Here is a 72,089-nt window from a genome sequence, read left to right on the forward strand (position 1 = left end):
TCTGTTTAAAATCTTCAGTGGCTTCCTACTGACAATCATATAAAATTCAAATTCCTCCACTAAGTACTTAGAATTTCACACTATCCTACCTTTCCTCATGTTACTCTTCATCATGTAGGTTGTTCTCTATATCTGGAATGCCTTTTCTACTCTTGTTGAATTCCTATCCATCCTTTAAAGTTCAGTTCAAATGGCAGCTTTCTAGGTCTTCCTGTGCCTCATAGAATATTTTGTAAAATTCTAAATTATTAAGTTATATTATAGTATCTGTGTCACAGTCTTATACCTTTCTAGACTATAAACTGTAGAAGAGGAGGATTCAAGGCTTTTCTAAATTTTGTAAGTTTTCCAATGCCTAGCACAATGCTCTGCACATAATACAAATCCAGTGAGGAAAAAGTTCTGCTAAGGGGAGGACACTGCTAGGACCATTCACACTGAGACCTGAGAATTAGGGAAAATGGATTTCAGAAGTCCAAAGAATTAACTACCCTGTTAAACTAAATCCAACAACTTGAGGGAAATAAGCTTTAAAAGATGGGGTACGAGAGGAAAGGTCTGTCAAGTTGAGAGTAAAGGCATCGAGAGATAAGAATAGATTTGAGAAGATTGGTAACTTGAGGATTTGAATTTCTGGATCACTTGAATTATGGACTCTTGATCAGGGATATAGCACACCTAACAAAATCCAGTTAAATTGTATTTGCCTGGACTTTTCTGGATCTAATAAGAGGGCTTAAAACTGAAGAGAGAAATGGGGGGAAGGAGACAAGAAGAAAACTGTCCACATATATCTGCCAAACTTACAGGAAACAATATCTAAGAAGGAAGACAACAATAAAACCTACAGCCTCAAGTGTCTGACATGAAAGTACTGAGTGTGGGCAATAAACTTGCAGATCAAACTGAAAGAAAATAAATCCAGTCTTAGGTATCACAAAAACATACTATGGTATCCTTAATGTGCTGATGGTGGGATAAACAAAAGGAACAGAATAGATAGAAGAAATCTGGGTACCACTGAATATCAAGGTGAAGAAACCCATGCATTGGAGAGGAGGACAACATTGAGGGAGACTCAAGACAGAGTGACTAGTTGTGAAAACCAGTTTGACTGGTTTGGCCCCTTGAGTGGCTAACGTGCCAAGGCTAATAAACCCAGAGAATGGACATTAATCTCCCCGTCCCGCTTCCACCATTTGCTGGACTGGCACAGTCCGAGTTCAGATATCTACTTTCTTGCTCTTCATTCCTCATTAGCTAATTCAGAAAATGTGCTTTACTTGTCCTGTACATAGCAGGGCAACCTCCCAATGCTATCACTTTGGCCCTTCCCCACCCACAAAGTGTTTGAATTCTCAGGGGCTCTGGACCTTCTCTGCAGTGTGGGTACCACCACTGCTGCTCTCTTTCTATCAGTAAACATGTATTATGTGTCCACTTTGTCCCAGGTACTCTGCTAAATTCTGAGGATATAAAAAGAGGCAAAAGGCAGTCAGAACTCTGGAGGATCTTCTAATGTAACGTGGAAGATGTGCAAATATTTAAAAAAGAAAGCTGTGTACAGGATGAATGGGAAACAATTAACAGATGAAGCCACTGGAATTAAGAGAGGTTAGGGAAAGCTTCCTGTAGAAAAGGGGATTTTAGTTGGTACTTAAAGGAAGCCTGCAAGCTCACTAGTCAGAGTGGAGGAAGGAGAGTGTTCCAAACATGGGGGACAGCCAAAGAAAATGCCCAGAGCAGAGCCATGGAATGTCACTGGATTGAAGAGCAAATGTCAGGGATTGAGGTGCAAGAAGAATGGACAGGGAGGGAGGGACTGGTTAGAAAATATGTCAGTGCTCTGAATTCTCCTGAACTAGAGTCAGATTCAAGGTTGTAGAAGTAAACTACAAATCATCTGAACAACAGGAGGAAACCAGTGAAAAGTTTGGAAGCAGTTCTCAAAATTGGCACAGAGGCAGGTGGTAGTGAAGAACTTTCACCACCTGGCCACGCCCGGTTCTCTTTCTGCCAGAAGCAATGTTATCTGATGAATTCTTCATTTGAATTAATGACAATTTCATTCTTGAAGAGGTAGAGGAAACAGTAAAGGGAACTACTATTTTGGATTTGATTCTGACTAGCAAAAAAAAAAAAACAACAAAAAAAAACCCATTTTCCAAGCAGTTTATCTTTGTATTAACTTTGTATTGCTCAGAACAGGGTCGGATGTCTAATATAAGCTTATTGATTGATTATAACATGGACACTGGGAGAATGTCCACTCCAAGTTATCATTTGTGATAGAGAAAAGGAAAAGGGAAGGTAAAGGTGTAGTGGGTAGAGCACTGGAGTTAGGAAGGCATTGGGCTAATAACTCCAACTTAGCATTTGTAATGTTCAGCTAAAATTCTAATTTTGTTTCTGTTTTTTTCCCTAAAATAAGCTGGCAGGGAAGTACAACACCAAAAATTGGTTTTCAAGGAATTGAAAGGAGAGCTATTTTCAATAAAGTCAAGTTACTAGGATTAGATAAAATATGTCCCAAAGTATTGAAAGATCTGACAAATGTGATTGGTGAACTGCTAATCAATAATTTTTGAAAGATGAGACTATAAACTTAATAACTATTCCCCAAGAGATAAATAACCAAAGAATATAAACACAACATAGTTCTCAAAAGAAAAATTACAAAGTATTCACAACCACATGAAATTCAAATCACTAATGATAAGAGAAGTGTGGATCAAAACAACCCTGAGGTTTTACCTGTTCAAAATTTGTATTCTGATAAAAATGACCAAAAAATGGCAGCAGTCAATGTTGATGGGGTTGTGAAAGGAGAATTACATTATGGTGGAACTGTGAAAAGATGCAACCATTTTGAAAAGCAATTTAAATTATGCAAATAAAGCAACTAAATCAGAGACTCTATTACTGGGTTTATAATCCTAAAGAAACTCAAGAAGAAGCAATACTCCATGTAATAAAAATATTTATAGCAGCATTTTTATAATAGCAAAGAAATGAAGATAAAGTAAATTATCATCAGTTGGAGAATAACTAAAGAGATTATGATTTATGAATATAAGAGAACATTACTATGTTATAAGAAGAAACATGGAAAACAGAGAAACATGGAAAAATCTGTGAACTGATGCAGAGTGAAATAAGCAGAACCAAGAAAACAATATATACAGTAACTATAATAATATAAATAGAAAGAATAATAGACACACACACAAATCAAAAATAAGTATGAATAAATTATAAAGATCAAGCAATTTTGAATGAACATGTTCAATCTATCCCTTTGTGAAGATGGGAATCTCCTAAGTAATACATATTGCACGTGTTTTCAGAATTTTTTCAATGTATCAACCAATTGTGCTGATTTTTTTTCTTCTCTAAAAAAATTATTATTTGCCATATGTGATGGCTTTTGGGGTAGGGGTATTTCTTGAATTAACTATGATGATGATGTAAGAAACAGAAAATAGGAAGAAAAACTTATTTTAAAAGTTTATCAAAATGTAATATTAAGAATTAAAGATTATACCATAGGAGGATGTTTAGCTTCAAGAAGACTTGGGGAAGGACAGAAATTAAGATGTAATTGCCATGTTTGAGTGTATTTGAAAGGCTGTCATGTGGAAGAGCAACTAGGTTCACTCTATTTCCCCTGGAAAAAATAGAACCAGAAATAATAGAAGTTTTGGAGCAGCAAGTTTTGGCTTGATGTAAAGAAAAACTTTCTAAACAATGAAAGTTAGTCCAAAAATAGAATGGTCTGTTTGAGGGAAGATGGGGTTTCCTTTCATTCTAAGATTTCCAACAGATTTTGAATGATTTTTGCCACTGATATTCAAGAGAGAATTTCTGTTTAGATAAATTTGTTCTAGATGAACCTCCCACAAGATCCTTTAGAACTTTCCATAAAATGAGGAATTATAATTTTATTAGATGATGATAAATTTGGGGTCATTTTCCCTCTGAATTGATCCATCTTCCTGTTAATGAAGTACTGAATTGAACTGCAAATCTAACTCTATATAAAGTTAATATTTCCTCTGACTCCACAGAAAGTAGTAATTAATTTTCCTTTGGGATTTTTCTCTCTTTTACTTAGTTTTGGAGCTAATAATAAGATCAAAGACACTTGAATTTGAAAATAAAATATAGAATTATTCTCCATATTTTAGAAGATGGGAAAGATGCCTCTTCTGAAGAGGCAGACTAAATCTGGCTTTTCCTTCTCAGTAGTCTTTCTTTGTCTCTTTTCTGCAAAATTACTTTTCCCTTTATAACTGAAAATCAAAGGATGTGGTACACTAGAAAGAGTACATGTCCTCAGAAATAGGACATGGACTGGGTTCCTATCCTGCCTGCTTACTAGCTGTTAGAAGTGACCAAGTTGCTTCATCTCTCTGGGTATCAGTTTCCTTTTCTGCAAAATGAGAACATTGGATTAGATGATTTCTGAGATCCTTTCCAACTCTAAAATTCTCTGATGTTTGGAGGCTTCATAGATTGGATATAATTCTTCAGACCTAAAGAAATTGTTTCCTTTGTGATGAGAACAAAGCCTTTTTCTGGCAGAATGGAAGAAAATGTTCCCAGATCAGAAGTTTGGCTGGACCCTTCTTAAAGCCTAAAATCCATTTTCTGAAATTGTGTTCTTTTCTCTTCAGAGGCCCAGTCAATTCCATTGCTCCATTAGCTTTATGAAATGAGAAAGCTTTTTTAGAATAGACTTGAGAAGGAAAAAAAAAAAAAGCATAGAGGGACAGCTAAGAAAGATGTCTGTACTAATCACAGAGAATGTCAAATTTTCTCCTCTTCTACTTTCTTATGATTCTTTTGTTATTAAGTGAAAAGGCTACTTTGCCAGTCAGTCTTTAAGGATCTATTATGCCTACAATGAGGGACTACTGTGTAGTAGGGGATGGAGAGTTAGACTTAACATCAGAAAACCTGTGTTTAAACCCTCTCTCTAATCCCACTTCCAACATTGACCAATTATATAATTTTAGACAAAGCACACTCAACATCCTAAGGCAAGCTATTAAAACGTAGATGATAACTCCCAAGCAAATGATATCACATGTTCTTGACAATGATAATGTGTATGTAACTATTAATTACTCATCTTCTTATTTCCCTATAATTACTTTTCTATAGTTCTGAAAACCAATGATTTCATGTTATTAAGATACTGGGAGCTGGTTATTGGTTTTTGTTTGTTTGTTTTTAAGAAAAGGAGATCATACTTTTAAAAGGAAAGGATATCTGTTTACCCTAAGTCAGGAGTGGATCAATTAGAAGCCAGAAGACAAGATAGGTATTTCTTTAGAACTTCAAATGTGGTCCTTGATAAAAATATAAACCAAAAAAATTCTATTATAATTAATACTTTTATGAAAAGTAATATTATTTCACAAGAAATAATATGGCAATGGCAGGACATGAGGGTACTTTATTAACTAAGAGTTGCTCGAGAGAGCCACTTGAAGCTCAAAAGCTAATTGATTTGCCCAAGGTCACATAGCTAGGAGCAGAGAAAAATATTTTTAATAAACAATATGTTGCAATTTTGAAAAAAAGTATTGTCTTTTTGTTTATTATTTTGGTGAACTCTTGACTACTATCCTAAATCAGATTTATTATCTTTACCCAAAGGAATTGGAAGAGTGGGTAGATAGGCAAGATTGGGGGTAGTGAATGGAGAATAGACAGTAATAATGATGATTAAGTTTAGATTGTGCTGACACACTTAGCCTATGGTAAAAAAAAAAAAAAAGAGAAGAAAAGAAAAGAAAATGTAAAAATCAGTCAAATAAACAACTTGAATGTTTTAAAAATAACTAAGTCACAATCTCAGAGTTAAAATAAACTAGTCATCTACTCCAACCTGTGCTGAAACAGGCACATGTTTTATTATATTCCCAATAAACATCTAGCAACTACTTGAAGATCTCCAATATTAGAGAACAATCCTTTCCAAAGCAACTCATTTCTATACAGATCTAATTGTTAGGAAAGAGTAGTCATAGTAGTAGACAGAGAGCTAGCCAGGGAGTCAGAAAGATGAGGGTTTAGGTCCAGCCTCTGACACATACTGGTGTGGCTCTGTCCAAGTCAAGACAATTCTCTGAGATTGTATGTTACAGGTAAATTACTAATCTGCTTTAATAGAAAAAATTCCTCTCACCAATAAAGACACAGATCTGTATCACCAACCTATCACTTCCAAAAAGGAAATTCTAAGAATTTTTTTTTAATGAAAGCATTTTTATTCCTTTTTTTTCCTGTCAAATTATATCTGTGAACCTAAGTGAAAGTGAGGAAAGGGTTAAAAGTAAGCAAAGAATGAGAATTCATCCTGAATGGAAGCAATGCATCTTCAGGAAACCAAATCAAATATTTTGAATTTAGACTTTTCAGTCATTAGGTTCATAAAGCAACTTTATTTTCTTAAGATGTAACCAGTGAAGAAGAATCAAAATACATCCATTTTTCAATAGATGAATTGTTATTCAGAATGGTTAAGGAATTTTTTCAAGGTCACGCAGCAATCTTTGTAAAGAAGTAGGACTAGGTTACTACTGGGCTTATATCCCAAAGAAATATTAAAGAAGGGAAAGGGACCTGTATGTGCCAAAATGTTTGTGGCAGCTCTTTTTGTAGTGGCTAGAAACTGGAAAATGAATGGATGCCCATCAATTAGAGAATGGTTGGGTAAATTATAGTATATGAATGTTATGGAATATTATTGTTCTGTAAGAAATGACCAGCAGAAGGAATACAGAGAGGCTTGGAGAGACTTATATCAACTGATGCTGAGTGAAATAAACAGAACTAGGAGATCATTATACACTTCAACAACGATACTATATGAGGATATATTCTGATGGAAGTGGATTTCTTTGACAAAGAGATCTAATTCAGTTCCAATTAATCAATGATGGACAGAATCAGCTACACCCAGAGAAGGAACACTGGGAAATGAATGTGGATTACTTGCATTTTTGTTTTTCTTCCCAGATTATTTTTACTTTTCTAAATCCATTTCTTCTCGGGCAACAAGAGAACTATACGGATCTGTACACATATATTTTATTTAAGATATACTTTAACATGTTTAACATGTTTTACACTGCCTGCCATCTAGGGGAGAGGGTGGAGGGAGAGAAGGGGAAAGTTGGAACAGAAGTGATTGCAAGGGACAAAATTGCAAAAATTACCCTGCATGTTTTCTGTCAATAAAAAGCTATTAAAAAAAAAAAAAAAAAAAAAGAACTAAGACTGGGTCTCCAAACTCCTAAATTAAGGCCCTTTCTGTCTCTCTGAAGAGTTATATAACTGAGCACCTAGGACAGAGTCTCCCCACCTGGAGAAGCTGAGGAGCTTGCTTCTGGGAGAGTCATGATGATGTCAGTGTAGTACCCTGGAGGCTCTGGACTATGCTCACACATTCTATAACTGGTTCTGGTCTACTTAACTACGTGGTTAAAAGGATCCTTTTTCAATGGGCTGGCTAGCCAGAACTGGGACATCTTCAAAGGGGCCTTGGTAAACTTTACCTAGCTTTCCCCTCTAGTGCTCTTGGGGGATCTCAGGCTGTCCTTCACTCAGTTTGCATAGGGACCTGGGAAAGGATCTTGCTCTTTCACCTCTCCATTTCTGTTTTAATGGAAAGAATTAGAACCTCTAACTTTGTGAGTTTTGAGGCGAGGGTACTCCAGCACTCCAAAATTGGGGTTTTGCTTCCAGCCCACCATTGATTCCCCAAGGAGCAATAAATGATTTTCAGGAGTGAGAGTCAGAATCCAGCCCAGGATATCCAAAACAAATCTTGCACTCATGTTGCATCTGGGTGTGAACACAGTGAGACCGATGCTATATGTGGAAACTGTGCTATCCCCCAGACACTGAGGTGGGGTACAGCTAAGACACTGAGGTTTGAAGGGCTAGGCTGAATTCCAGGAAACACATGAAGGTTTCAGAATTCTTTCCCAAATTCTGTTGGTCCCAAGACCTTAGACAATGGTTCTAAAGTTCTTCTGAAAGGCCTGTAGAGACTTACATGAGCTGATGTTGAGTGAAATGAGTAAAACCAGGAGAACATTGTACACAGTAACAGCAATTCTGATGGATGTGATTCTTTTTTATTTTTATTATTATTAATTATTATTATTATTAAATATTATTAAAGCTTTTTATATATAAAACATATGCATGGGTAATTTTTCAACATTGAACCTTGCAAAACCTTGTGTTCCAAATTTTCCCTTCCTTTCCCCCACCCCCTTCCCTAGATATCAGGTAGTCTAATACATGTTAAATATGTTAAAATATATGTCAAATCATGTATGTATATATATGTATATTATATATATATATATATATATATATATATATACACACACACATATTTGGCTACATTTCAAGAAGGAAAAAAAAAACGAAACCTGAGAAAGAAAACAAAATGCAAGCAAACAACAACAGAGAGAGTAGAATGCTATGTTGTGGTCCACACTCTGTTCCCACAGTTTTCTCTCTGGGTGTCTATGGCTCTCTTCATCACTGCACAAGTGGAATTGGTTTGAATCATCTCATTGTTGAAGAGGATGCGACTCTTTTCAACAGTGAGGTGATTCAGGGCAGTTCCAATGGTCTTGTGATGGAGAGAGCCATCTGCACCCAGAGTAGTACTGGGGGACTGAGGGATGTAGCTTCTGGAGTCTATGAGCCAGGGCCTGTGAGGTGCTCAGGGAGCCCCTCTGCAGTGAGGGCTGACAAGCCCTTCTCAGGGCTGCTCTCCACTTTTGGTGTCCACCAGTCACCCAACCTTAATCTGGGGCTTCAGAAGCTGTAACATGCACACTGAACACATAGCAGGCAGGCTAACCCAGACTGAGGGTATCCATCGAGTTAGGGGAGTGTCTGCTCCAGCATGGGAAGACCTCCTCTGATGGAAGGGGTGGATGAGAACATTTGTTCTGATGGCCATGAAGGCGACTTAATCAGGCTCTGCGCAGCTTGGTCACCCATTGAACCCTGCCACTGGACTGTGATGACTCGGGAAGAGAGAGTGAGACTGACAGCTTGGTGAAACTGCTTCACTTAAATCCAATTGAATTGAGAAGGCAGAGCTAAGATGGCAGAGTAAAAGGAGGAGCTCGTCCAACCTCTCCCCCAAACCATTCCAAGTTCCAATTTACTCACAAGTCTCCATCAAAAACAAAATACGAACCACATGAGCCACTCATGTCAAGTAGGATTATTGTTAAATAGAATCATGTTGCGGCCAGCAGGACCACTCAGTAAAATTGTTCTTTGAATATGACTGATATAATAATTACATCTTGCATTTATTTAGCACTTTAAAGCTTACCTGGGTCTTACTTAAACCTCACAATAACTCTCTGATATTATAATTCTCATTGTACATGTGAAGAAATTAGGACTCAATTAAAGAAACATCAAGTGCCTGCTATGTACCAAGCACTGTGCTAAGTGATAGGAATAAAAAGAGGCAAAAAACAGTTTCTGCCCCAAAGAGCTTATCATTTAATAGGAGAGGATCTTACAAAGAGGTTATGTAATTTTCCCTGGCAAAGTCAACTATTTGAGGCAAAAGTGGAAGTCAGACTTAGAGATCTGGTACCCATGAGTGGTGCCATGGAGTATACGTGGCTTTTGTTTCAGCATCGACCTCCTTGTCTAGTGCGTTGAATATAATTCCAAGGAGGATATCTATCATAGACTACAATGTCCCGAGATGTGTGGTTTGTATTTGGAATGATTAACTATGGCTATGCTGTGCACCTGCTGATAAATGCTTATGATATATTATAGATGTGTCCCAAGTGATTTGCAGTGACTACACTTTTTTTTTTTTTTAGCTAGGGAGATAAAGGGACAGATCTAGCAGACATGTCATGTTTACTTTGGCGAACTATATCTTCCAGAAGTCTGCGGATGAGCTCAGCAGTTTTCATTATGCCCAGTTAAAAACAATGATGGAAATTTTGAGGGACAGTGACCAACCAAGAAGAAGTTGGGGATCATCATCTATTAATGAAAGACTAGGTAAACTGAAATATCTCATCATGATGTAATCCGATAAGGAACAATGAGCATGGCAATTTGGTGAATTTAGAAATAGTTGTATGAAGAGGAAAGGGAACCTATTATGTGCCAGGCACTGTGCTAAGCTTTGCAAATATCATTTCATTTGATTGTCACAACAATACTGAGTTGTGTTGTATAAATGCTGTTATTATTCATCTTTTTACAATTGGGTAAATGGAGGCAAATAGAGTTCAAGAACTTGCCTAGGGCCCCACAGCTAGTAAGTGTCTAAAGCAGGATTTGGACTCGGATCTTCCTGACTCTGGGCTCAGTGCTTTATTCACAGTATCATCCAGCTGACATGATGCTAAATAAAGTAAACTGAACCAAGAATACGATAACCACAATAAAGAAAAACAACACTAAATAATATTAGATTGATGCATCAATCAATTTTGATTTCAGAAGACTGATGATGAAGCATCAGTCTCCTCTTTCTCAGAGAGAAGTTGGGAACTACAGATAAACCACACGGTGTCAAATATGGGTAATGTGTTAATTTTGCTAAATTGTACTCAATTGTAATGTTTCTATAGGAGAGTTCTAATAAAACAACACTGGGAATGACAACAATGTTTAAAAAAATTTTTTAAAAAAGAAACTGGAGATTGATGAAAGGGAAACTGCTTGTATGACAGGGATAGCTGTCTTTGAGAGGGGAGGGAGAAAATGAGACAGACAAGGGAGAGAGGAGAGAGTCCACCATCCCTGGAGTGTAGGAAAGAGACACAGAGGACAGAATGGACCTGCTCAGACCTCTCCCTTCCCCCATGCCAGGGTTTAGAAGATAGCTGATTTGTACATGGAGTTGCTAGTGCTATTTACCTTGCTTCATGCTTTGCTTACATATTTTATTGGATTTATGGGCTTCAAGTACATCCAGCCTTAGTGTGATTATCAGGTAGGGCTCATGAGTTGTGAATTTTAGTAGCTGATTACTCAAGCAGCATCAAACTTGGGAAAAAAACAAATGTTCTCAGAACTGCAGAGGGCCCACACTATATTTATTTAATATTTCAAAAAATTTTAGAACTCTGCCAATTGTCTCCTAACCATTTAAAAAAAACTTAGAATACTTACTAAATATAGATTTAGAAAAAAAATTCTGGTCATTGGTCTCCGCTGTACTGCTGAGCATGCTCACTAATAATAATTCATATTTATGCTTTTCTTACTATAATTTTATGAGGTTAGATATGTAAATATTAACACCCCTATGATACACATGGCCAGGCTAAGGTTCTGAGAGGTTAAATGATTTTCCTATGATCATTTAGCTAATAAGGAAGGTAGGGTGAATGGAACCCAGTTCTCCAATCTCCAGATTTAGTGCTCTAACCATTATGATATAAGTTGACAAACTTAACTAGGACAGCACTAACTTAACTTTATCCAGCAATATTCAACATATGTGGGTGATACTGATATTTAAAGCAATGGTTCTCAAAATGTGGTTGTAGATCACCAAAGGGTCCCCAGGACTTCAGGGGGTTTGTGATATCAAAATTATATTCATAATAATAACGACATTACTTGTCTATTAAAATGTACCTCCCCTTTCCAAATATATATACATATATATATATATATATATGCATATATATATATATATATATATGAGGCTGGACTTTCTTCATATACTTCACCCAGAACAATACATAGAAACAGATTGAATGCAAAAGCAGATATGAGAATCCAATCTTCTTCTATTAAGCCAGATATTAATTTTTTATTTTTAATTTGCATATTTACAAAAATATGAAAAAAAGTATTGCCAATTTTTTTTGTTTTGTAAAATATATTTTTTCATGAGAATGTATTATTTATGGCATTGTATCATGGACTTATCTTAATGAATGAAATAATTTTTTTAAATTATCCATTTTAATTCCTAATATCTAATACAATTCCTAATATATAACTATGAGTACATGTAACCTAATATATAATAATTATCAATACATATAACCTACATAAATAAAAGCTATTTGGGAATCTCCATAATTTTTAAGCATGCAAAAGGATGCTAAGACCAAAAAAATTTTGAGAATTGTAGCTTTGAAGAGAGCTCATTTCCATTCATTTCAAGTTAGGCCATGTAGAGCAGGAATTCTTCTCCCTCTGGTTTCACTGCTGGAGTGCCCTCAGTCTATCAATGATCTATATGACATCTAGTATCAAGGCTTCAGGAATGAGTTCAGAGCATGTCCATCTGAGTCATCCTCCCGACAGTCCTAGGAGGTGCCTTCTGCACTGGCTTTCAGCTCTGGTCAGTCCCAGGCTCAGACTCAGACTCAGGTAAGGTCTTGCCTTTACCTGCCCTGTTGGGCAGGGGAAAGACACCAACACTTAGAGAAAGTTCAGAGAAAAATGGCCTCTCCCAAGTATTGAAGGAAGAGGGAGACAGGGTCCTGGTGACTACCTTTTTAAAGATTCACCAAGTTTTTAGCTCCTTCTATTCAGTGACCAATAAAGGGATCACTTCACCTTCCTACAAACAACTAAGCACTATGGTCAGCAAATCTATTAAGCTCCTGCTTGGTGTGAGGCAGTGTGCTAAGGGCCAAGGTTACACAGAAACATAAAAACAGTCCTGCTCTCAAGAAGAGTATATTCTGATGGAAGAGATAGTACATCCATATCCAGGTGTTTACAAGCTACTCACTGAGCAGATGAGAATAATCTGAAAGGAGGAGAACAAACAACCTGAGGAACTGGAAAAGAGGGTCATGGACAGGGAACCTCTCCACATTCCCCCGGGAGCCCCAGTTGCATACAGAAGAAACGGGGGTCCGGGACAAATAAGAGGACTTGCCCACAATTAACAGCAAAAATAGGGACATGAACAGGATGATCTCTACTCTTAAAAACCTTTTCAGCCTAGCTGCTAGGCAGATGGATGAGACTAATATCCATGAAACAATAAGAGAAAAATACAAAGCGATAAGTAATGGGTCCAGAGAAGAGAAAGACAATTGTGGGTTGGGGATAAATTCCCTGCTTTTTCAGCATTAGCTTTTTAGCAAGCAGCCCAGCAGTGATGTATTGATGGAGGTAATGGAGCAAACAGTGTCTTGAAACCTAGAAAATGTTCAGTTCAAAGCTCTGAGGATTGAGAAAAAATTTCTCTGGCCTGGTTAAATGCAGAAAATGAACAGCAGAACAAAATGTTAAAATTCACTTAATTATATCACTTAAAGTATGCCATGTTTTTCATGTAATTATGCCACTCAGAACTGCCAGACTGTTCTCCCTAAAACATTGCTTTCATCATTCACTCCCCTCTTCAAGACTCCACAATGGATGCTCTAATAAAAGGGTTTATTTCTTGGGAACTTTGGACATTGGTTTGTGAACTGATTTTTTTTTCTGGGCAAAGTGCATAGCTATAATATTATCTTTTATAATAACATTTTCCCCTTTTCCCCTTAGGAGGAGAAAAAGTTATTACTTAATGATCATGCAAGAATGTGCCAGGTCATAAAAACATCCTGACAGCCATCAGGAGGCTTCCTAAATGGCTAAGAGAGAAGTGGACTTTTGAAAGCTACAAATCAGAGCCATCCAATATAACTAGTTACCATTGGTTCCGAGTTAGATGCCATTCGCTTTGGAGGACCCTGAGATGACAGGCAGGCACTGTGGGATGGGATCCATGTCATGTCATTTCATCGGTGCAAAGAATTCTCAGAAAAGAAACTTTCTTTACCAAATGCAGATCACAAAGTGCTCTCTGATAGTCTTAGAAAACTATTTGGGGTACTTGATGGCTAAGTCATTTGCCCAGGGTCACACAGCCAATGTGCATTAGAAGCAGGATTTGAATCCATGGATTTTTTGTTGTTGTTGTTATTTTTTGTTTTGTTTTGTTTGTTTTTTAAATTCATAAGCTTTAGCTTAAGTGAGCCATGAGGACTTATCTGTTATAAAAGCACTGGGTAGATTGTGAAGCACTACATAAATGTATGCTATTATTATTGCCACTTTATCAAGCAATTGAAAAGACAAGGAAGATGGTTAGTCTGATTAAAATATGGAATTTTCCCTTAGAAAGGTCAATCTGCCCCAGGACTAAGGAAGTACTTTCAGCCTGAAAAGGTGATTCCAAACCTGAAAATACAGGAACTAAAAGTCTTTATTGACACAGCCCTACAGTTTGTCCTTTCCAAACAATATTTATGAGGCAATAAAGTCCCTTAAATGACTATTCTGGAACCACACAGTCTCCTTGAATGGCTTACGAGAAGACACTGCTAATATACAGATCTGTGGAGAATTCAGAGTGGTTAGCTTAAATAACAGGACTCTGGGGACCTTGGATGGCACTTTCACTTCTACTTTGAATTCTCAGTTGTTGTTTTTTTTTCCTGGGATGTGGTGGAATGTAAAGGTGTCCTGGATACTTTGATCACCTGCAAAAGAGTTACTGTAGAGACATGGGTCAAGTCCCACTATATCCTAAATGTTGATAACCTGGGTCATGGAAGGTGCTTTTCTATCTTCTGAGCCTCAGCCCCAAATTGAGATTTATTAAGGTCAAGTTTGTCCCAGCACTATTTTATCCTTTTCAGCATCCTACTTCTCCCTGGCCCCTACTGCTTAGACCATGCCCCCTATATGTCCTATTTATTCTTTTTTTTTTTTTTTTTTTCCTGAGGCTGGGGTTAAGTGACTTGCCAGGGTCACACAGCTAGGAAGTGTTAAGTGTCTGAGACCAGATTTGAAGTCAGGTCCTCCTGAATTCAGGGCTGGTGCTCTATCGACTGTGCCACCTAGCTGCCCCCTGTCCTATTCATTCTTTCTTCTTTTTTCTTTTCAACACACAATTCTCTGAAGTGGTATAACCTGCTCCTTCATTCTAAACTTCAGTGTTACATTTTTTAAAATTGTTTTTTGGGAGGTGGTAAGGAAAAGGGAGGAACTGCGAAAGGAGAGAGGGTGATGGGAAGAAGACTTGATCTCTGATTTTCATTGTTATGAGGAAATTCCTTCTAAAGATTCAGAATAATAGCTGCTCTATAAGAAGTGACTTGTCCAGGGTCACATAATCAATGTGTATCACAGATAGGACCTAACCCCCAGTCTTCCTGACTCAAAGAGCTCATTATCTCTTTGACTATCCCTCTTTTCATGGCCTAAATAAGTCACTTTAAGGAGAGCTACCTCTTGTCTCACACTCTTCCAGGTGTTTTTAAGTGAGTGTTCCTTGGGATTAAAAACAAAGAAAAAAAAAACATTTTATAGATAAGAAAACAGACCCTAAGAGATAACTGACTTTACCAAGTCTAAATAGCTAACTAGTGGCAAGAGTTAGAACTAGAAGCCGTCTCTCTCATAGGAACCTAAATTTAGAGTCAAAAAGGACTATCTCTAGAGACCATCCTTCATTTTAAGGATGAGGTTACCCAATGTAATAAGGTTTATTAAGTAGCAAAAGCCAGATTTAAATTCAAGCTTTCTGACCCCAAATCCAGTGTTCTTGTTCCTCTTTACCACATGGAATTATATAGAATGTCAGAATCCCCAAATGCCATAGACTTTATATAATCAAGATCTTTCCTTTTATAGGTGAGGAAAGTGAGGTGCAAGGAAGTTAAGACTCCCCAAGATCATGTAGCTAGTTAATGGCAGAACTGGGACTAGAGTTCTTGTCTCTGGACAACCAGTCCAGTTCTCTTTCTAAAATAAAGCACCAACTTCCAAAGGGATTACATGTATATAAACAGTGGGAAGACCGATTTGAGAAAGACTGATTGACTGTATCCAAATGGGCCATCTTTGGGAAGACTTTATAAAGGTGAGATTTTCTTTTTTTTTCTTTTTTCTTTTTATTTATTATACATTTTTTATGACAGTATATATGCATGAATAATTTTTTTATAACATTATCCCTTGTATTCACTTTTCCAAATTATCCCCCCCCTCCCTCTATTCCCTCCCCCTGATGACAGGCAATCCCATACATTTTACATGTTACAGTATAACCTAGATACAATATATGTGTGTAAATCCAATTTTCTTGTTGCACGTTAAGTATTAGCTTCCAAAGGTATAAGTAACCTGGGTAGATAGACAGTAGTGAGAACAATTTACATTCACTTCCCAGTGTTCCTTCTCTGGGTGTAGCTACCTCTGTCCATCATTGATCAACTGGAAGTGAGTTGGATCTTCTTTATGTTGAAGATATCCACTTCCATCAGAATACATCCTCATACAGTATTGTTGTTGAAGTGTACAGTGATCTTCTGGTTCTGTTCATTTCACTCAGCATCAGTTCATGTAAGTCTCTCCAAACTAAAGGTGAGATTTTCAAGTGGGATTTTGAAATAAAGATAGATGTGATTTAATTGAATGGAGAAATGATTTTAGAAGTGGAAAATGATGGCTATGTGGCTCTGAAAGAAAGATTTAGACTTTTTTTTTTTTTTTTTTTTTTTTTTTTTTTTAGGAAATAAGGTTCAAATTGGAGAGTTTGAACCAGTGTGAGATGGGAAATGGGGAATTTGCATGGAGTGGGAAAATGAACAAAAGCTTTGAAATTTGCTCTTTTGAAAATATATTGAATATATAAAATGCATAGCATTCAGAGAAACACTATATAGGGATCCAATGAAAATTGGGCTTGGTTAGTTTTTCATTTTCAAAGAAGACCAAGATGATATCACTATGTATAACTAGGGCCAATTAAACAAATGAAGGCTGTACAGGTACAGCACAAATAGTCCATGTGAACATTTGGGATGGATTCTCTAAATCTGTGCATTTCACGTTTCATTCAAGCTACTTCCATTCTGCTTTCTTCACAGAGCATTTGATATGCGTACACCATGTTGGATTGTCCTTTGCCAGCATCTACCACATCACAAGTTCCTCAGAGAAACATTATAGAGAGGTCCAATGAAAACTGGGATAGACTCCTGGGGTAGAAACCATCCTCTTCCAATCTGGCAGTCAAAACTTGACTCTGATTGGACAAATTAGCCCGGGACTGAACCCCACATCCCTTCCAAACACACTATGCTGAACCAGGACAGGATGGATAGTTCAGTTTGACTAAGAAGCAGCCGGAGAAGTTCCAAAAATCTGAATATGCAAAATGAAGTTCCTTGTGGGTCAGTGCCCACACTTTCAATGCCAACTCCTGTAACATTCAATGGACCATCCTAAGACCTGCTATCTGGAAGAGCGGACAAGGTTCACCTAAATATGACCAACAGCTTAAACTTGAAAATAATTCGTAGAGAGGGGAGGGCAGATGTGATGAATGGTAAACAGGCTCAGGAGAACACAAGTTCAAATCTGTCCTCAGAAACTCACTAGCTGTGTGAATCCGGGCAGATCACTTAGATTATTCTAGGAACTAAAAAATCAGTTCCTATAATAAAAAGGAAACTTTCCACAAAAGTAAGCACATTTTGGGCAGAAGCCCATCGCAGGTAGTTGTGGTAAAGGGAGAGAGAGTATTGAGTTGAAAAACTCAGAAAACCTGGAATTTAGGTTCTTGGCTTTACCACTAACATCCCATGAAGTTTAGAGCAGGTCATTCAAACACTGCAGAACTTGTAGTTTTTTCATCTGTTAAAAGGAGAAAGAAGGAAGGAAATGAGCATTTATTAAATGCCTTCTTTGTGCCAAGACTTTATAAATATTACTTCATTTTATCATCACAATAACCGTGGGAGGTAGGTATTTTTATTATCTCCATTTTACTGTTGAGGAAACTGAAGCAGACAGAGGTTAGGTATTTTGCCCATCTAATGTCTAAGGATGCATTTCAGTTCAGGTCTTCCAGGATCCAGGCCCAGTATTCTACCCCCTGCTCCACATAATGAGAATTATTTTGGGAAACATTTGAGATGATTTGAAAAGTATTGGTAAGAATTGGCATTTGGATAGCATTTTAAGATCTGCAAAATACTTTGTATTTGAGCCTGACAAAAAAAATCACTGGGGGAGATATTGCAACCTCCATTTTAAAGAGTAAGAAACGGAGTCTTAAGGATTTAACTTGCATTCCCATGCTCATAGGACTAGTACATCTCTCAGTCAGGATTTGAACCAAACACTTACTGCTCCAAGTTCCACACTTAATCCACTGTCCATGCTGATGTGCATCATATCATATATCTATAATATTATTATTGCTCTTTAAGAATTACAAGCAACCAAGGATTAATCAAGTGCCTACTACATGCCAGGACTTGCTAGGCCCAACACAATAAAAAGGCAAAAGTGAGTTGACCCCTGTCCTCAAGGAGCCTCCAGGCTGATAGATGGAATTCTGAATCTGGACTACATGAATGTGTTTTAAATGGTTTGGGTTTTTTGATAATTTATTTCAATATAATTAGTTTCCTTCATAATCCAGTGTATTTTATTTTTTATATCATCCCGAGAATAGCTTAACCAAAAAAGGTTAAGAACTGCTGTGCTAGAAAGCTTCAAAGTGCTTATAGACAAGTAAATACAGTGTATGTGCAAAATGAATACTCAAGGATTGGAAGAGGGAAAGTCCTCAGAATGAGGAGTCAGGAAAGGCCTCTTAGAAAGTCCAGAACAAGAGACAATCCTTCAAAGGAGGAAGAGGCTTTCCAAGAGGCAGAGCTAAGGAGGAAGACTTTGCAGGAAGGAGGGGAGAGGGAGGAGTAAACAGGGGAACAGGGAGGAAGCCACTGACTGGGCAGAGAGAAGGGGAGGGGAGTCTCGTACAAGTAGCTGGACAAGACAGGTTGCAGACTGGCAGTGAGGATTCTAAATGCTCAATAGAGAAATCTGTATTTGATTCTGAAGAGAACAGAGAGTCACTGAGTTTCTGGGCACAGGTGTGACAGGACCATAGGGCTGCTTTAAGAATATCACTTTTCAGCACCAGTCCTGAAGTCAGGAGAACCTGAGTTCAAATGTGACCTCAGACACTCAACACTTCCTAGCTGTGTGACCCTGGGCAAGTCACTTAACTTTTTGCCTCAGCAAAAAAAAAATAAAAAAAAAGAAAAAGAAAAAGAAAGAAAGAAAGAAAGAAAGAAAGAAAGAAAGAAAGAAAGAAAGAAAGAAAGAAAGAAAGAAAGAAAGAAAGAAAGAAAGAAAGAAAGAAAGAAAGAAAGAAAGAAAGAAAGAAAGAAAGAAAAAAGAATATCACTTTGTGGAGGGGAAAGATTGTATTCAGGTAGGTTAATTGGGAGGCTGTTATAATAATTCAGGAAAGAAGGCCTGTATTAAAGGTGCTTATGGTATGAATGGAGAGAAGGGAATACAAGTTCAAGAGCTTTTAAGGAATTATTAAAAAACAAACAAACAAAAAAAAAAAAACTTGGTAACTGATAGGATTTGGCAGGAGTAGAGAGAGAAAAGGGACACTGAGACCAAAAAGCTGGGCCACTGAGCCTTCAGGGAATGTGCTATGGGTGATTTGTTATGGATTAAGTGTTTATTATAGGAGTTTTAGTTTCTTCCTCTTCTTTTTGTGAAGGTGGAAGGAAAATAGGAGGAATAGAAATAAAAACTTGTTCATTTTTGATTCAAAAGCAGAAAGAATTGTAGCATGTAGGGAAAGGGGAAAAAAAAGGAAGAAAATTACCCAATATAGACATAATAAAGCTGGATCAATATTTGCAAAATTGAATTGAGTATCCCAGCACTGTACTAGATCCTGTCAAGGATAATGAATAAGAGAGTCACTGGCCTTCAGGAGATTACAGTGTAGCTGGGAAGACTGACTTATGTGGAACAATGAATCATAGAAGATTCGCTATAATTAAGTATGAAAATAAGTGGTACAGACAATCGGTGCTTTGGGAGATGCTTCTTGAATGATGGTTGAAATTTAAAAATATGACAAGAAGAGATACTGACTCAATAGACAAGCCTCCTGTTAGCTGAGGACCTCACTTCATACTTGGATAAAAAACAATGAGACCATTGGACCTGAGTTCCCTCTTCTTCCCTCTTGCATCACTTAGACATCTGTAGCTAGTATCTTCTCCCCATCTCTCATTAAGAGGTAGCCCTTCTCCTGGCCAGGGGAAACCCTTCTACACCCATTCTTAGTCCTATCCTTTTGCTCCTTTTCTAACACATTGCTTCCTCTATCAACACTACTTTCTTTAATCTTCATTTTGTCCCCTTCTCTGCCACGTTCAGACACAGGAATGTCTCCCTATCCTTAAAAAACAAACAAACAAACAAACAAACACAAAAACAACAACAACAACAAAAAAAACTTTCCCTTGATCCAATCATTCTAGCTAGCTATCTACATACATCTCTTTTTCTCTTCTCAGCTAAACTCTATGAGAAAGCATCTCTAATCATGTGCTCACTGCCTCTCCTTTCTCTCTTTTAGACTCTTTAATCTTCTTGCTGAACTCATCATCGACTGAAGCTGCTTTCTCCCAAAGTCACCAGAGGTCTCTTATTGCCCTCCTTGAGGGGAGGAATCATCCTTTTGCCTTTCCTGAATCCTCAGCATTTCCCATGCCTGGCACATGGTATACAATTATATATGTTTTCCAGTTCATGAATCACAAAACAGTTTGTCATTATGTAGATTTATGCTTGTGTCTATTTTACAAAATATAATTTCATACAGGAAAAATCTTCTGTCATTGAAGACTAACTGTTGTAAGCTGCTGTCTGGTATTGAGGATGACTGCTTTATCTCCCATGGAGGAGTTTCTTTTGTGTTTGAGTAAATGAATGAGTATGCAGGGAGAGTGCCCAGGTGAGCTGGAAATCTTTTTTTTTTTTTTCTGAGGCAATTGGGGTTCAGTGTCTGAGGTCAAATTTGAACTCAGGTCCTCCTGACTTCAGGGCTGGTGCTCTAGCCACTGTGATGAGCTAGAAATCTTAAGGAGGGCCCACAAGCAAAGAGAACTAATGGTAGGATGCTACCAGAATCAGTGACTGATGACAGATCAAGTGCCTGGAGAGAATTGGAGACAGCCCACTTAGAGCAGTGGCAGCTTGAGGGATATTCTCCCTTAGGTTGGAAAGAAATGCTGGCTGCAGACTCTCGGAAGGCACAGGTCCTCTCACCCCCGCACACCCCCTCCTCTTCTGTCAGCTGAGGTCCTCTCTTCATCCTTCACTCAAAGGCCTCCAACCACCCAAGGCAGATGTACTAAAAATGCCCAGTGCTTTATGTGCAAGGTTCCTGCTCAAGGAAACTGTTTGCTTCTCAGGCTTCTCTCTACTCCCTGGCCCTTCATGAGGAAAAATCCCAGCCTGCTGCCCTAGCAGCCTCCCTCGCCAACTCCCAAGCACAATCCAAAAAATTTCTGACTTAGTAATAATCAGCTAAAAGGCTTCCTCTTCTTCCCCCTCCCCATTCCCCTTCAGCATCTCTCTTTACTGCACACTTTACTGATTTTGAAAGATTGACTTACCTTGTTGATGGACCCAAATCATTTCTCTGTAATTTGCTGCTGACTAGTGCCATCTGCAAATTACCCTCCATCACTTCAGAGTAGTTTTATTTTCATCTTGTCTCAAAGGCTTTACTCAGAGGTTTCTGCAGCTTCCCCTCCACATTCAAATATGAAAATATAAATTCAGCTTCATTGTTGCTAGGCTAGAGAGGCTGGGTGTGGGGATCTGCTTTTGAGGGCCTGGGACAAAGAGTATCTAAAAGGAGAAGGGGGATGATGGTGACAATTCTATGACAAAGGATAAGGATAGGGAAGATTTTCTGAAGCCTTCTATTTAATTGCAATTTCATTCTCTTAAAAGGAAATGGAGGAACTGTGGGGGTGACTCATTACTCCATATCTCAACTTTTTGTTCAAACAGCTACTCAAATCCTTCAAGGCATCAAGCCTCAAGTAAGCAATTTGGGAAGGAGATGCGACCAGTATAGCAAAATGTTGTTCAAAGGATATAAGTAAATGAAATTTCAAGCTGAGAAACTTCAGGATCAATCTAAAGATAGGAAATTGTTATATTAGAACTATAGCTCTCTATATAGTTATAAATAAATAACATATAAATGGCTGTCAATCCCTAATCTCACTATGTTTTCTTTGATATTATATTCTCCATGACATAGGCCCTGTGGCAGGAGATATCAGCTGTAAAGATGGCTTAATTCAATTATTGAATAATAGAAATCATAGGGAAATCTGCAGATAACTGTCAAGATTCACTTAAGCTGACTTTTTACCTCAACCTTTTGCTGAAACTGTTAAGAAGCGATCCAAGTAATTCACATTTCCTTTCTTAGCCAGGGCTCTGGAAGACTTACTAAGGGAACAGCAAAATGGTGAGAGAACACAGGGTTTTGAGGAGACTAGAGCATCAGAGCCTTATTGGTGGTACCCAGGGCCATGACACACAGCTGATAAATGGAGCAATTGAGCTACCTCTGTCTCCTGGCCCTTCCACCTTCACTTCCTCTTCTTCCAACCTGTCAGTCAGGATAACATTCAGAGACAAGAGGAGCCTTATTAACCTTGGGCAATCTGGCAAAACCTATGGACCTCTTCTCAGAAGAATGTTTTTTAAATGAACAACATAAAATACATAGGATAACCGATTATATTGAAATATAGTTATACAATTTTTTCTCTTAAAGAAAATAAGCTCACAAACCCTGGCCCAAGAATGCCTTAGGGAAAGAGGTAGAACCTCTGAATAACTCTTTGGAAGATCACTAGTAAGGTGAATTACAGTGATGAGAACTAAAAATATAAGATATGGATGGGAGAGTTGTAATCAAGTTAGAAAGCCCTTGTTCTCTATTCAGTGACTATGTTGTAGAGTGAAAAGCTTTGGGACTCCTAAGATCATAGATTCAGAGCTGGAAGCAATCTTGGAAGTGATCTAATATAATCCCTTCATTTTATAGATAAGGAATTTGAAGTTCAGAGAATTTAACAGGTCTCACGAGTAGCCAGTGGCAGAGTTTTAGAGTTATTGATCTATTGTCCTCAGTTACATTGTAGCTATAACCCAAAACATTGCCAGACTTCAGAAGAACTTTGTAACTAAACCTCAAAGGAGTTAGTTTTTAAAAGATAGAACAGATGATTAAAAATGTGCCTTACGGTCTGTTGTATATGCCTTTGCCAGCTAGCAGGCCCAAATCCCTGCTATATAGCTGTTTTTTTTTTTCTGTTTTGTTTTGCTCTGAAAAGCATTGACCTATGACCAAATACCACTTGACATTGAAAGTCGCCCCATTAAGTTTGCTGACACAACTGAACCTTTCCAAATTGTCACTGAGGAGGAGCAGGCCTGCCAACGGAGCTCACCAAGTAAGTAATATACTTCATCATTATTTATTTTAGTGTCTGTGAATGCCAACTGCCAAGAACACTTATGAAAAGGATGCAGTGGCTCCTGATTAAATATGCATGAATATACATTCTCTTGATTGTGGAAATAATCAGCAGACTATCTAATGTAACAAGGCTTAACCACCAAAGAATTAATTAGAGAGGAATTGATTAAGGAGAAGAGGGAAAAATCTGTGATGATACAGGCTCCAGATTAAACTCGAGCATCCATTTTCACTTTTTTTCCAATTAAGATTCTAATTTAAATATTTCTCATTAATATTCCAGTATCCCTCTGCCTCCTAGGCCCATGGGCCACACTATGGTAACCAGAGAAAACTTTCAGGTTTTTGAATCAGAAGCTAGGAAAAGCATTCTTGTTACCTTGGGGGCTTGTGCCTTGGGGAAATTCTTTGAGGTCCTTTAATATTAAAGTGGTGCAGGGCAAAGCCCAAGGACCTCTTCTCAGGACAATGTCTGTTATCTACCTTCATAATTGAAGGAAATGTTAAATTTCAGTTAAAGGTTAGTGAAAATAAAAATGTAATTTTTTTCCACCCCAGTTCCCAGATCCCCTGAAATAAAGAGGTTCATGGTCCTTGGGTTAAGGACCCCTTCTCTAGATTGAGCTGCACATAAACCAGCAGGGACAGAACTATTATAATCCAGAGTTGACATAGAGATTTTCAAAGACATGGACTCCACTGCTCTCTTGGTAACATAATGATTCCTGCTAAAATATTCCTGGCTTGTAGCTTCCCCCACAGCCTTCCTCTTCCTCCCCCCACCTCCCAGTCATTTGAAGAATGTGAATAAAAAAATAAAAGGTTCCACTGCATCATTGATTTTCTCTCTTAGTTTTCCTCCATTATCAGCCCATTGGCTCCTGGCTCCCCCATCACCAATGGCTTATGTTTCCTAGGGGCAGTGGCCTTTTCTTACAGCTCCAACTGCTGCTGCTACTGCTCAGCTCTTCTTCCATCTGCCTCCTTTTTTTTTTTTTCCCTGTTCCATGCTCATTATGGTTGATTGCATCCTTTGTCTAGCCCAGGGGCAGGTAATTGATGGTAGAGTTGTAAGCACTAAGTGACTTCTGGGAACAGGACCCTCTCTCCACTATCGAGTTCTTTCCTTTCCCTTTTCTGTCCTTCTGTGTCTACCCCTTCCCTTTATTTGTTTATTTATTTATTCAATAAGCTTTTCACTAAATGAATTATTATATGTGCTTAGGTCTAAACCATATTCTGTGACAGAGACTTAGTGGTTATTTGAAGATTTCAAATGAATATCATGTTTTAAAATAAGAATTAATTTACTCAAAATTCAAAATGCATCCATTTTTAGGAGCCACAGTGGATACCACAATGACCAGAGGAGATAAAACTTGTCAGGAAAGGGTTGTACATTTTGACATCACTTCCAGCTCTTTGGAGACCTCCCTTATCTCCAGCCTGTGGTCTCAAGCCTAGAAACCCTAACAACATGTTAGAACAAAGAGAGGAGGAAGGATTTGCCTCTGAGCAACACTGCAGTGATTGGTGGTCCTTTCCTCTGTATAACTGAAGCAAAACTGGAGCTTGAGCTAAAGACAAATTGAGGAGGAAGAGGGAGCCTGATAAAGCAGATGGAATCCTTAAAAATGTTCCATTAAGATACTTTGGTATGAGACCCTAGCTTTTGGGATAAGAATTCACTATTTGACAAAAACTGCTGGGAAAACTGGAAACCAGTATGGCAGAAAGTAGACATAGACCTACACCTAACACCGTATACCAAGATAAGGTCAAAATGGGTTCATGACCTAGACATAAAGAATGGTATCATAAACAAATTAAAACAACAGGATAGTTTACCTCTCAGATCTATGGAGAAGAAAGGAATCTGTGACCAAAGAAGGAGAAATCATTATTGATCACAAAATAGATAACTTTGATTATATTAAGTTAAAAAGTTTTTGTACAAAAAGAAAAACTAATGCAAACAAGATTAGAAGAAAAGCAATAAACTGGGAAAACATTTTTACATTCAAAGGTTCTGATAAAGGCCTCTTTTCTATAAACATATATAGAGAATTGACTCTAATTTGTAATAAATCAAGCCATTCTTCAATTAATAAATGGTCGAAGGATATGAACAATTTTCAGATAAAGAAACTGAAACTATTTCCACTCATATGAAAGAGTGTTCCAAATCACTATTGATCAGAGAAATGCAAATTAAGAAACTCTGAGATACCACTACACACCTGTCAGATTGGCTAGGATGTTAGGAAAAGATAATGATGAAAGTTGGAGGGGATGTGGGAAAACTGGAATACTAATCCATTGTTGGTGGAACTGTGAATGGATCCAGCCATTCTGGAGAGCAGTTTGGAACTATGCTCAAAAAGTTATCAAACTGTGCAAACCCTTTGATCCAGCAGTGTTTCTACTGGGATTATATCCCAAAGAGATCTTAAAGGAGAGAAAAGGAACCACCCGTGCAAAAATGTTTGTGGCAGCCCTTTTTGTAATGGCCAGAAACTGGAAACTGAGTGGATGCTCATCAGATGGAGATTGGTTGAATAAACTGTGGTATATGAATGTTATGGAATATTATTGTTCTGTAAGAAATGACCAGCAGGATGATTTCAGAAAGGCCTGGAGAGACTTACATGATCTTTTGCTGAGTGAAATGAGCAGAACCAGAAGATCATTACACACAGCAACAACAAGACTATTCGATGATCAGTTCTGAGGGACATGGTTCTTCTCAACAATGAGATGATTCAAACCAGTTTCACTTGTTCAGTGATGATGAGAGCCATCTACACCCAGAGAGAGCTGTGGGAACTGAGGATGTACTACAATATAGCACTTTCACTCTTTGTTATTATTTGCTTGCATTTTTGTTTTCTTTCTCAGGTTTTTTTTTCTTTTTCTTTTTTCTTTTTGGTCCAATTTTTCTTGCACAGCAAGATAACTGTATAAATACGTATACATATATTGGATTTAACATGTATTTTAACATAGTTAACATGTATTAGATTACCTGACATCTAGGAGAGAGGGTCTTGGGAAGGAGGGGAAAACTTGGAACACAAGGTTTTGCAAGAGTCAATGTTGGAAAAATTACCCATGCACATGTTTTGTAAATAAAAAAACTTTAATAATAATACAAAAAAGATGATTTGGTATGGAGAATACCCTCTTCACAGAACCACAGAATCACAGAATTGGAAAGTTAGGGGGGCCTCAATGGCCATCTAGTCTAACCTATATAGCTAAGGAATCCTCACTATTCATCCTGGACACTTGATTATCTAGCCTCAGCTTCAAGCCTCCCAAGGAAGCCCTAGACTACTTCTTAGGGTTGCTGATTCCACTTTTGGAGCTTCCCATTGTTAGGAAGTTTTCTTTCCAATAAATCTAAAATTGTGTTTTTACTACTTCTACCCAATCCCCTCTGTTTCCTCTCTTTCCTAAGCTGCCATTTTCTATCAGACATCCCTAAGGCAAAACCTGGCAGAAATAATATATTTTCAAACAAGGTTTACAAAAAAATCTTTTCTAAGGTCAGATAGGATCCATGAAAATGAATGCCTATAGTATTAAGTATCCATTTACAACCATATAGGCTCTTCTCTCTGGGTTTGAAGGAGCTCTAGGGTCTTATGTGTAGATGACTGTCAAAATATTATGAAACTTAGGACTCTTCCCACCTCAAAATGCCTTCCCCCCCACAGGGTCATTGGGCCTGACATTTCACTGAGATTTATACCTTTTGAAATAAAGTATTACGCTCTTCCAAATTCCTTATTTAAAATGCAAAAGTAACTGAAGGAAGGGCAATGTATTAAGACCCAAATATCTTGTTGTGAATTAATTTACTAAATCTTTTCCCATCCAGACTAAAACAATAGACCACAGGCAGCAAAAAAAGATTAGAAAGGAATTCTAGGTTTTGTGGTGTATAGAAAAAGGAGAAGATGAAATTCTTGACTCAGGGAATTTATGGTCTGTTTTAAAGATGATTGATATATGAATAAATTTTGTAAAAGATCAAAGGAAAAAGGATTGAGGGGTCTGGGAAACATCACAGAACTTTAGCTGATTGTTTCTTGAAAGGTAGATAACATGGTTAGGAAGAGAAAAGAAGGGAGGCTACATGGGCCAGTGACAGGCAAAGGCATGAAGGTATAGCCAAAAGATAACGAGAAGTATAGCTTAACTGAAACACGGAGGTCTTTGTCAGGGAGAAGTGGGAAAATCAGCCCTGACAACCTGAACCCCACCCACCCGGGTGAGAGAGAACAGGAACCCATGATCTGCTGAGTCACTCAGGTGGTAGCTGCTTAGCAACTGAATATTTCATTGATGGAAAGTTGGATGTAGCCTTTGAGCTCTGGGATGGGGCTCTGATTTCATGGCAGAGTGAAACTAGATGGATAGGCTGATTGGTCTGGCTCAAATAATGCCAAAGAGCAGCAGGCCAGGTGCAGGAACACAGACAAGAGAGGGGGTGCGGGCTACTTGCCTACCCCAGCTAGTGTGCTGTACTAAATAAGATGGAGCTCTGGATAGAGAAGAGAAACCGCGACCTCATTTTTTGCTGTTTCCTTGGTCATGCCCCAATATCCCTGAAGGAATAAAGGATTCATTAATAAATCACTAGAGAGGTCCCTGGAGGATCAATTGCACAGTGCATCAAATCCATCAATTACAATGTCAGTTGATAAAAGCTCCATGTTGGAGACTGGGAAATGGGATTCTTTGTCCTCCTTCAGTGCTGACATTCTTAAATGTCTAAATTTGCAAGGGGAGCTGTCCCTTTCTGCTTCCATTCACAGAGAAAAAGCTATTGGGTATTGGTATTGGGAGAACTATTGTGAGATGACTGGAACAGCTGGAAACAAAGGAGGTTCAAGCATCATCTCTGCCTGGTCTGTGCACTCTCTAAGGTATAGTTCAAGGTGATCACAAAGTGCCTCCATCCTTTTTTTTTTTTTAAATTAAAGTTTTTTATTTACAAAACATATGCATGGGTAATTTTTCCAACATTGATCCTTACAAAACCTTGTCTTCCAATTTTCCCCTTTTCTCCCCACCCCCTCTCCTTGATGGCAAGTAATCCAATATATGTTAAACATGGTAAAATATATGTTAATCCAATATAACATATTTATACATTATCATGCTGCATAAAAAAAATCAGATCAAAAAGGAAAAAATGAGAAAGAAAATAAAATTTAAGCAAATAACAAAAGAAGTGAAAATGCTATATTGTGATCCACACTCAGCCCCACAGGCTTCTCTCTGGGTGTAGATGGCTCTCTCCATCACTGAACAATTGGAATGGGTTTGAATCATCTCATTGTTGAGAAAAGCCATGTCCATCAGAATCAATCATCATATAATCTTCTTGTTGCCATGTACAATTATCTCCAGTTCTGCTCATTTCACTCAGCATCAGTTCATGTAAGTCTCTCCAAGCCTTTCTGAAATCATCCTGTTGGTCATTTCTTACAGAACAATATTCCATAACATTCATATACCACAGCTTATTCAGCCATTCTCCAGTGAATCCACTCAGTTTCCAGTTCCCTACCATTATAAAAAAAGGGCTCCCGCAAACATTTTTGAAGTGCTTCCATTTTTGCAGGAGAAGAACAGCATTAGAGAGAAGGTCCCTAACCCTGAGTCAAGGAAGAAGCCATAAGGGAGTTCCAGGGCTGAGTAGCTTCTATTATCTGCATTATTATCTGGAAAAGCATGAGGTTGCCAATGTCCTTTGATGCCACATTGATGCTTGATAATTGAGTAAGCTGTCCTTCTGTGCCCAAACCTGACAGGCCTTTTGAGTTGTCTTCAGTAGTGTTGATAGGATATATACCAGGAGGCACCAGGACCAACTAGAACTGACTAGTCAAGGATTAAATTTTCGGTGTAAGCATTTATACCTTGGAAAGCAGCAAATGCAGCAAATTAAGGCTTGATTGACTGTTTTGTTGATTGTCCAGACACATGTAAGTGATAGACAAAAAATTAATTATTGCACACAAAATTTAGAAGTGTGACCTGTACTCAGAAGGAGCTAGTTGTTAAAAACTCAACAGAACAGCACTATCCACTCTGCACCTTGCCTCTTACAATCATTGATATTTGTGCCTTGACTGTCTAAGACTTTTGGAATAGTCTGTGGTTGTGGAATAGATTATAGCTAATTGACTCACACAAAGACTCAATTTGACAAACATTTATTAAGGAGTTAATGCCAGGCACGGAGGGAAATATGGAAATAAATACAACTTGGCTGCTCTCCACAGGGGGACTTATATTCTAGTGGGGAGAGGATAAATTAAAATATGATGAATATAAAATACTGAGAATAGATGAGGGAGAAAGCATTTCTAAGTAGGAGAATGAGGAAAGAATTCATGAAGAACAGGAAGTATAATAAAGTGGAAAACACATTGATTTTGGAGGCAGGGGTACTTTGGGAGCACAGGGGGGTACAGGATTTCAGAATTGGAGGTGGGGTCCTCTAGTCCCCCAAATAAGAACCTGGGCTACATGATTTTATAGGTACCTTCCCCCCTTAGGTCCTATGAGTGTTAAAAGAAAGTAGAATTTGAGTTTGACCATGTCAATACCTATACATCAATCATCAGAACAAAAATCGAGATGATTTCCACCATCATCCCACAAGTAATAAAATGAGCTTGCAAGTACTCAGTAAAATGGGAAAAATTCACTGAGTCTTCCAGAACCCTTATAGTTAATCTTATACTCTCTAGGATAAAGTATCTCTCTAATGGAAAAATAACTCAAGTGGCAAAAGTCAGGGAGGAGGGAGTGCGGGGTAGGAGGCGAGGGGAAGTTTGATTACAGGAGAAAGATACCTCTCACACCTATTTTTCCCCCAGTTCCTTAACCTTGTTCCCTAAACCTTTTGTCCATTCCAGTTACCCAGTTCTTGGGGGCTTTTCCTAAATCATCTTCCTAAATGGAAACTAGGAAAAGAAGAATAAATGAATGTGTGCCTTCGGATGTAAGAGAAAAGAGCTTGACCACATAGTTTTATAGCATAAAGGGACACACTGGGCTCCAGTCCATAAGAACACACGATTGATAGAGAAATAGATAATGAAGATAGAAATGATAGATAGATGTAGGTAGATAGGCATTTATTGTAGGCATAGGTAGGCATTTATTAAATGCTCACGAGGTGCCAAGGAAATAACTTGGGTGGCTCAGTGCATAGAGGGCTGGGCTTGGAATCAAAAAGCCTTGAGTTCAAATCCAGCCTCAGACACATAATAGCTGTGCAATTTTGGACAAGTCACTTAACTCCCCATTTCCCTAATTCTATTGGATAAAGAAATGGCAAATCACTCCAGTATCTTTGCCAAGATAACACCACATGGTCACAAGGAATTCTCTGAACAACAAGGTGCCAACCCATGATGATACAGATAGGCTGTATGCATATTTTCAGCCAGAAAACCAAAGTATAATCTGACAGAATTAGGAATTCAGCACCTTCTTCACCCACTCTCAGAAAGAGCATATGAGGACACAAATTCATGACTACAGTAAATTCCCAGTTTGGGTAAGTTGTTAAATATGATACAGTTGAGCTGCCTTGGAGCTTCATTAGCACCCCAAAGCCCCTAGTGCTAAGAACTCCTTGTCTGATACAGCTCCATAAATTATGCACATTCCATGCAGTACATCTCCAAAGTGATTTAGCAGGACGTGTTATCCCTATGTAGTCTTTGGAGATTTGACTTTGGGGGTTGGTTTTGGGGTTTTGTTTTGGTTTTTGATTGTTAAGTGTATTTCCTTTGGGTAAGAGGGAAATGGGTTACTAGGTGCTGAGTAATGAATTTAGCTGGAGGTGGGGAAATGACCCTAGCCACAGACCACCTAGGGGAATTTGTGAAACTAAGTACTGTTCCTATTCAGCTAAATAGGAGTAGAAAAAGATCTGCGATTTATCCAGTGAGTGAGATACTCCCTTAACTAACAAGTTAGTCTGTGATGGTAGATAAGTCCCACAGAGCTGCAGGAGGTATGTGGAAGATGCATTGCATAGCTAACAAATGGATAATAAATAATAAAACATCCTCAAGTGGTCCCCTTTTCTGTGGTATTTACATCTATTAGAATGTAAGCTCCTTGAGGGCAGGGACCTGTCTTTCCTTTTACTTTTTATTTGTAGGCACCATGTCTGGCATATAGTATAATGATTGTTGATTGACTGATATATCATTTCTATATTCAGTTAAAACACATTGATTATTGCATTTGCTATTATGGATAAGATATTGGGCTAGGCAACAAAAAAGCAAAAATGAAAAAAAAAATAAGGAGTCTATAATTAACCAAAACATATGTCCAATAGACAGGCAGCTATGTAGTGTAGTGGATATTGTATTAGGCTTGGAGAAGGGAAAATCTAGCCTGTGTAAGAAGCTAATTATATATGTTACATCAGGAAAGATATTTTTCTGAGCTTTATTTTTCTTTTCTATAAAATGGGAATAAAAATAGCACCTATTTCTCAAGATTATTCCAAGAATCAAATGAGGTAACATATATGCATGCTTGCTGTTGTTATCATTATTATTAGTTTTTAAAAATCAGACATTAAATAAAATTAGATAGTAAACATATGCTGCCTTTCCTTTTCCTTCTCATTTGCTTAAATTTTCAAGAATTTTTTTTGGGGGGGAGTTTAGGGAGAGGTAAGAAGCTAACTGAATCAATTTGTCCCAGAATTCATCACCACCAACCACTGGGCACTATGAAAGGACAGATATTTCCCTGACCTTGGGAAGCCACTGTGATATGGGAGGTAGGGCACTGCCCTTGGGCAAAACAGAAGCTAATAGTCATAATAAGATAAGAAATGTTTGGAGGCCAGGAATCCTTAGATTCCCCACCTCACTCTTCCCACCTCTCCTGACATTTCCCCCTATTCTGGCCTATCCATCCTGTGGGAGGCTCTCTTTCCAGGTGGGAATTCAAATTTAGTCCAGGTCCTACATATCTGACTGGGATATTCCATACCAGATCCCATGCAGCAGCCATTCTCAGGAGGAAAAAGAACTTCATATTCCTTTTCCTTGTGTACTGGGATCAGAGGACCAGAATTTAGAACACAGCCTTCTCAGCAAGGCAAAAGGATGAATTAGCCTTAGGACTACAGCCTGGCCCAGAAATAATAATGGCAGAGGAAGGGGGATGGGGGAGACAATACTCCCATTATCCTCCTTGCTGCTAATCAGCCAGGCAGAAGCCTAACCAGGCACCAGACTCCTGCCTGACACTGGAGCTAATAAGGAATAGTCTAATGTAATTTGTCACTTTAAAAAGCCATATGTCAGTAGAGACTACACCCTTCACTGCAGCTCAGGGGAATCTGTCAGAGCATGATGTGAGCACCCTCCAAGATGCATTAGGGAAAGCATCTTTGTGAAGATGAGTATGGTGATGTAACAGCAGAGAGATAGAGAGAAAGACATAAAAGGATTTGGATGAGGTCGTGCTACCTGTAAACCAGCTTTCCAAACAGGCAAAGAGGAGAGGAAAGCTGGAGAGGCCCCCAGATTAAAGAATCTTATGAACCAGGCTAAATTTTAACAAGTCAGTGAATGCTCTTGGTGAACTCTCTCTCTCTCTCTCTCTCTCTCTCTCTCTCTCTCTCTCTCTCTCTCTCTCTCTCTCTCTCTCTCTCTCTCTCTCTCTCTCTCTCTCTGTCTCTCTGTCTCTCTGTCTCTCTGTCTCTGTTTTTACTGCATTAAAACTGAATTTGCATTCTCAATCCCACCAGTGGGTTTAAAATAAGGAGACTGCTTTCAGCGGCCTGCTCACAACAGATTCCCAGCTCAGCTGCCAGACTGGGTCAGAATCCAATCAACAGAGCAGAAAAGATTGCAGCTTCCAACTGATAAATAGGAAGATGGCGTGTGTGTGTGTGTGTGTGTGTGTGTGTGTGTGTTTGCGCATGTCTGCATATGAGGGGGAAGGGGAGAGAGAGAGAGAGAGAGAGAGAGAGAGAGAGAGAGAGAGAGAGAGAGAGAGAGAGAGAGAGAGAATATGTGTGAGTTAGTGGGTGGCTGGGTGGGTGAAGGAAGAAGGGCTGCTGGTTAAGTTTTAGTTTGCTTTATTAAAAATTACAGCACTGGCCAGATCCTGGTGGGCTGGTTGTCAGTCCCGGGAATTAATGACATAAGGAAAAACTATGGGGCAGAAATTGCAAGGCTAGCAAAGATGAAATGGGCTCTGGGCTCCCCAGCTTGGCAATTCACTCACAATTCCTGACTGCAGTCTGGCAGAAGCATAAGACCATTTTTGCAAATGAAAAACTGTTATTTTGTGGAGAAAAAGTGGTCACTTTTTTAAAAGACTGACTCTAAACCATCCATTTTTGCCAAAGAAAATTCACAGAAATGCAAGTACTGAATTGGGAAGAGATCCCACCCAGTTTACTGGGGAAACTATGGACAGAAGCTAAGAATGGCAATCATCCTGGCTGCCTTCCACTCATATCCCCTTTGGTCTTCAAGAGATATCCTGTTATTCATTCTGTAGGGCCACAAAGGTAGGAGATGGGAGTGGAGGAGAGTTAAACATACATCCTTGAAATCAGAAATTTCTGAGCCCCGTTTTAAACGACTCCAACAGCTCCCCCACTCTTCCCATTCAAACTTTTTTGCTCAAAATGCTTGCCAAGGACAAACTGAACTGATTTGAATTGTCCCTCCTCTCCTGTACTAAGGAGAGCCAAAAAGCAAATAGAAAGAAGAAAGGAAAAATAAGGTAGGCAGCATGATACAGTGGATAGGGAGCTGGGATTGGAGGGAGGCAGGCCTATGTTCAAATCCTCCTGCAGATACTTCCTGACTATAGGAACCTGGCCAAGTTATATAACTTCTCTGTGCCTCAGTTTTTTTTATCTATGAAAAGAAGGGGTTGGCCTTGATGAAACTCTAAGGTCCCTTTCTAACTAAATCTGTAATCCTATAAACTGAAATAAATTCAATTTTATATAGCTAATCCTATGTAATTCAAATTAAATCATGGAATGAAGGAGTTTTTCTATGGCATAGTGGATCACAGGGAATTGAAGGCAGGAAGACCTAAATTCAAAGCCTGCCTTAAATATTTACTAGTCAACCATGTTACCTTGAGCAAACTAACCTTTCCCATCCTCAGTTTTCTCATCTCTAAAATGGGGATAATAATAGCATCTATCTCACAAGGTTTTGTGAAAAACAAATGAGATAAAATTTGGAGAGTTTTTTGCTATATTAATGTTAACTATTAGCAAGATTTCAACTGGATTAGTTTTAAAAGGCCATTTCTAAGGGGGTACCAGACCTAGTTCATGAGAGTCCCATTCTAATGATCTCATGCCCTCTGTTTTGAGTCCGTCCCATCATCCATAGCCAAATGTGGTATTGTTGCCTAAAGGAGCAGGCTCTGAAAGTAGGGGCCTTTGCTAAGTCCAGCAGGCACACCAGGGTACCAGAGATAGGAGTGATTTGATTTATAATCCCAAACTACCGGTTCTGAGCATTGCTGCAAGGTCAGGGAGATGAGGTAAGACCCAGCTGCTCCATGCGGAGAGCCTGCAGGCAGCTGTGGCAGCTTGTTGGACCCATGCCCTCGCTTATGATGGAGAGAACAGAACGGCAGAGGAGGAGAAGGGGGGAAACTCCAGGAAATGCACCAAGTGTCCTGACCCATCTCTACATGTCCCCTCCCCCAGGCTAAGAGGCAGAGGGACATTAGACTTCCAGCCTCCCGACAGTCTGCTTTAGGTGCCCATCCCCTCAACCACTTTCCCCACTTTCAGAGGAGAATCCAGAAACAAGCATTTCATCCCAATGTGACTGCAAATCCCTGCCCTTCCTCTCCCATGGGGCATTTGGATTGTAAGCAGGATCTCCCATAGTGCAATGAAAGCCTTTGCTCCGAGCTAAAGGAATTCCAGGCACAATGGGGCACCCCACCTGGGACTGCCATCTCTATTAATACCCAGTCCTCTGTACCACCCCCTTCCCTCTCCTCTCCTTTAGAAATGAGTCTATTCTACAATCCACCTCCTCTGTGACCCAGCCCTGAATTTAGTGTTACTTTTTCTTGGCAATATTGTTGCACTATAATAGGAATCTTTGAAACCTGGGGGGTTTAATCAGAGGCTTGGTGGCAGATGAGTGGGATGGATAGATATCGTTCAGCAGGTACAAGATGGCTATTTCTTCTCCTGTATTGGGGTCATTCTTGCCCCCAAACTGCACCTCCTTGTTCTGTCCTCTAACTATCAGATCAAGTTTTCACACAATTTCTATTCCTACCCTCTCACTTCTCCCCTCCCTGAACCCATCCAACCAGCATAGCTAAAATTAAATGACCAAAAAGCCCTCAGAAATACTTGTTGAACTCCAAATAAACAGCATTCTGGACACCATCCAATACAAAAGAAGACATAGTCTCTGACTTCTGTGGCTTTGAAGGAGGGACATGACTCTTTCAGAATAGCAGCGTGATGGAATGGTATATGGCAAGGTATCAGATCTGGAGTCATAGCCTGCCTTAGACTCCTACTAGCTGAGAGAACCTCATTTAATCATTTAGTCAATTCAATTAAATAAATTTTAATGAAGCACCTACTATATGCCAGGCATTATGCTAAATTCTGGGGATACAAAAAGAGGCAAAAGAAGTCCCTCTCCTCAAAGAACTTACAATCTAATAGGGGAGACAATATGCAAATAAATGAACACAAAGCAAGCTATATACCATTTTTAAGCACTTATTCTATACCAGGCACTATGCTAAGCATGAATTATACAAAAGGGAGGAAGTAAAAAAAAAAAAAACAAAACCAACAAAAATCCTTATCCAGTCCCTATTCTCAAGGAATTCACTTTCTAACTGGTGGGACAGCATACAAATAATTATACACAAACAAGATATAAACAGCATAAATTTGTTGCTGTTCAGTCTTTTTTTTTTTTTCAGTCTTATCCAACACTTCATGACCTTTGGAGTTTTTGGAGTTTTCTTGACAGAGAATGCTGGAGCAGTTTGCCATTTCCTTCCTCCAACTCATTTTACAGATGAGGAAACTGAAGCAGACAGGGTTAAGTTACCTATAGCTAGTAAGTGTCTGAGGCCAAATTTGAACTCAGATCTTCCTGATTCCAGAAGTAATCTAGCCATTAAGCTACCTAGCTGCCCCAGGATAAATGAGAAAGAATTGATAGAGGGAAGGCACTACCATTAAAGGGAATTAGAAAAAGATCCTTGTAAAAGTGAGATTTTAGCTGGATGTTAAAGGAAGCCAGAGAGGTAGAGATAGAAATGAGGAAGACTTAGAAAAACATGGATGTAGGAGGAACTAAGGATATAAGAAGTTTCCAGTTCAGTTATGCATTCATCTAGCATTTCTTGAATATTCTATACCAATAAATTCATATTTAAAGAATTTTTTGCCATTTAAAAAATAAAGCTTTGAAGATAGTTTATATAAATATTATTAATCTCATCAGGAGTTCATAAAAATGAAGTGACTTACCAAGATCACATAAGAGTTCTTTCTATGAGGCATAGCCAAGATGGTGGACATCTTTATCTGAGCTCTCCCTGATGTCCCTCATATCAACATCAAATCAAGCTTCCGAACTGGTTTTGATGTGGCAGAACCTACAAATATTTGGAGTATAACAAATTTCCAGCAAAAGACATTTTGGAAGAACTTCAGAAAAGTTCTGTTTCAATTGGGCACAGAGGGAAGCAGCACAGCACAAAGATCCAGGACAGTGTGGGGGCTGTAGACCAGGGAATCTACAAGGAGGAATATACAGCAATGTTGGCTACTTTGTTTTGCCTGGCTACTCTGGTTGCAAGCCAGTAGATCAGCACATTAGCTGTGAGACATCCAACACAAATACAAAAGGCAAATAGTGAGCCCCTGAACCTCAGAATAACATGGAACTTGGCCATGCTCATCTAGCACCAAAAGTTAGTCAGCATCAACCCAGCACAGCTACTGTTGCCTGTAGAGGAAGACCTCAACCTTTTTTTTTAAATGAGCAAAAAAGCAAAAAGAACTCTAACTAAAGATATTTTTTTTTGTTATGAAAGAGAAGAACAAACCTCAAACCCTGAGGACACTAAAAGCATATCTCCAAATGATTTGGAGGGTTGGTTCCAATCCTCAAAAATTCAAAAAGGATCTTAAAAGAGAGTCAGAAGAAAAATGGGGAAAGGAAATGAGAACAGTACAGGAGAATTTGGAAAAGAAAACATAAATTACCTGAAGAAAACTACTTACAAAACAGATTTGACAAAATGGAAAAAGAAAACAACTCTGAAAAACAGAATTTGTGAAATGGAAAAAAAAATCCATTGAGCAAAACAACTCATTTAAAATTTTAATTGGTTTTAATGTGTTTAACATGTATTGAATTGCTTGTCATATAGGGGAGTGTGTGGGAAGGAGGAGAAAATCTGAAACACAAGGCTATGAAAGGGTCAATGTTGTCCAATTATCCATGCATATGTTTTGAAAATAAAAATAAAAAGCTTTATAGAAAAAAAAATTAATTGGTCAAATACAAGGAGTTTAAAAATGTAATTAAAGAAAATAACTCATTAAAAATTAGAATTGAACAAATGGAAATGAATGATTCAATGAGACATTAAGAATCAGTCAAACAAAACAAAAAAAAAAAAAAAAAGAAAAGAAAAACGAAAATGCAAAATACCTCATTGGAAAAACAACTGACCTAGAAAATAGATCTAGGAGAGAGAATCTAAGGATTATTGGACTTCCTGAAAACCATGATGAAAATAGGAGCCTATATATGATCTTTCAGGAAATCTTCAAGGAAAATTGCCCTGATGTTCTAAAATCAGAAGGTAAAAGAGCCATTGAAAGAATTCACTGATCACCTCCTGAAAGAGACCGCAAAATGAAAACTTCAAGGAATATCTTAGCTAAATTTCAGAATTATGGGACAAAGGAAAAAATATTGCAAGCAACCAGAAAAAAAAATTCAAATATCAAGGAGCCACAATCAGGATTACCCAGGACCTAGTAGCATCCACTTTAAAGGATCAAAGGACCTGGAATCTGATATTCCTAAAGGCAAAGGAACTTGGATTACAGCCAAGAATCAACTATCTAGAAAAAACTGAGCATTATCTTTCAAGGAAGAAGATAGACATTCAATGATACAGATGAATTTCATTTATTTCTGACGGAAAGACCAGAGCCGAACAAAAAATTTGATCACCAAATACAGAACTCAAAAGAATCATAAAAAGGTAAAAAGGAAAGACCTCTTGAGAACTATATCTCTGTTATAGGTATACTTAGAAAGTATGGGTATAATTCGATTTTATTGTGATATGAAAAAGAAACTAGAGGTCACAATAGGAAAAGTCCAGGTGGAAAGGCAGAAGTGCAACCTAGAGAAGAATGAAAAGATGATTAGACTCAGGGGTGAACCAGAGGGAGAGGCCATGGGGCAGAGGGTACTTCCTATAGGAAAAATAGTCCACCCATAGAATGAGCTTTTGGGGTTAAGGTTTCTATGACATGAGAGAAAAAATCCTATAGAGACAGAGTTGGGCTAGACCCCCCCAGAATCTCTCCCTTCCAATAATATGATCCTATGCTTTAGAAGTAACAGAGAAACAATATTAAAGAGCTGACAGGGACCTTAGAGATCATGTAGCCCAACTCCCTAATTTTGAATATGAGGAAAGTTGCAATGAATGATGTTGTAGAGTAAGTGGTAGAATATGAACTTGAATCTAGGACTTCTAACTCCAATACCAGACTTCTTTCCACTGTAACATGGCCAAACGCCCTCCAAATAAAATCCACAAATATTTGCGTGCTCTACCTTTATAATGGGATAAGTAGGGGATCTGAGGAAAGGAAAAAGTTGAGTTCCTTCTCTCAATAGCCATGTTGGAGAAGGTAAGACAAAAATTCATGAATGGGCATAGTGTATAACCACTGATTCCATGCTTGAGCAATCGGCTTTGAATGTTTTCTACTTCTATATGTTAGTCTAAATCTCTAACCAGAGTGCAGATTCCTTGATAAGAGACCTCATCTTATATTGTTGTTTTGCTCTCAAGAGTCTAACATAGGGCTGGGTTGAATAGATCCCTATAGGGCTTAACACAGAGCAGATCTTGCTGACCAATTCCAGGACCAGCTAGAGAGCTGGCTTGTTCAGTATATTCCAGTTTTCTAGCAGGAGAGGCAAGTAAACATCGGGATCATCTTCAGATGTTTCCATGGGCATCTCCTGGGGCTCCTGGCAGGTGGAGAGGATCTTTTCCAGACTGATTAGTTGGAGTAGCAGTCAGAAAGCTGAGAGACAAGGAAAGAATGAAGGGGGAGACGAGTCCTGATAAACAGTTAATATTGGGCACAGGACACCTGTGCTCTGTAATCAACACCGGTCACCTATCGGCTTTTCAGTGCACCATGAGGGTGAACTGTGAAACCTTAGACTGCTTGAGACCTGGGCACTCTGATGATTACTTCAGTCCTTATGTCTCTGATCATGGAGATGAAGTCAGCATAGTTACAAAGGATTTGGGGATCCCTCTAAGGGGCAGGGATTAAAAGGGAGTTTTTTCTTGGATACTCACTTCTATCTCTCTTCTTTATAGTCTAGATATAAGAATTCTGGAGGTCAGTGAGCTGTTCAGTTTTAAATCCAGTCATCTAAATTAGTAGATGGAAAACTTAGTTTATTTTTCTAGTAAATAAGAAAAAGTGTGGGAAGTGGGTAGAATTCTAGATTAGGAATCAATAAGACCCATGGTCAAATCTTTTCTAGCTCTGTGACTATAGGGACAAGTCACCAACTTTTCTGCCTCAGTTTCTTCATCTGTAAAATGAGTGACTTATACTAAATGTCCTCTGGAGTGCTTTTTGATCTAGATCTCAGAATCTATGATCTATGATTTATTCATTTATATATCAGATGTCTAACCTCCAAGTGCTTAGGGGGATGGGATCAGGGCAGTGTGGAGATACTGAAAAGAGTATGTGAAGTCTAAAAATAGAGTATTTGGGGTTAGAAGACCTAGGTTTTAGCCCTGGCTCTGCCACGTCTTCTCATTCTGCTGCTGTTCAGTAATTTCAGTTGTCTGGTTTTCTTGGCCATTTCCTTCTCTGGTTCATTTTTTTACAGGAGAGGAAACTGAGGCAAACAGGGTTAAGTGACTTGCCCAAGGTCACACAGCTCTTAAGTATCTAAGTAGAATTTGAACTCATGAAGAAGAGCCTTCCTGGTTCCAAGCCCTCACTCTCTCTACTGTACCATCTAGTTACCCATCAACTCCATGGCCCTGGGTGGTAATGAAATAACTGAAATGACTTTTAAGTTTTCAAAGACATTTAAACACATTATTTCATCTAACATTTATAACAATGTTGGGAAAGTAGGGACTGTAGTTAAGGTTAGCTCCATTACACAGATGAAGACACTAAAGGCTCACAGTTTAGTGATTTACCTATAACCATGCAGCTATTTGGATTCTGGTTCTCTGGATTCCAGGCTGAGCATTCTTTCCATCATATCAATGGTTCTCAAACTTTCTGGTCTTTGGACCCCTTTATAATCTTAAAAAAAATATTGAGGAATTTTATTAGCAATTAAAACTTCTTAGGATGATTATGACAAGTTTTGACTTAGTAAATATTCTGAAAGAATCTCAGAGACTCTGACCCCACTTTTTGAGAACTGATATTCCTCTAAGCAAGTCACTTAAAATCAGTGTTCCTCCAGCTTCCTTATCCTTAAGAGTGGGATGCAAGATATTTCCCAACTAGCTCACAGGAAAAATGAACTGCTTTTATAAGATGCATCCCTGCCCTCAAGGAGTTTACCATCTAGCTGGAAAAAAACAAGATGTAAAAACAAAGAATAGTGCAGCCAGAGTACCTAATTAAGGATTTGTGGTATAGACAGTCACCGCCACTGGAGGTCATTGAGATAGATGAGTTAAATAATGTGATGAGACAACAGAAAATGAATGCTAAATGTACAATTCAGGCAGTAAAAGCTGGAGGAGTCTGGAGGAGGAGGAAAAGATCAGTGTGGGCCATGGGATGGCAAAAAATCCTAGTGGAGGTAGGGAAGGGAGGTGGTGAGTAATAATAATAGTGATAACTCATAATTATATGGTATTTTACAGTTTATGAACCACTTTCTCCCCAGCAGCCCTGAGGAATAAGTAATGAATACTCATATTATCATCTTTAGTTTGTATTGAGGAACTCGAGAGAAATGACTTGTCCATGTTCCTATAGCTAACAAGCTAATAAGTGGCAGAACCCCAAGTCTTCTGACTGTAAGAGAGAAAGGAAACAACAATTTATTAAACATCTGTTATGTGCCAGGCACAGTGCTAAGTACTTTACAAATATTATTTCATTTGATCCTCATAACAACCCTGGGAAGTTTGTTGCTATTATTATCTCCATTTTATAGCTGAGGAAACAGATACAGTGGTTGTGACTTGCCTAGCTAATAAGTGTCAAGTGTCAGAGGTCAGTGATTATATAATTATATATAACTTGGTTATACATATCTGTTTACTTGTTGTCTCCCCCATTAAATTGTGAACTCTCAGGGAAGAACCATTTTTTTTAACCTTTCTTTCTATACCCAGAGCTTAGTATAATGCCCGGCACATAATAGGCACTTAAATAGATTTTATTCACTGACTAAGTAGACCCTTACAGGCAAAGAGAATGGTCATTGGGAAATGCACCCAATGGTCATTGGGAATACTTTGGTAATGAGCAATGCTCTTTCCCTAGAAAACAGAGGATTATGATGGAGATAAGAATCTCGGAATCTCCCAAACCCCTCCGGAGGGAATGCCTGGCTCCCATCCCCCTAAGCACTTGGGGGTTAGACATTCAAAACCTCCAGGTTGAAAATACAAATCATTTCTCCTAGAACCACTTTCCAGATGGAAACTCAGATCTCCTTTTGTTCATTTTAACATGGGACCCAATAAAAAGGTCAGTCTGGGGATTAGATTTAGACCTAGAAGGGGCCCTTAGAAAAGATCTATTTGAACTCCAATTCATCTATTCTAATTCCCTTATTTTGCAGATGGGAGTTGAGTCCCTAAGAGTTTTAAGTGACTTGTCTAGGATCACACAGCTAATAAATGTCTGAAGAAGGATTCCCAGCCCAGTCTTGCTGACTCCAGGTCCAGAGCTCTACCCACCATATCAAGTTCAACTGAACCTTGTTGCCTTCACTCCCCCTTCTGATGTTTCCCCACTCCCACGGAAAGTATTATCTGCAAGATCCATTTAAAGGGCCCTGGCCTGACTGAAGGAGACAGATTGGTCAGAGATATCAGCTAAAAGAATTGCTGGAATAACCTCAGAGAACTCTGCAGTGAGAAAGCTCCGTGGAGCATGAAGAATTGGGGCTCCCCCTCCACTCCCTAAGAATAAAATTGGTTGTACAGTGCCTTAATCACCTTGGCCATTTTGGCTTGTCCTTGATTTCCACATCTGGACAAAAGATTTCTTGGACCCATAAAAAGACTGTTAGTTCCTGGATGGGGAAGGGGGGATGGGGGGAACAGTACACGAGATACTGAAAGAAGGCTTTTTGGTGATGATGATAACAACTCCACACATCTCCATGACAAGTCCTTTGTCCTGGAAGGGAGGAGGTGGAGAGAAGATTAGCTTGAGAGTTTCCAAGTAAAAAAGGGTGAAAAAAGGCTGGATTCAGGAACATGAAAAGGAAGAGGAAGGTAATAGCTGAGTTAAATGCACCAGAGGAGCTTCTGAGTTTTCTCCCCTCCCTTTCAGGGGCCAGTTATCCACCTCAGCCTAGGGTGCCTTGGAGGGACTGGGGTGGGGGTGGGGGGAGAACGGATCGACACTGCCCATTGGACTCCTAGACCCTGCAGTGTGGGCAGAAGCTCAGGACCAGGCAGGGCTGCCGAGAGTGTGAGCCAGGTTCCTGTGAGAGCTGCGGCAGCAGCTCTGCAGCCCCTTAATGGAGGTCCCTGGGAGCACAATACGATCGCCCATCTGAATTATTTATACATTATGTCATCTTTCCTTCCAGTTGCACTCCACAGCTGAAATTTTATAGAGCGGTATTATTAATTGAAACAATTAGTCTTGGGGATATCAACAAGCCCACGTCATATGGCTCAGGATGTTCATGGCAAGAATTCTCTCTCTCTCTCTTTCTCTCTCTTTGTCCTCTCTCTCTCCTTCTCCCTCTCTTTTTCGCCCCCCTCTCTTTCTTTCTCTCTCTGTCTTTTTGTCCTTTCTTTCTTCCTCCCTCCCTCTCCCTCCCCCACTCTCTCTTTCTCTCTGTTTCTCTCTCTGTCTCTCTCTCTCTCCCTTTCCCTCCCCCCTCTCTATGTGTGTCTCTGTCTTTGTGTGTGTGTCTTTGTCCTCCCTCTCTCTGTCTGTCTGCTCCTCTCTCTGTTTCTCTGTCTCTGTCTCTCTCTGTTTCTTTGTCCTCCCCATCTGTCTGTCTGTGTTTCTCTCTGTCCTCTCCCTCTCCCTCCCTCTCCCTTTCCTTATCCCTTTTCCCCCCCCTCTTTCTGTTTCTTTGTCCTCTTTTTTTCTTCCTCCCTCCCTCTCCTTCTCCCTTTCTCTCTCTGTCTCTCTGTCTCTGTCTCTCTGTCTCTGTCTCTGTCTCTGTCTCTGTCTCTCTCTCTCTCTGTCTCTCTGTCTCTGTCTCTCTGTCTCTGTCTCTGTCTCTGTCTCTGTCTCTTTCTGTCTCTGTCTCTGTCTCTGTCTCTGTCTCTCTCTCTCTCTGTCTCTCTGTCTCTCTGTCTGTCTCTCTCTCTCTGTCTCTCTGTCTCTGTCTCTGTCTCTCTCTCTCTCTCTCTCTCTCTCTCTCTCTCTCTCTCTCTCTCTCTCCCCCTCTCTTTCTCTCTCATACTATACCCTCCTTCCTCCCCATCCCCCATGTCCTCAAGGATAAATGGAACCAGAGAGCCCTTGTTCCCTCCCCTGCGCTGATCAGGGGGCTGCATTGCTACAATCCAGATTGACAGCACTCCTGCTGCTGTTTCCTGAGCCTTGGGCTTCTGCCTTTGCTAGAAGCTGAGAGGTTCCAGAAGTCAAAGATTTCCATTGCTTTCTCAGTCCTGCTTTAACTCCCTCAGGGAAGTAAAGGGAAGAGGTGGGCATCAAAGCTTATTAACAACACTTCATTCATTTATTCATTCAGTAGAATTATCTTTTAAACATCTACTGGGTAGCCAAACATATTTATGTAGATCTAGGGAAGGTGGTATGGAGGGTAGAGATAAAAGGCAAGGGTCTCCACTCTCAATGTGCCCTCGGGTGGTCTAGTAATAGATCAGAATCAAAGACGACTAGAGAATAAGACAGCACAATAAATGACAAATTCCCTGGGTATTATAGAAATTCAGAGAAGGCAATGAACAATGTAGTTTTTTATCATCAGTGTCCATTCCATGGAGGAGGTAACACCTTAGCCAGGCCTTAAAGAATAGAAAGAATGTGAATGGTTTGGGGAAGGGGGAGGAGATTCTTAGAGTGGAGAATATCTAAAAGCATGGAAATGTTAGGAATGAGTAAAATGTATGGGATGAATGGGATTGGAAAAGCCAGCCTTTGCAGGATTGTTGTATCAGCAAATGAGATGGTAGCAGGAGGGGAAGAAATCTGGGGAACAATGGCAAGAAAAGAGGCGCAGGCTGGACAGAAAGAGAGGTCTGCTAATAATGACCCTGCCTATCCAAACCAGGCTGGGCAAACCCCTCTTGCTGCTAGGCTATTGTTCCAGGGCCTATCCTGGGCAAAGACCTGGAAAGGAATGGAAAATTTGGCTAACTCTTCTCCTGGAATCAGATGACAGAGCTTCAAGGAGAAGGCTGAATGTTTCAGATCTCCCCATCTTATGACAAAAAGCGAAACCAGAGAGACCACAGGCTCAGGTTCCTGGAAAAGGAAACGGGGTGTCGGGATGGAAACATCCACTAGGGAATAAAAGCAACTGCCCTTTGCCCCTTCCAACCCCTTCCTCTGTGGGGAAGCTGGATCAGTGAAGATGTCCTTCACTTTATTGAATGATAGCTTTAGAAACATAGAATTTCTAATGAAGGAATTCAACTCCAACATTTTTAATTCAATAGACATCTGTGACCATATGCAGGATGCTGTGAGAGATCTTGGAAGAAGAGACTTTAATGGATCCTCTGATAAGGGCTCTCTTACCTTTATCTTCCTGACAAGTTTTGAATGAATCAAACTTGAATCAGTGGGATTTTATTTGACATAAACTGGGGAAGTAAATGTTTTCTGGAAAATTTTCCTAAATTATTTTCCAAAGGGAAGAACCTCTTTCTAAAGTAACTCTTTCCAGGGTCATTTGTTAGAACTGGATTTTCCTGCATATTGTTGTCCAGTTGTTTTCAGTCATGTCTGACTGTTTGGGATCACCATTTGGGATTTTCTTGGCAAAGATATTGAAGTAGTTTTCAATTTCCTTCTCTACTTCAGATAAGGAAAATAAGGCAAGCAGGGTTAAGTGATTTGCCAGGGTCACAATCAAGAAGTATCGGAGGCCAGATTTGAACTTGGGGAAGAGGAGTCTTCTTGACTCTAGGCTTAATACTCTATCCAATCACCATTGAGCTTCCTTTTTCCTACATAACTTTTCCTTAAAGCAAAGTCCACCTTTAACATATTAAAGAAGTCTTAGGCCACCCTAGAATGGACCTTAAAGACAGTTCAATACAGCCCTCTTCTTTTACAGATGAGGAAACTGAGTCTAAGAAATTAAGTGATTTTGGAATTAGGAGTAGTTAAATAATTTTGTCCAAGGTCACAAAGATTAGTTTGAAGAAGAGATTAAATCTGAATCCTTTGATTCCACCTCATTTTATAAATGAGCAAATTAATGGCTCATAGAGATGAAATTCTTTGTCCCCTATCAATGACACATAGACCTATTAATGCCAAATCTGCTGTTTTTCCTTCTACCTTACACTGTCTCCCATCCAGATATTACACAGAGAGTCAACCCTACCTGTGAGTAGAATATCAGCTCTCTGTGAGGTGTGATTTCAGGTGCATTAGGAATCTTCCTTAAATATTCCCATAATATCTCTGATGCCTGAAATACATTTAAAAGGGAAAAAGTCTTTAACTCAAAATCAGAAATTGTGTTTAAATTATGAGCATCCCTAAGAGGGGAACTGAAACTTATTTTCACTAAGCTGTAACTGGTTGCTATTTCAACCTTTACTAAAAAAAAAAAAAAGATGTTGATGGTGGGGAGGACAAGAGCAGAGCACCAAAGTCAAGAGTGCCTGAAGTGGGGGAGAGAGAATTCATGGAAAGGGAAGTTCCAAAGACAAATTTCTTTGACTGCACAGTTTTATCAATGTCCTCCTTGCCAAAGATGTGTGACCACCATCTTATATTGGCCCAGAAATTTCTCAAAAAAAAAGGTCCAGTTTGGGCAGTGCAGAAGGAAACAATTTTAATTTGAGTTAATACCCCATTATTTCACAAAAGGGACTTTATTGAAGGAAGTATTACAGAATACTGTACTTTAGGAAAAGTATAGAGTCGGAGAAGAAGGCAGAAAAGAGAAAACAATCAGATATTAGGGAAAAGGGGAAAAAAAAAAGGAAGTTTACCTAGAGTCCAGATAGTACTCCTAAGAGAGATAATATAACATATATTGTTGTGTTAAGAATACTTTACAGAAAAAAAAGGAACACTGGACAGAAATTAGTAGACACAGAGCTTAAACTTCAGCATCATCACTTACTATCTGTGTGATTCTTGGCAAACAATTAGTCCTCTCTGAATTTCACTTTCTTCCATCCCTTGAAACAGTAGAGAGGAGTGGATTTGGAATTTGAGGCTCTGACACATATCCTTTGTATGATTATGGATAAGTCCCTTAATTTCTCTTGCTTGATGAAACCTGAACCAGTGGATATGTAGTTTGAAATAAGGACCCAAAATATCTCTTGCAGATATTTTGCAGTAGAGTTTGTGTATATGTGTATATAAATCTTAAAGTACTACATATGGGTGAGAGTTTTATGCACAAGCACTTTGTCAGGTGTTGTGGAAGACATGTAGATGAACAGAACACAGCTCCTCACTTCTTGGGGATTCTTATTTAACTGAAGGGAAAAGCACTGATGCAAAATAAATAATACTATTGCAAATGTAGCCCTTATAATCTCTGGGGTCTTTTACGCAAACTATATATCTACAGAATCAGATCCTCTAGAACAAGACTATAGTTTCCCCTCCCCTCCCCTACTAGAAGGGATTAAAAGTTTCTGTAAAAACCATTGGCTCAAGCCCCAGTTCTAGTATGTTCTCCCCAATATCACTTTCTATATCACAGTTTACTCAGCCATTCTCCAATTGATGGGCATCCACTCAATTTCCAGTTTCTGGCCATTACAAAGAGGGCTGCCACAAACAGTCTTGAACATACGGGTCCCTTTCCCTTCTTCAAGAGCTATTTGGGATTTAAGCCCAGTAGTAGCACTGCTGGATCAAAGAGTATGCACAGTTTGATAACTTTTTGGGCATAGTTCAAATTGCTCTCCAGAATCGTTGGATCCATTCACAACTCCACTAACAATGTATCAGTGTCCCAGTTTTCCCACTTCCTCTCCAACATTTGTCATTATCTTTTCCTGTCATTTTAGCCAATCTGAGAAGAGTGTAATTAATTTCACTTACTATCTTTTTTTTTTTTTTTTTTTAACCAACACCTTCCAGGACCTCAGTTTCATTTAACCAATTAACATCAATGAGTTTTTCCAATGGGATATTTACTGAGAAGATACAGCAAGAACAGAAGTACAATTATTTTCTTCCAAGATGCAGGGTCCAAGATGCACATTCTCTATACCACTTTGATGCCTAAGGAGAGTGGGCTCAATCTTAAAGCACTGGAAGTTTAAAGCACACTATGAAACATTTATACTGAGATCACTTTTAAATGCAGTGTAGCTGAGGGATAATTCCCCGTCACTCCCTCTTGTCTACATTTGATTCCCTGCAACCATACCTCAAGAGTTTGCTCTTTACTCTTTGGCTGTACACAAAATCTGTCATACATTACAGTGCCCAGATCTTGGTGGTTCCCTCTGCCAATTTTTTGAACTCACAAGCCTAGTATAATGAACATTTGTTGATTGATTGAGGAAAGAACAAATGCCCAAAGGTGAAGTCCAGAGACCTGTGTTCTTGGCCAAATTCTAGGTTGACTGCAGACATTATGATGTGAGACCTCTCTCCTTACTCAGTGGCTTATACTTTCCTTGGTCACAGACAGGGATGATTGGAGGAGAACTTTCACCAGTTAGTTGATGCCTTTGAGTTCCAGTTCCGGAGCCAGTCAAAACTCAGTTTCTTCACCATGTGGGTTAACAGTGGAGATATGGTCAAGACTGCTCATACTCTAAAGCCCATGTGGGAAGCAATGCAAATTCATAAAGGTTAGGCTTAATTTGGACTCCCATTCATAGAGGGAAGAATGTGAAAATAGTGCAAGAGAGGTGAAGCTAGTTAAGAAAGAGAAGTATGTGGGACAATAATACATTAATGGTGAAGACTCCAACTTTTGGGATAAGAATTCACTATTTGACAAAAACTGCTGGGAAAATTGAAAATTAATATGGCAGAAACTAGACATTGACCCATACTTAACACTGGTACACCAAGAGAAGGACAAAATGGGTTCATGATCTAGGTATAAAGAATGAGATTACAAATAAATTGGAAGAACATAGGATAGTTTACCTCTCAGACCTATGGAGGAGGAAGGAATTTGTGACCAAAGAAGAACTAGAGATCATTATTAATCACAAAATAGAAAATTTTGATTATATCAAGTTAAAAAGTTTTTGTACAAACAAAATTAATGCAGACAACATTAGAAGGGAAGCAATAAACTGGGAAAACATTTTTACAGTTAAAGGTTCTGATAAAGACCAAAATATATAGAGAATTGACTCTTACTTATAAGAAATCAAGTCATTCTCCAATTGATAAATGGTTAAAGGATATAAACAGACAATTTTCAGATGAAGAAATTGAAACTATTTCCACTCATATGAAAGGGTGTTCCAAATTATTATTGATCAGAGAGATGCAAATTAAGACAACTCTGAGATACCACTACACACCTGTCAGATTGGCTAAAATGATAGGAAAAGATAATGACAAATGTTGGAGAGGATGTGGGAAAACTGGGACGCTGATGCATTGTTGGTGGAGTTGTGAATGGATCCAGCCATTCTGGAGAGCAATTTGGAACTATATTCAAAAACTTATCAAACTGTGATCCAGCAGTCTTACTATTGGGCTTATATCCCAAAGAGATCTTAAAGATGGGAAAGGGACCTATATGTGCAAAAATGTTTGTGGCAGCCCTCTTTGTAGTGGCCAGAAACTGGAAACTGAGTGGATGCCCATCACTTGGAGATGGCTGAATAAATTGTGGCATATGAATATTATGGAATATTATTGTTCTATAAGAAATTACCAACAGGATGAATACAGAGAGGTTTGGAGAGACTTACATCAACTGATGCTGAGTGAAATGAGCAGAACCAGCAAATCATTATACATGGCAACAAGAAGACTATACGATAATCAATTCTGATGGTCCTGGCTCTCTTCAACAATGAGATGATTCAAACTAATGGGGGTAAACTCTGAAATTGTATCCCCTTTAATCTGTAAAATAATCTCTCTGAAACTGTGTCTCCTTTGATTTATAAAAAGAAGATTTGCAGTCTCAGACTCCAGAGAGTCTGGGAGAGGGCATACTTTCCAGTGGGGCCTTTTCTAAGATAAGTAGTGCCATTCAATTGGAGATCTTGGGCAAATAACCCCCTATTGATCTTTTGGGGGTAGCCAGATCCCTTTTCAGGAAATTCCAGGCTCTGGAAAAAAGCCTTCAAAGTGATTTCATTCAATTGAGAGATCTTGGTCTGATAATCAGCTCAAACTGCCCCCAGTCCCCCCAAGTTTTGCTCATAAAATAGATTTCTGTTAACACATTCTTTGCAAATTTCCTCATTAAGAGATTTGCCCACTAGGAGAGAGCTTCTTAGTGAAAAATAAAACTTACTTTTTGCCACTGATTTTGAGGTTCATGAATTCTTTCTCATTTGGACCTGAGCAGAAGGGATCTCTTCCCCTTATTCCCACACTGCATCAAAACCAGTTCCAATTGTTCAGTGATGAAGAGAATCATCTACACCCAGAGAGAAGATCATGGCAATGAATGTGGATCACAACATAGCATTTTCACTTTTTGTTGTTTGCATTTTGTTTTCTTTCTCATTTTTTTCCTCTTTTGATCTGATTTTTTTGTGCAGCATGATAAGTGTGGAAATATATATACATATATTGGATTTAACATATATTTTAATATGTTTAACATATATTGGATTACCTGCCTTCTAGGGGTGGAAGAAAGAAAAATCGGGAACACAAGGTTTTGCAAGGGTCAGTGTTCAAAAATTATCCATGTATATGTTTTGAAGATAAAAAGCTTTAATGAAAAAAGAAAGAAAGAAAAGTGTGTTTAGAGACTGATACATAGAAGAGGTGGCATTTGAGATGGGTGGAGATATGGGGTATAGACTAGGGTTGTGAGAAAACAGTGTCAAGTGTTATTTGCTTTTCAAAGCCTTAAAGTCTTAGGATCTGTTCAAGATGAGAAAACATTTGGGCAGAGGTCTGGAAGTGAGAAAATTTTGCAGATATGTGTAAAAAATGGGATATAAGAACATGAAAATTCTCAAATCTCCCCCTCTCTCACCCACAGAGCCACTTTTTCCTATGAACAAAAAGTACACCTTTCTCAGGTGCCTGCCTAACAGGGAGACCATAATATAAGGTCCAGAATGCAATGTCTAAAAAGAAACACATAGACATTATACATTGAGTTTTGTCAACAACCAGTATCTTTAAGGATCCAATCTGTTTATAATATTGAAGTCCTGCTTCCAGGCATAAAAATGGAATTGGAGGATCTATTCCCTTGATTATCATTTATTTTTTTAAAGCCGAGCTGATCGAAAACTTCCTGTAGACAAATATGACCTCAAGCCGGCTCACAAATCTCAGTTCACAGTAATTGCCAGAGGGGATATAGTTAAGAGTTTTGCCTATTGAAATATTCATGAGGTAAAAAGCCCCTAAGGTGCTCCTTGAAATTAAATTTAACTTTAATGAACATATGCTCTGTTCCTAAAGTTGGGGATAGAGAGTCAATGGTGTGGGGAGAGAAAGACCATTCACAAAGGCTTGTTTGGGGTTCCAGAGATTCTATCTCCAAGCCATGTACCTCTTGCCAATTTTAATTGTTGATCTGATAATTTAAATCAAATCAACATTTATTAAATGCCTGCCGTGTGAAGAACAGTGAGCTTGACGCCAGAGGGGAGAGCAAAAATTGAAGTAATGATGGTTTTAGTGGTCATGACCCTCCACAGTGCCTCTCCATTGCACTACCAAATTTATCTCAAATGATGATTTCAGGCATTTTCCCTGAAGCCAGAGAATGAGGATAAGTCTCCTATTCTCATTTCTCTCAGGCTCTTTTTATACACCCTCCCCCTTACTGGTCTATTTCCTTCATCACTGTCTCTACCCACAGCTATTTACATTTATTCCAAGGTGCAGACCTTGTACAGCCCTCCTTCACTTAAATCCAATTCACTTGCATGTTATGGCTTCGCCTCCCTGAGGTCTTGGACATCTTCAGGAAGCACAACCACTCATGGCAATGGAGACAAACAGAGAGAGAGACAGAGAGACTGAAACAGAGACAGAGAGAGAGTGACAGAGACAGAAAGACAAATCGACAGAAAGATAGACAGAGAGAGTGACAGAGACAGAAACAGAGAGAAAGCAGACAGAGGAGAGACAGAAAGAGAAAGAGAGAAGAGAGACAGACATAGAAAAAGAAACACAGAGACAGAAAGACAGGCAGAAAATCAGAGAGACAGACTCAAGAGGAGAGAAACACACAGACAGAGAGAGAGGGAAAGAGAGACAGAAAGAGAAAAGGAGAGACACACCCAGAGATAAGAGACAGGCAGAAACAGAGTAGAAAAGAGAGACACAGAATTACAGACACACACACCCATACACAGAAGACAGACCCCAGAGAAGCAGAGACACAGAGAGACAAAGAGACGGAGAGACACACAGAAATACGTACACAGAGAGTGGGCCTTTTCTTCTGTGATGAAGAATCCCATAAATTTTCCAGCCGATGTATCTAATTCTACAGAATCTACTTCCCTTCAAATGTCTCTTCTAAAAAGAGAGACAAGCCTTCTGTAAAACAGTGAAACCAGAAAAGATTTCCCCCCAGTCACATCTAGACTTCTGGAATCTTTCTCATTCCTTAGTTAGACTTTTCCCCGTCTCTAGTATAATTTTCTGTTCTTCCTCTTTTTCTCTGATCCCTAGGTGCGCACACTCTAAGGAATTGCAGAAACATTCCAGAGCTTCCCTGCCCCACCTCCCCCCAGCCTCGGGGCTATTCACCCTCCCAACATTTCCTTTCCATACTGTCCATACTGCTACCTGCAAAGTTACCTCTACCCTCATAGTATTTGTTATCAAAATCTGTCTAGGGTGAAGGTGAGCCTCTCTTCTTTTCCTGATTATGTTAGCCTTCTCTTACTAAACATTAGCAGGACATAATAATAGCTTGCATTTATATAGTGCCCACTAGGTGCCAGGCCCAGTGTTAAGCACTTGGGATGGCATAGTGAATAGAATATAAGCCATTTTGTAACTGTATTTGGGATTTTCTTGGACAAATCTTTTGGAGTGATTTGCCATTTCCTTCTCCATTTTTTAAAAAATATATTTTTTATTTTACAGATGAGGAAACTGAGGCAGACAAGGGGAAGTGACTTCCTCAGAGTCACATAGCCAGTGAATCATGCCAGATTTGAACCCAGGAAGAAGAGTCTTCCTAACTCCAAGTCCAGAGCTCTAAACCACTATGATACTTGGCTGCCCTAAAAAGAGGAAGATCTGAATTCAAATCCAGATATGATGGGATCTGCAATTTTGGAAAATCACTTTAATAGCTGAATGGAGGATGCTTTGGAGTAGAGATGTTGAATAAATAATTACAATTTACTTATAACGTTAATAATTTCTATTTACTTAATAAGCTCCAGTGGTTTTACATTGTCCCCAAGAGCAAGTACAAAATGATCTGTTTGGGAATGACCAAACAAGTTGATATGTGATTATGATGGAATGCTGCTCTGCTATAGAAATAATAAGCTGATTGGTTTTTAAATATAAGGAAAAACTTGCATGAAATGATGAAAAGTGAACTGAGCAGAATTAAGAGAATATTGTATACAGCAACAATATTGTTTGAAGAATAATTGTGAACAAGTTATTCTGATTATTATAAATACTCCAATAAAATAAAGGACCTATGAAGGAAGATCTCCAAAAAAAGAATTGATAAACAGAAGCATGCATGTATTGAAGAAGTATCAGCTATGTGAAATACTCAGATATCAGGTGGTGGGAGAATGGTTCACAATGTGAAGAATTCACAGGAAACTTTTATCACATCATAAAGGATGTCAGTTATTGCTGTAAAACAGCTAATAGGTATTAATTAAAATGATTAAACAAGACTAAATCAAATATGATTAAGCAATGAGTTTTGAATGAAGTGGACTTTTAAAGCTGGGGTAGTAAGGGCACAGTTTAGGAAGTTAGGGAGGAATTAGGGAGGAGTTAAGGAGGAAGTAAGGAGGACTCTAGTCAGAACAAACATGGACATCTACAGGACCAGATGCACAATGAAACTGGAGGAAGTAGAGTATGCTTTTTAGATATGCTAAAATCTAAGAGATTCAGCCTTCCTTTGTGTAAGACTATGGTAACAGAATGGGTGATTAAAGTTCTGACAATGGATGCTGGATGAACTCATTAAAGTTCCTGTTCTATATCAGTATGGTATTTTATATATAAATTATATATATATATGTATATATATATATTATATAAATTACATATATATTATACATAATATATATTTATAAATCTGTGTCAAATACTGGCCTTCTTTAATGTGGAGAGAGGGAGACAGTTTGGTACTTAAAATATAACCCCAAAAAAAGTGAAAAGGAATCTAGCCCCCTCCTACCTTTCCAATCTTCTTACACCTTATTTCCCAACATGTATCCCTCAATCAAATGATACTGACCTCCTAGCTCTTCCAAGAACTAGACACTTCATCTCTCTGTTCTGGGCATTCTGTCTGCCTGTTCCACATGCCTGGAATACTTCTTTATTTTGCACTACAACTATTACTGACTCCTTTAGCTTCCTTTAAGTCCTAACTAAAGCTCTACCTTTTACAGGAAGTTTTTCCAAACTCCTCTTAATTCCAATGCTTTCCCTCTTCTAATTATTTCCTATTTATCCTTTTTAAAGCTTGTTTTACATATATTTGTTTCCGTGTTGTTTTCCCTATTAGATTGTAAGATACTTGAGGGCAGAGATGGCTTCTGACCCTTTTTGTATCCCTGGAGCTTAACACAGTACTTGGTATATAATAGATGCTTAATTGAATATTTATTGAATAAATGAATATTATTACCCTTATTTTATAATAGAAGAAACTGAGGCAAATGAGCATTAAATGACTTGTCTAAAGACCCACAGCAAGTACATTTCTGAGATTGCCTTTGAACTCAGATCTTTCTGATTTCAAGACCAGCACTACCCACTATTCCACCCAGCTACCTCACAAATATTGCCTATCTCAATGCTTTGATGATTTTGTTATCTATCTCCTCCTATTCTGGAGATCCTCTTCTATAGATCTAAAGGAATTAATGTTGTCTCATACTGTGAAATTCTTATTTCTGTCTTTCTGCCTCAATAAAATATTTACTCCAAATAGGGGAGACTCCATTTTAGTTCTTTTAATATTTCATGGATACCAGAGCACAGTTAATATTTCACAGATACTGAGTTATGTACTTGTTATCTCTCATTCTTTATACATTCCTGAGCCACCTTCTTTTCTGGTTATACATGTTTTAGATTATGTCTTCTATGCCTCTTGTTACATATTAGACATCCCTGGTAATTGTCTACTGCCTATTTACCCTCCCACCATGCATCTTTTCATTGTACTTTGGGTTATCTATAGTTGTCATTCTTCTGAGATCATGATTTATAGCCATACATCAAGATTCCATGATTGGCAACCATATGACAAACCTTGTTGAATATCAGGTTTTTAAAAGTATGTGTGTGTTTGTGAATAGGGAAGGAACTGGAATTTTTACAGTCATGAACAGCTTAGTATCACCAAAAATACTATGTAGTCTTCTAAATGTAACCCAAACTGACCACCTCTTCCTTTTCAACTTTGAGCCAAATTCGCTGTTCATGAGCAGCATGTCTAAATTACATATGCTGGTAGATTAACTCAAAGAACTACATATCATAATCTGGGCAATATGCTCCTTTCATTCACTATTTTTCCCCGCAATGTACATGTCTTGCCACGCTACCTAACTCCATTTTTAGTTCAATGTCTCATAAGTCACTAATTCAGGATTGAGTTCCCTTTCCCCAGAAACTAACATAAGGAGGAAAGAGTGTTCCCTGAATTAGGGGGATTTTTTGTGTATGGTTTGTATATAATTAGATGGCCCCTGAGACCTTTTCCAATTCTTAAATTTTGTTTTTCTGTGATTTTATGTATAAGGGGAAGAGAAGAGTAAAGGGCTTTCCATAAAGGACAGGTGCAAAAAATATATCCCATCCAATCAAGTCAGCAAGCATTTATTAAGTGCCAACTAGATGCAAAGACTGTGCTAAGGCAAAACAATCCTTGACCTCAAGGGAGTCACAATCTAATGGGAAAGACAAAATGCAAACAATTATGTATAAATAAGATACATATAGGATAAGCTGGAGATCATTTCAAAGGGAGATCATTTCTTTCAGGAAGTGAAATTATAGCTGGACTAGAAGGAAGTTAAAGATGTCTGAAAGTAAGAAGAGGAGGGAGAGAATTCCAAACATAGGACTGTCAGGACATGGAGTATCTTGTATGAGGTACAGCCAGGAGGCCAGTGTCACCAGATCATAGAGTATTGGCCCTGGCATTTGGTGTAAGAAGACTGGAAAGCTAGAAAAGGGCTAAGTTATGAAAAGACTTTTCTATTGGATCCTGGAGATAATGGGGAGCTATTGGAGTTTATTGAATGGTAGTGGGGGGCAGGGGTGTGAGTGATCAGACCTGCATTTTAGGTAGAAGTGACCAGTAGCTGGTGCAACATTGCAGGATAGACAGAACTTCATCTGCTTGGGGACCCCCTCCCCCAAAGAAGAGCATTGTCCAAAAACTGCTCAACCAATTAACACGAATTTATTAATCACTTAGGATATCTTGCTAAGTCTTGGGAACACAAAATGAAAGTCAAAACAGAGGTATTTTCCCCCCCAGCATAATTCCAAAGGTGAAGAAGGAAGCTGATCTCCCCTCCCAATATAGAAGCTAAGACTAAGGCCTTGAAGGCCAAGAAGTTGCTATAGCCAGAAAAAGAAGATCCAAACATCCCCCACTTTCTGGCAACCTAAGACTAAGATTTTGAAGGCAGCCCAAGTACCCTTGGGAAAGCAACCCCTTGGAGAAACAAGCTTGAGCACTATGCCATCCTTGTTTCCCTTAGCCACTGAGTCTGCTATGAAGAAAATTGAGGACAATAACATTTTCATTATGGATGTCAATGCCAATAAGCATCAGATCAAGCAGGCAGGAAAGAAGCTGCATAACATTGAGATGGCCAAATTCTTATTTTTTTTAATTCATTTTTCCAAATTATCCCCTCCCTCCCTCCACTCCCTCCCCCCCGATAGCAGGCAATCCCATACATTTTACATATGTTACAATATAACCTAGATACAATATATGTGTGTAAATACCTTTTTCTTGTTGCACATTAATTATTAGCTTCCGAAGGTATAAGTAACCTGGGTAGATAGACAGTAGTGCTAACAATTTACATTCAATTCCCAGTGTTCCTTCTCTGGGTATAGTTATTTCTGTCCATCATTGATCAACTGGAAGTGAGTTGGATCTTCTTTATGTTGAAGATTTCCACTTCCATCAGAATACATCCTCATACAGTATTGTTGTTGAAGTGTATAGTGATCTTCTGGTTCTGCTCATTTCACTCAGCATCAGTCGATATAAGTCTCTCCAGGCCTCTCTGTATTCCTCCTGCTGGTCATTTCTTACAGAGGAATAATATTCCATAACCTTCATATACCACAATTTACCCAACCATTCTCCAATTGATGGACATCCATTCAACTTCTAGTTTCTAGCTACAACAAAAAGAGCTGCCACAAACATTTTGGCACACACAGGTCCCTTTCTATTCTTTAGTATTTCTTTGGGATATAATCCCAATAACAGCAATGCTGGGTCAAAGGGTATGCACAGTTTGACAACTTTTGGGGCATAGTTCCTAATTGCTCTCCAGAATGGCTGGATTCTTTCACAACTCCATCAACAATGTATCAGTGTCCCAGTTTTCCCACATCCCCTCCAACATTCATCATTATTTGTTCCTGTCATTTTAGCCAATCTGACAGGTGTGTAGTGGTATCTCAGAGTTGTCTTAATTTGCATTTCTCTGATCAGTAGTGATTTGGAACACTCCTTCATATGAGTGGAAATAGTTTCAATTTCATCATCTGAGAATTGTCTGTTCATATCCTTTGACCATTTATCAATTGGAGAATGGTTTGGTTTCCTATAAATCACAGTCAGTTCTCTATATATTTTGGAAATGAGACCTTTGTCAGAACCTTTATTTTTAAAAATATTTTCCCAATTTGTTACTTCCCTTCTAATCTTGTTTGCATTAGTATTGTTTGTACAGAAACTTTTTAGTTTGATGTAATCAAACTCTTCTATTTTGTGATCAATAATGATCTCTAATTCTCCTCTGGTCATAAATTCCTTCCTCCTCCACAAGTCTGAGAGGTAGACTATTCTCTGTTCCTCTAATCTATTTATGATCTCATTCTTTATGCCTAAATCATGGACCCATTTTGATCTTATCTTGGTATATGGTGTTAAGTGTGGGTCCATATCTAATTTCTGCCATACTAATTTCCAGTTTTCCCAACAGTTTCTTCCGAATAATGAATTTTTGTCCCTAATGTTGGTATCTTTGGGTTTGTCAAAGATTAGATTGCTATAGATGTACCCTTTTTTGTCCTTTGTATAATCTGTTCCACTGATCTACCGTTCTATTTCTTAGCCAGTACCAAATGGTTTTGGTGACTGCTGCTATATAATATAGCTTTAGATCAGGTACACTTAGACCACCTTCCTCTGACTTTTTTTTCATTAGTTCCCTTGCAATTCTCGACCTTTTATTCTTCCATATGAATTTTGTTGTTATTTTTTCTAGGTCATTAAAATAGTTTCTTGGGAGTCTGATTGGTATAGCACTAAATAAATAGATTAGTTTGGGGAGTATTGTCATCTTTATTATATTCGCTCGGCCTATCCAAGAGCACTGAATGTCTTTCCAATTATTTAAATCTGACTTTATTTTTTTTGGCAAGTGTTTTGTAATTTTTCTCATATAATTCCTGACTATTCTTTGGTAGATGGATTCCCAAATACTTTATACTCTCAACATTTGTTTGGAATGGAATTTCTCTTTGTATCTCTTGCTGTTGCATTTTGTTGGTGATATATAAGAATGCTGAGGATTTATGTGGATTTATTTTGTATCCTGCCACTTTGCTAAAATTCTGAATTATTTCTAATAGCTTTTTAGCAGAGTCTTTGGGGTTCTCTAAGTATACCATCATGTCATCTGCAAAGAGTGATAGTTTGATTTCCTCATTTCCTACTCTAATTCCTTGAATCTCTTTCTCGGCTCTTATTGCCAAGGCTAGAGTTTCTAGTACTATATTGAATAGTAATGGTGATAGTGGGCAACCTTGTTTCACTCCTGATCTTACTGGGAAAGGTTGCAGTTTATTTCTATTGCATATTATGCTTACTGAAGGTCTTAAATATATGCTCCTGATTATTCTAAGGAATAATCCATTTATTCCTATACTCTCAAGAGTTTTTAGTAGGAATGGATGTTGGATTTTGTCAAATGCTTTTTATGCATCTATTGAGATGATCATATGGTTTTTATTAATTTGATTATTAATATGGTCAATTATACTAATAGTTTTCCTAATATTAAACCAGCCCCGCATTCCTGGTATGAATCCTACTTGATCATAGTGTATTATCCTGGGGATGATTTTCTGAAGTCTTTTTGCTAATATCTTATTTAAGATTTTAGCATCAATATTCATTAAGGAAATTGGTCTATAATTTTCTTTCTCAGTTTTCGATCGACCTGGTTTAGGTATCAGTACCATGTCTGTGTCATAAAAGGAGTTTGGTAGGACTCCTTCATTCCCTATTTTTTCAAATAGTTTATATAGCATTGGGGCTAATTGTTCTTTAAATGTTTGGTAGAATTCACATGTAAATCCATCTGGTCCAGGGGATTTTTTCCTGGGGAGTTGATTAATAGCTTGTTCTATTTCTTTTTCTGAAATGGGACTATTTAAGCAATTTATTTCCTGCTCTGTTAATCTAGGAAGCCTATATTTTTGGAGGAAGTCATCCATTTCACTTAAGTTATCAAATTTATTGGCCTAAAGTTGGGCAAAGTAACTCCTTATTATTTCTCTAATTTCCTCTTCATTGGTGGAAAGATCCCCCTTTTCATTTGTAAGACTAACAATTTGATTTTCCTCTTTCTTTTTTCTGATCAGATTTACCAAAGGTTTATCTCTTTTATTGGCTTTTTCATAAAACCAACTCTTGGTTTTATTTATTAATTCAATAGTTTTTTTACTTTCAATATTATTGATTTCTCCTTTTAATTTTTGTATTTCAAGTTTAATTTTTGGTTGGGGGTTTTTAATTTGGTCTTTTTCTAGCCTTTTAAGTTGCAAGCCCAATTCATATATAAAATTTCCCCTTATTACTGCTTTAGCTGCATCCCACAGATTTTGGTATGATGTCTCATCATTGTCATTATCTTGGGTGAAATTATTAATTGTTTCTATAATTTGCTCTTTCACCCAGTCATTCTTTAAGATGAGATTATTCAGTTTCCAATTACTTTTTGGTCTATTTATCCCTAACTTTTTACTGAATGTAGCTTTTATTGCATTGTGGTCTGAGAAGAAGGCATTTATTATTTCTGCCTTCCTACATTTAATTTTGAGATCTTTATGTCCTAATATATAGTCAATTTTTGTATAGGATCCATGAACTGCTGAGAAGAAAGTATATTCCTTTCTATTGCCATTCAGTTTTCTCCAAAGGTCTATCATACCTAGTTTTTCTAATGTTCTATTTACTTTTTTAATTTCTTTCTTGTTTGTTTTGTGGTTTGATTTGTCTAAATCTGAGAGTGCAAGGTTGAGATCTCCCACTAATATAGTTTTACTGTCTATTTCTTCTTGCAACTCTCTTAACTTTTCCTTTAGAAAGTTAGATGCTATACCACTTGGTGCATATATGTTTAGTATCGATATGGCTTCATTATTTATGCTACCTTTCAGCAGGATATAGTTTCCTTCCTTATCTCTTTTAATTAGATCAACTTCTGCTTTTGCTTGATCTGAGATAAGGATAGCTACCCCTGCTTTTTTGGCTTTACCTGAAGCATAATAGATTCTGCTCCAAACTTTACCTTTCCTCTATATGTATCTCCCTGCTTTAAGTGTGTTTCCTGTAAACAACATATTGTAGGGTTCTGATTTTTGATCCAGTCTGCTATCCGTCTCCGTTTGATGGGAGCGTTCATCCCATTCACATTTTCTGTTAAAATTACTAATTCTGTATTTCCTGCCGAGATGGCCAAATTCAACACACGGGTCTGCCTTGCTCCAGACTACCCTTCTCTAGATAAGAGCCAACAAAACTGGAATCATCTAAACTGTGTCCAGCTCTCCCACTTTACCTACAATAAAAAGTTTTCCACTATTTAAAAAAAAAAAAAAAAGTAAAAATAAGTCCTGCCCTCCAGGATCTTACATTCTAACTGGGGAGACAACATGACTATAGACTATTTTATTGTGTCTACACAGACTATGGGAGTCTAGTTCTCCAGAGCAAGGCTAGCTATATTTTCTCAAGGTTCATAAGGAAATCTTTGAGGGGCTTTGAGATTCTTTTCTAGAGTTATTATCTTAAGCCTCTATTTTAGGGTGTATCACCCAATATCTACTGCCAGTTACTTTTTCAGAATCATCTAATCAATGCTAATAAGTACTTCAATATCATCTATGCTATTGATTAGTGTCCCAATATCATTTAACCAATGACCACCAATTAGCTTTTACAACTGGGATTAGCACACTCTCTTCCCATAAACCCCAGTCCTTGGCAAGAATAGGTTAGACTTAAAGTAACTGCTACCTGGTAGTTGTCCAACCAAATTAATTTTCACATGAGGCACAGATGAAGAATGAAATCCCTCCCTTTGCTTGAATGGTGGTCCATTTTGGTATCAATCCACTGAGAGGCCGATCAAGCAAGTTGTTGGGGCTTGACTCTTCACCTAGCTTACTTTCCCCAGCTTACTTCCCCCAAAACCTGTTCCTGTAGTCCTGGTGCTCTGCCAGCCTATTAAAACTCACAAGATTTCATCTTTATTTTCTTCACCTACACAGGAACAGAAGTAACACAAGGGATATGTGCTCTTGGCTTCATGTGAACCCTGATGGGAAGAGTAAAGTCCATGTCAGTAATTGCATCATGCTGAGTATGCTGTATGTGTTCACTGGCCAGTCCCCTATTACACAAATAGATACATATAAGATAGATCCAGATTAGATAAAAGGTAATTTTAGGGAAGAAGTGCCAGAAGCTGGGGCAATCAAGAAAAGCCTTTTGATAAAGGTAATAATTTATCTAAGTCTTAAGAGATCCCAGAGATTCTAAGGGGCAAAAGTCAAGGGGGAAAAAAGCATTTCAGGAGCAGGAGAGAACCTGTTCAAAAGTACTTAGAGATGATATCATGTGTGAAGAACAGCAAGTAGGACTGCAAAGATAGGAAGGGGTCAGGTTCTGAAAAGCTTTACCTGCCAAACAAAAGCTTCATTGTTGATCCCAGAGGTAAAAGGAAACCAATGGAATTCACTGAGTATGGGGTAACACAGTCAGTCCTACATTTTACAATATCACTTTGGCAGCTAGGAATAAGATAGATTGGAGTGAGGAAAGCCTTCTAGCAAGGAGACCAATTAGGAGATTATTCCTGCAGTGGTCCAGGTGTTGAGGGCCTGAACTCATATCTATCCTCCTGTCTTTGTTCACAAGAGCACCATTTGAGTTCAGGCCCTCAGCATCTGGACCACTGAAGGAATACCTATAATAATAACAATATATGCCCACATATATTCACATACATATACATGTATATACATATATACATACATATAGATGTATAGCTATATATACATATATATGCAAGCATACATAGGAGATATTTTGAAGAGAGAAAGAAGATTTGACAACTGAGTGCATATTTGGGGCAGATAAACATGAGGCATCCAGGATGATACATGATCTGAGAAGATAACAATACTTTAGGCAGGTACTGAAGTATTAAAGAAAGAAAGGTTTGAGGTGAAAGGATAATGATTGGAACTGAGACACTGATATGACATTGGTTTGAAATGTCCATTAGGCAGTTAAGGATATAGAAGTGGAACTTAGGAGAGGGTAAAGGGAAGAGTGGGGAGGGAGAATAAAGAAGCATTTATATGGTGCCCACTATGTGCTGGACATTGTGCTAAGCACTTCACAAATATTGTCTCTTACAAAAATCCTGCAGATCCTTTGCTATTATTTTCTTAGTTTTACAGTTGAGAAAAATTGAGAAAAACAGAGTTAAGTGACTGCCCAGAATAGGGACTATGGTTGAATAAATAGATCAAGGGGTCATCATACAATGAAACCCAGGGGAAGAGAGAAGAAATAGAGAGAAATGAGGGCCTATGACTGAGCCTTGGAGGATACCCATCATTGGTGTTCAGAGTATACTCATACACACACAAACACACACACTTATACATATGGACCCATTTAAAAATTTTGGTATTGTTATTATTGTTGTTGGTAGTTTTAAAAATCAGAAATAGATTCACCAAGGAACTCAGGGAAACTGTAGGACAGAGGAAACTGTGAATCTGGCTTGGCAGTGCCAAGATGATTCAAAGGCCCAGAGGCTACACAGACAAGGAGAAACCCTGTATTAAGTAAGCCACCAGACAACAGCTGGGATACATTAAAAATGAATTTAGATTCTGTTTGAATGAAAAGAAAAATGGAGTGCTCATGAAATCTGAAAGGCAGCCAGCAGGGAATGGGGTGTGGTGCCTCCAAGACACATGCAGCATTAGCACAGGGGGTGGGCAAGAGTCTGCGTTTGGGTAAAAAACGCCCTCTTCACAAGCATTTCTGTCCAAATAAAACTGGGCTAAGTGGGGGAGGGGGAAGATGACTAAGCTGGCTCTGGGTACCGACCATCCTGCTCTTACTGAGGGACCTCTTCCTGACAAGGCAGGGACAAATGCCTGATCCTGTCTTGGCTATGAGGCTGGAGCATCCTGATGAGCCAGGTGCCATCTCCAGAGGCCCTAGGACCCAGGGATGGAGTGCTGGGGACATGGGTTATAGATGCTCCCTCCCCTCTCGAGGATACAGGGTTGACCTTCAGCAAAATGACAACTGGAAAAGTTTGTTTCTGGTGCCCTCTATCATCTCTTTCTTTCCTTCTTCCCATCCTCTTCTGCACCTGTTTCATTCATCTCTCCCCACTTCTACTATCTTGCCTTTGAACTACCTGTCCCATATACATAGAATGCCTACCCTCCTTCCCTCCCCCTCCTTCCTCTTTTCCTTCAAGATTCAGATAAACATCACTCACTTGGTGCCCTTAACTTTTAGTGTCTAAAGCCAAACCACCTAGCATTAAAGATCTCTATTCCCTTTATTTTCATGCTGCATGTATTTCTGTAACAGTACTGGCCAATGAAAGTCAAATCCTTCTGAGCATGTGCAGTGTGCACTGACTGATGCAATCCCACAGGTGGAGGCTGGGTGAGCCCGCTTCTGGGCATTCACAGTTGAGGGGCCCAGCTCTTTACTTCAGAGCATGATTTTTTTTTAGTATTCTATGACTGTTTCTCATCCACTTACTGTGGGAGGAAGAGAGTTTCTGTTTATCTAGGTACTTAAATTCCCCACTAGACTATAAGATCCTTATGAATAGGGATTGTTTGGTTTTTTTTACTTTGTACAGTGCTTGTATCACATAGTACAAAATAAGTGATTAATAAATCACATGGCACATGGAAGGTGATTAAAAAGAATGTGTTAATTATACATTTGCTCTCAGTACAGTATCAATTAATCCCAGCTAAAATGTTAACTTGATAAATAATAACCAAGGCATTAAGTATTATTCAAGAAACTAATATTTTTATCATAATAGCTTTTTATTTTTAAAAATACACACAAAGATAGTTTTCAACATTCATCGTTTTAATACCTTGTGTTCCATATTTTCCTCCCTTCATCTCTTCCCTCTTCTCCCTCCCCGAGACACAAGTAATCCAATATAGATTAAACTTGTAAAATTCTTCTAAACATATTTCTACATTTATCATGCTGCACAAGAAAAATCAGATCAAAAAGGGGGAAAAATGAGAGGAAAACCCCCCCACAATTTAGCAAACAACAGCAATAATAAAAAAGGTGAAAAGGACCATTATGTTGTGATCCATATTCAGTCTCCATAGTTCTCTCTCCGGATGCAGATGGCTCTCAGAAACTTCAATTTTCAAAAGATGTCTGGAAGATGAAAAAGCTTTCATATCTCAAAGAGATAAAGCAATAATGGTGGGATGACAGATAGTGTGATTGATTAAGTTGGAGGAAGATATCTGGTACATCCTCAAATCTCTGTGTAGCCATCTATTCTGCCAGTGAGTAGGACTAGCCCATGATCCTTGCTTCTACTCCAATCATGGTACTTCTAATATGGCATTGTCTTAGATCTTCTCTCTTTGTCCAATCTTCTTTGGGTTATTGTTTGTAAAATAAAATTCTCTTGTTCTACATTCTCTAGATCTCAGATTTTCTTATCCTGGGGTCCATGAACTTGCTTTAAAAATATATATGTATATATATATATATATATATATATATAAAATGTATATATATATATATATAATGTATATGTATATATATAATGTATATATAATATATATAATGTATATATATATAATATATGTATATATAAATATATATAATTATATTTCAATATAATTGGCTTCCTTCCTAATCACATGCTTTTTATGCATTTAAAAATAATATTCTAGGAAGAGGACCTTAGCTTTCACCAGACTGCCCAAAGAGTCCATCACACAAAAAAGGGTAAGACTCCCTGTCCTAACTAGCTAATCTGATAAATTAATTCATTCTTCTGGGCTAGTGGGAAAGGACCAGAAGGTCTCTGGGATTCCTATAGGCATTTTTGTTGTGCTCTTCTGGAGGCAAAGTATCTGTCATTGATATCTATGAATAAAAGACTTTGAAGGTGATAGTTCTCAGGTCAACATCACAGTTCCCCTGAGAGGAACTTATCTTGGGTCTCTCTGAACTTGATGCTTCTTGCAATCATTCTGTAGATGTTCCCACTGCCCCTGCTTATGCCTAAATTTTAGGTCAAGACCTGAAATCAAATGTGGCCTCAGACACTTAATAGCTGTGTGATCCCGGGCAAGTTACTTAACCCTGTTTGCCTTAGTCCACTTGAGAAGAAAATGACAAATCACTTCCATGTCTTTGCTAAGAAAATCCCATTCTGTCTACTCACCTAGGATCCCATTCTTGCAAGAATGTAAAATAAATCTTTCCTGCATTCATCAGTGAGTCACTGGAGCTCTTGGTAAGATATTTTGTTTCTTACAGATGGCATTTTCCATCCCAAGTCTATGAAACTGTCTTGGATCACTGTAGTGCTAAGAAGAGTAAGTGTATCATACATTGTTGATCATCACCCAGTGTTGCTGTTACTGTGTACAATGTTCTCCTGGTTCTATTCACTTCACTCAGCATCAGTTCATGACTGAATGCTTGCTATCGTGGAACAGGCCATAGACACCCTTATTCACCTACTCCTGATCAAACCACCTAGCCTGGGGACCCATACCCCACGTGATATCTGGGATTAGTAGAAGTTTGAGGGATCAGCAGAAAAGTTAGAGTGGTGCTTGTCTCAAAGTCATATTGTCAGACACCCAGACTGATAGAATCCATGATTTCAGTCTTTGAGGGAGTTAATCCAGATACTCCTGCTCTAGGACTGAAAATCTCAGATCAGAGAACGAATGCTTCACAGCCTATCAATAGCACAATCCAACCAACTTGCCAGTTGCCCATGTTTTTGGGCAAATAAATCTCACCACATTTACCTCTTGCTCTGGGTACAGTAACCAAATCAATAGTACTTTTGGAAAGGGCATTTTTTCATATGGCTATAAATTGTCTTGATTTCTTCATTGGAAAACTGCCTTGTTGAATGGCTAAATGAGTTATGATATATAATTGTGATGGAATACTATTGTTCTATATGAAATGATGAACACAATGATCTTAGAAAAACATGAAAAGATTTGCATGAAATAATGAATAGTGATATGAGCAGAATCAAGAGAATATTGTATACAGTAACAGCAATATTATTTTTAAAAGGACTTTGAGTCACTAAGTCTTTTTTAACTATTATAAATATCCAAATTGACTATAAAGGACATATGAAGAAAGATGTTATCTATATCCAAAGAAAAAATAATTAGAAGTATATATAAAATAATTTACATATGTATATGTCTATTTGCATCTAATGTAGCCATCTCTAGAGTGGGCAGGGGGAAAGGAAGAAAAAAGAAATTTACATGATAATTTTATTATTTATTTAAAAGGAATAGCAAGTTGAACATAATAGATTTGCAATTTCATGTGTAATCATCTTTTTTATTTTACTATATTATGAAAATATTTGCTTTATCCCATAAATGTGAAGTGAAATAAATGTGAACTGGAAAAAAAAAGAAAATCCCATAGATGATATGGTTCATGGAGTCACAAAGAATTGGATATGATTGAGCAACAGCAATACATAGGGTTTATCCCTATTGTTATGTTTTATCAAGATGAGTCTGGAAACATTCCTTACTAGTCTTTTAACAGCATTTGATACAAGATATTTCTATCACAGAACTGTCCAGAGGGGAATTTAATCTCTATATTTTTAACTGGTTATTCAGTTATTTCAGTCTGATTCATTTGGGGTTTTCTTGACAAAAATACTGGAGTGGTTTGCCATTTCCTTCTCCATCTAATTTTTATAGATGAGGAAACTGAGTCAAATGAGATGTAGCAAAACCTTATTAGACAATGCTATACTCTGCCATAGATTAAGTTACATGGATGCAGAGAGGTCTATGTATGGGGGACCCACAGCTGCATATTGACCTTTGTCAACCCAAACCAGCTTTATGAGATGAGAAGTCGGGCTGCAGCAATGTGCTTACTGGGTGAGTTTTAGTCACCAACCTCTTTCCATGTTCCCTTTCCTCAGGGGTAACCATTTCAGTCCCTGCTGTTCTTAGGCCATCTGTCTGACAGACTTTCCTTTTCATTTTCCTGACATGAGCAGGACCAACTTGACCCATGTAGTTCTTTCTTATTCAAGAGATGTAAACATAGATCTACATCTTAGATCTACGTCCCAGATCTAAGAATCTTGGTAGCGATCAGTCCCTTAAACCAAAATCTATTGAAGGCATTTTGTCTAGATTCTATCATGTCCTATATTTAGAATCAGAAGGTACTTTAGAGAAGAGAAGGAAAGAGAATAAGCATTCATATAGCACCTACTACGTGCCAGGCACTGTGCTGAGTGCTTTATAGATAGTATCACATTTGATCCTCATAACATTCCTGACCTCACATGTACAAAAATATTTATAGCAGCTCTTTTTGTGGAGGCAAATAATTGGAAATTGGGGGAATGCCCATCAATTGGGGAATGGCTGAACAAGTTGTTCCATATGAGTGTAATGGAATACTGTTGTGTTTTAAGAAATAATGAACAGATATATTTCAGAAAAGCCTGGAAAGACTTACATGAACTGATGCTGAGTGAAGTGAGTAGAACCAGGAGAACATTGTACACAGTAATAGCAATATTATACAATAATTAACTATGATAGACTTAGCTCTTCTCAGCAATACAGTGATCCAAGACAATTTCAAAAGACTAGTAATGAAAAGTGTTATCTACAGCCAGAAAAAGAAAGTTGAAGTCTATTTTCCCACTTTTTTCTTTTTCTTTCTCATGTTTTTTTTCTTCTTGTTCTGATTCTTCTTTTACAACATGACTAATAAGGAAATATATTTAACATATTTGTACATGTATAACCTAAATCAGATTGCTTATGCTTGCTGCCTTAAGGAGGAGGGGAAGATAAGGAGAAAATTTTGGAACTCAAAATCTCAACAAAAAAAAAAAAAAATCAATGTTCAAAATTATCTTTATATGTAATTGGAAAAAATAAAATACTATTAAGTGAGAAACATTCCTGAAAGGTAGGTGCTGTTATTATCCCCATTTTATAGTTGAGGAAACTGGCAAATAAAAGTTAAGTGCCTAAAGTAAGTTAGATGATTGAAGCTAGATTTGTACTCAGGTTTTCCTGACTTTAGGTCCAATGCTCTCTCCACCATATCCTTTAGTTGCCCTGTGATCATATAGTCTGAGTGTAACATTTTACAGATGAGGAAATTGAAGTTCATAAAGCTTAAGTAATATGCCCAAGTTCATTCAGATAGTACATAGGGAGCTAGAATTTGCATCTAGGTCAAAAATTGAGTCAAAAATTCAGTGTTCATTACACTAGACTGCACTGCCTCTCCCTGGGCTGGTAAAATTTAGGCTCTAGAAACCATTGTTAGTAAAAGCTATTCTTTTCATCTATGGATGTGAGCCAGGAGAAGAGAATGAATGGGTTATATTATGCTTTTCTTTGTAGTAAAGAACTGGAAGCATTGGATGCCCATCAGTTGGGAGATGGCATATCAATGAAAAGATATATCATTATGGTATCATAAGAAATGGGGAAAGGGACAGATTCATAGAGTCCTGGGAAGGACATAAATGAACTGATGCAGATCAAAGTGAACAGAACCAGGAGAATAATTTCTACAATTCCTAAAAATTGAAAAAGATAATAACTTTGAAAGACTTAAAATATCTTTGACAAATGTAATGACCTATCATGGCACTAGAACATGAATCATATTTCCCACCTTTTAACTGAAAAGAGATGGATGGTAAATACTTAGCTCCCAAATAGGGATAATGATGAACCCTGTGACATAGTTGCATTATTTAAATTCTAGATATTTCTATTGGGATAGAGCTCATGACCATATATTACATATAATTATAAATTTGAATATTGATCATTTGCATAAAGTGATCACTTCACAAATTTGATTATTTGTACTAACCCAGACCTATCTGTGTATAATGAGATATGCTATACATTTTCACAAACAATGTTTGGATTTGTTTTGTTTGACTATATATGCTAGATATGAAGGAGAGTTTTGGTAAGAGAATAATTATGAAGAGTAATGGGAAGATGTAAAATAAATAATCAAAGTAAAAAGGGAGAGGAAAATTCAGAAGAAGACAATGAGAAGGGCATTATAAAGTGTTGTTTAGTCATTTTTCAGTCATACCTAATTCTTCATGACCTCATTTGGGGTTTTCCTGGGAAACATATTAGGGTGGTTTGCCATTTCCTTCTCCAGCTCATTTTACAGATGGGGACACTGAGGCAAACAGGATTAAGTGACTTGCTCAGGGTCACACAATGGAATGTCTGAGATCAAATGTGAATTAATGAAGATGTCTTACTTTCTCCTAGCCTTGTACTTTATCTATTGTGCTATCTAGTTGCTCCTACTAGCTGCTCCTACTACTTACACTATAAATACTGTACTTTTGAACTTAATATATACCTTTTTTTGGCTTATGCTTATTTTAAAAATTTTTGAATAACATTTTGTTTTTTTCTAATTGCATGTAAAAATAATTTTTAACATTTGTTTTTTTTAAATTTTGAAGTCCAAATTTTTCTCTCCTTCCTGCCCTTCCTCCTCTGGCCCTTCCTTGAGAAGGCAAGCAATTTGATATAGGGTTATATGTGTGCAATTATGCATAACATATTTCTATATTAGTGAAAAAAAACAGACTGAAAAAAATTAAAACCTCAATCTGTATTCAGATTCCATCAGTTCTTTCACTGGATATGGATAGCATTTCTCATCATGAATCCTTTGGAATTATCTTATATTGTATTGCTGAGAATAGTTAAGTCATTCACAGTTGATCATCATACAATATTGTTACAGTGTGCTATGTTCTCCTGGTTCTGCTTACTTCATTTTGCACCAATTCATGTATGTCTTTTCATGTTTTTCTGAAAGTATCCCTCTAATCATTTCTTATAGCACAATAATTTTCCATTATAATCATATACTACAAGTTGTTTAGCCATTCCCGAATTGATGGGCATTCCCTCAATTTTCAATTCTTTGCTACCACAAAAAGAGTTGATATAAATGTTTTTGAGGAAGTTTTTTTTTTTTAATTTCTAAACCTCTTTGGGATAGTAACCTAGTAGTGGTATTTTTTGGGTCAAAGAGTATGCATAAATTTATAGCCCTTTGGACATAGTTCCAAATTCCTCTCCAGAATGGCTGAATCAGCTCACAATTCTACTAATAAATTAATGTCCCCATTTTCTCACATTCCCTTCCACATTGATAATTTTCCTTTTTTGTCAAGTGTAAAGTAGTATCCCATAGTTCTTTTAATTCTTATTTTTCTAATCAATAGTGTTAATGCATTTTTCCATATGACTATAGATTGCTTTGATTTCTGAATCTGAAAACTGCCTATTAATATCCTTTGACCATTTATTAACTGGGGAATGACTTGTATTCCTATAAATTTGACTCAGTTCTTTATATGTTTAAGAAATGAGGTCTGTATAGGAGACATTTGCTGTAAAAATTTCCCCCCACTTTCTGCTTTCCTTCTAATTTTGGATGCATTGGTTTTGTCTGTGCAAAGCATTTTAAATTTACTATAATAAACATCATTAATTTTATATTTCATAATGCTCTCTCTGTCTTGTTTGGTCATAAAATTTGCCCTTATTTATGGATCTGACAAGTAAACTATTCCATGCTCCCCTAATTTGCTTATGGTGTCACTCTTTACATCTCAATCATCTATTCATTTTGAACTTACATTGATATATGGTGTGAGATGTTGGTCTATATCTAATTTCTGCCAAACTGTTTTCCAATTTTCCCAGCAATTTTTGTCAAATAGTAAATTCTTCTCCCAAAAGCTTAGATTTTTGGATTTATCA

The 72,089-nt window shown here is 38.1% G+C and overlaps 1 long non-coding RNA gene across 2 annotated transcripts; it reads right to left on the bottom strand.

The window, feature by feature from the left end:
• Positions 1–16,563: 16,563 nt before the first annotated feature.
• On the bottom strand, positions 16,564–52,754 carry LOC141553241 (uncharacterized). 2 transcript variants are annotated; one of them, XR_012485340.1, is made up of 4 exons: positions 52,672–52,754; positions 46,480–46,566; positions 40,934–41,042; positions 16,564–17,697 (listed from the first exon to the last, which is right to left on the bottom strand). It is a non-coding gene; the product is annotated as an uncharacterized LOC141553241 (long non-coding RNA). The 2 variants fall into 2 exon arrangements; XR_012485341.1 differs by lacking the exon at positions 16,564–17,697 and adding an exon at positions 38,651–39,779.
• Between the last annotated feature and the right edge of the window lie 19,335 nt (positions 52,755–72,089).

Source organism: Sminthopsis crassicaudata, chromosome 2 (assembly GCF_048593235.1).
Source record: "Sminthopsis crassicaudata isolate SCR6 chromosome 2, ASM4859323v1, whole genome shotgun sequence".
NCBI classification, from domain to species: domain Eukaryota; kingdom Metazoa; phylum Chordata; class Mammalia; order Dasyuromorphia; family Dasyuridae; genus Sminthopsis; species Sminthopsis crassicaudata.